Raw genomic sequence first — 72,089 nt, 5'->3', positions numbered from 1 at the left:
CATAATCCTATTCGACATAAGGGAAAGCTGTGCGATAAAGGAATACTATGAATTACTCGGGTATCTGGATACTTACGATTTCGCCAGGGGCTTGGCCCTGGGCGGCCACTCCTCTTCGCCGTCGTCGGCGTTGGTGGAGTAGTCTGGAGGAAGGGTTTTCCCCTTCTTGGACCCTTGGGCCTCCCCAGTTGGGGCGGCCTTCCTTTTCTTCCCTTCCCCCGCTGGAGGGGGAGAGGTCTCTTCTTCCTCCTCCTCGTCTTCATGGGAGGAGTGCGTCTTGGAGTCGTCGGATGATGAATCCGACACCTCCAGGCGCCGGGCACTCTTTCGAGTCCCCGTGGCCTTCTTCTTGGCCTTCTTCTCCGGCACCACATAGGGTGCCGGAACTAGCAGGTTCGCCAATCGTGCATCCGCTGGGCCCTCGGGTAAAGGAGCCGGATAATTGATCTGTCCGAACGTCTCCTGCCAATCCTGTCAAAGGTAAGGGAGCTTAGATCCCGCATGGAGTCAAACTATGAAAAACTGATACCCTGTAAAAGGTAAAAACAACTTATCGCATGAGCATGATGCTGCATGCTGAATCCGCGATCCTCGGTAGCGGATGCGGGGGCTTCGGCGCCCTTGAAAAGCATCTTCCCGGCATCTTCGTACGTCGTGTCGAAGAGCCTGCTCAGAGTTTGGTGCCGTGCCGGGTCGAACTCCCACAGTTTGAAAGCCCGTTGTTGACACGGGAGGATCCGGCGGATGAGCATAACCTGGACTACATTGACAAGTTTGAGCTTCTTGTCCACTAGGGTTTGGATGCATGTTTGGAGTCTGGTCAGCTCTCCTTTTTTTGCCCCACGACAGGCCCGTCTCTTTCTAGGACGTGAGCCGCGTTGGGGGTCCGGACCAGAACTCGGGGGCTGCGACCCACTTAGGGTCGCGCGGCTCGGTGATGTAAAACCACCCCGATTGCCACCCCTTCAGGGTCTCCACAAAGGAGCCCTCGAGCCATAAGACGTTGGGCATCTTGCCCACCAAGGCGCCTCCGCACTCCGCCTGGTTGCCGCGCACCACCTTCGCCTTGACATTGAAAGTCTTGAGCCATAGGCCGAAATGGGGGCGGATGCGGAGGAAAGCCTCGCACACGACAATAAACGCGGAGATGTTGAGGACAAAATGCGGGGCCAGATCATGGAAATCCAGGCCATAGTAGAACATGATCCCCTGGACAAATGGGTGGAGAGGGAAGCCCAGTCCGCGGAGGAAATGGGGGAGGAACACCACCCTCTCATGGGGCCTAGGGGTGGGGATGAGCTGTCCCTCTTCGGGAAGCCGGTGCGCAATGTCGTTAGACAAGTATCCGGCCTTCCTTAGTCTTTTGATGTGTCCCTCCGTAACGGAGGAGCCCATCCACTTGCCTCCCACTCCGGACATGGCTGGAGAAGGTTGAGGTGGGGAGTGCGGACTTGGGCGCTGGAGCTCGAGTGCGCGAAAATGGATAGGCAAAGGAGGAAGAAGGCGTAGGTGAAAAGGTGGATCCTTATCCCCTTATATGGGTGGACGCGACTATGCGTCCCCACTAGCCTGGTAAAACTCGCTTATCTCCCAAGCGCCGTAATCAATGGCGCGGTTGGGTTATCCACGCCCGTATTGATGAGAATCCCGGAATAAGGGGACACGATCTCTGCTTTAACAAGACGTGCCAAGGAAACCACCTCGCATAACACGCTGAGGTGGGACAATAAAACGATTCGAATAAAGGCTTAGCCGTGGTGCGATGTCACACTACGGAATACGTCAGCAGATTAGATTTTTGTAAATATTATTCTCTCTATGGCAATATGTGGAAACTTATTTTGTAGAGCCGGACACTATCTTTGTGTTCAAAATCTTCTATGAAGTACTTGGAGGAGGAACCCGCCTTGCAATGCCGAAGACAATCTGCGCGCCAGACTCGTCGTCATTGAAGCCTGGTTCAGGGGCTACTGAGGGAGTCCTGGATTAGGGGGTGTCCGGGTGGCCGGACTATACCTTCAGCCGAACTCCTGGACTATGAAGATACAAGATTGAAGACTTCGTCCCGTGTCCGGGAGGGACTTTCCTTGGCGTGGAAGGCAAGCTTGGCGATACGGATATGTGGATCTCCTACCATTGTAACCGACTCTATGTAACCCTAACCCTATCCGGTGTCTATATAAATCGGAGGGTTTTAGTCCGTAGGACAACACATTCATACACAACAATCATACCATAGGCTAGCTTCTAGGGTTTAGCCTCTCTGATCTCGTGGTAGATCTACTCTTGTACTACCCATATCATCAATATTAATCAAGTAGGACGTAGGGTTTTACCTCCATCAAGAGGGCCTGAACCTGGGTAAAACTTGGTGTCCCTTGTCTCCTGTTACCATCCGGCCTAGATGCACAGTTCGGGACCCCCTACCCGAGATCCGCCTTTATCGATCGCGCGCGCACACGCACACACATCATCCCTCTCTTCGATTCTATGGACACCTCAAGCCGATGATACCTCCACTCTCTTCTCGTGGATTGCCCCCTCTATATATATGTTATATCTAGGACTCTATTTCACACACATTGCATATGTTAAATTTTTTGATTGACCCCCCCACAAAAAAAAACTCTCAAGAAGCCACACACTATATCTCTCTAGGTTTGTATCTCTCTCACACAACCCCACGTAGGTGGTGTACGTATACAAGAAGAGAATAGGTGCACCGTGCACGTACTCACGCTTCGTGCCCAGCCACACCCGCGCGCGTACACGGTGGAGCTCATTTCTCCACAGAAGCTGAATTTGTTTTTGAAACATCAAGTGGCCAGAGACTCAAAAACTTATTTGCCCATTAGTGACTTGTCAGGGCGGTGGATTTTAGTTTGTACGATAATGCTGCATCCACCTAAAGTAACGAAAGTTCTTACGTAAACTTCCTAGTAATTCCCTCTTCGTAGGTGCAACATTACTCCTAACATTTGTAATATCAGTTTGAAACTTGTAATATTGCCGTGTCCTATTCCCGCGTTTTCAAAATCCTGCGAGTCAAACAGGTCCTGAGTTGGTGATGATGTTGTGCCTCCCATCTTTCACCAATAGCCGCCGGATCTAGATTTGACGCATACAAACCAAGCTTCTCCATTTTTGCAAAAAGATACCCGCACTTGTTCCCTATTTACAAACAACTCCTTGTCTCTCACAATCAGCCTCATCTCCTCCCCACCACATCTAGGAGTAGAAGGCCGTGGAAAAATCTGGCGCGATGGCCGCTGCCGGAGCCGTCCACCCCCAATCTTGGTGTTCCATGCAATGCACGGGCATCTACGCACGTGAAATTATGTCAAACAGGGCTAGTTGTAAGCAGGCTAGCTCTACAGCCATGATGATAGTGACTGTAGACGGTGAGGCTGATTATGGTATGCCGAACACGGTGCCTATACTCAGGTGTCATCTTCGGCGCAGGGTCTTGTCACTTCACTGTGAGGAGCAACACGTAATAATTTGACCAACGGGTAGTACAGTGCTAGTACTCGTACTACTACATTGGTAGTACTACTACTAGTACTAGTAGCACCACCGTCTGGATTTAGGAGTACTACCAGGTCCATCTGGATTTTAGTATTTGACTAGCAATATCTAGTAATGCATGTCACCAAAAATGTACTACTCCCTCTGTAAATAAATACATGGTGTTTTATTCCTATCGGCGAGAGAACTTAATGTTTTTTTGCTACTCCTAACTAGAGTACTAATAGGATTACATGCAATGAACTAAACACTGCATGTCATGTTTGGTAGTCTCAAGTCATTGAAAGCATGCACGGCCCACATCTCTCATTGGTTGATATGTCATGAAATAAGAAACAAGGAGGGAGTTAATGCACCGTGCCTATGTATTTTGGGATTATTTGGTTTTCGTAAGGTGACTTACACAACATTTTTGTTTACATGCATTAACATTTTATTAGTTAAATCAAAGGTCAAAACTTGGTGCAAAATGCAAAGGGGACCAATAAACTAGTAAACATCAAACTTCTCTCGTTTGGACCCAACTAGAGGTTCGGTGAGATGACTATACTGCACCAGCACGGAGGGGGACGCAACTTCATTGACTTACGGCAACTGCCTTTGGGTGAATGACACGTGGCCCTAGGGGGTGGCTGGCCCATCTATAATACAGCCAACAAGATCAGTTGAGGTCCGAGGAGTAGTACGAAATCCTACGCACCTACGCACGCTAAACAAGGGCTGAGTGATCACTCGAATCGCAAGATCAGTTGACTAGAAGCTACGCTAAACCCATGGAGGCGATGAGCGTGAGCATCAGCCGGTTGTGCCAGATGGTCCACGACGCCGGCCTGCGGCCCGGCACCGAGGAACGTCTCCAGGTAGTATTGCTTGAGGCCGCCAGGGCAAGGGGCCGCTTGGATGACAGCTTCGTCTCCTTGTTCGACGAGGTCCTCATCGGTTTCCTCGACAAGTTCACCGTCGTCAAGAAGCTTGCGGACGACTTTGACGTAAGCCTCCAGCCGACGCGCCCAGGCTCTGTGATTCCCGCCACGCTCAACGGCCACTATGATAACAACCTCTTCGACGCACTGGTGGCCCTGCAACTGCCCGCCGTCGCGCCGGAGAATGTCCACCTCGAGGTCGCGCTCGCCGCGCAGCGCCTGGCGCAGCAAGACACCATCGACATAATCACCCACGTCTATGCGCAAATCGTCCACAAGGACTACTACATGCAAGAGGAGGACGATAGGACGCTGGCCTTCTTGGAGCGCAAGGCAACCTTGGACGGCACTGTTCGGAAGCACGTTGAGCTCACCGCCAACGCCGCTGTTCCTCACACGTGGGTTGGTGACCCGGCGCACTAGGGCATGAGGATGTCGTTGAACGTTGATGGATATGTATGTATTTTTATCTTTCCGTCAAATCCATGTAGTAGTATATGATACTACAGTAATTATCTTACATTTCGCATCAACTTCATAATTCTCGTATGTACTCCATGCATGAACGGCGCTAGAACCAAACTTCTCATTACTCTAGGCAAAATCGTTATTTTCTATCAATCGGTCGCGCCATGGAGCAGAACCAAAATTTACAAGTTACGAGTTCAAAAGGAAAAGCCTGCCGTGTTCGCGTCGCACCCCCACACGGTTGGTCCGGCACGTTGCTCAAGCAGGAATGCGTGCGGTGTTGCATTTTCACTTACAAGTGGGACCTCAGTTGAGCAAACCGACTATCGGCAAACCCCCACCCAGCCCACTGCGCGATGGCTGAGAAAACAGGAGGGAGAAGAGATGGCTGTAGCACGGATTCCAAGAAAATTGGTGTCGGATGGGACTCGTGTGGGTGGCGTGTGCCGTACTGCTGGACGTGAATGCTAGTTATGGCCCATGCCACCCCACTATATCGAGCCTATATCGAGGTATGTAGAACAAATTTCCTGCAGTCCGTGCTCAGCCCTCCTCTATCTCTCTTCTCAGCCAGCTAGCGGACACGCGGAGCCCATCGTCTGTTTGCTCACATGCGGCCCCACATGTCAGTGAAAACGCAAGAGGACCCACTGAACCTGCACATCTTTCACCTTGACGTGCTGGTGATGAAAAACAAATCCAATAAAGATCTTCGGTGGCCGCTTTTGGAGTTACTCAAGAGTAGTAAGATTCTATTTACAGTTTAACCCAAGATGCACATCTCGTGGCTTCAACTACCACTCTATTTTCTTTCATGACATGAACTGGATGCTGGATGTCCCACGTGTCGGCAAAAGGAGGAAGAACCCGATCAAATCTTCGGTTCTGCTCTCGGATTAGATAGTTGTGCTAACTTAAAATTTTTATTGTGTACTCCCTCTGTTCCAAAAACTTGACTTCCATTTGTCCAAAAATGGATGTACCTATATACTAAGACATGTCTAGATACATATATATTTTGATAAATAGAAGGCATGTATTGTGCAACGGAGGGAGTAGAATGGATACAAGTTTTTGTATTGGGAAGAAGAGTACATCCATATATTGATAGAGCGCAATTTAGTAGATGTTCTATCACTTTGAGCTAGCACAGACACAAGATCGAGCCTCCGCAGATCAACAATGAATGCATCAAGAAGGCACTAATCCAACTTACATGAGTAGTAAAATGTATTCTTGTGGTTCTTGTTTCCTTTGGTCTTGATTTTCTAGTCAAAATTATCGTGGGAGTTCGTGCAAAACGGAGGTGCGTTTGAGGTCGTGCGTTGGAGTTGGCCTTACAAGTGGGACCGCAGTTAAGGAAACCGACTATCAGCAAACCCCCACCTCGCCCGCCGCGTGATGGCTGAAGTTAGAGAAATGACGAGGTTGAAGAGATTGCTCTAGCACGGACTCCAAGAAATAATATGGTGTCAGTTGGATGTCGTGGTGGTGGTGTGTACTATTGTTGATTGGCCTCATCCGATAACCTGTTGCAATGCACGTACAATTATGTATTCGGAAAATATTTTTTTGCCTCATCGCACCACTCACTCAGAGAAGTGACTCGAAAGCCATTCATAAATTTAGTAAGTTTATCACAGGCATATCATTTTATTACATACAACAGGTCATCAACCCACATCGACAACGAGGATACATTATAAATACTAAAGTTTTCACCACACAACAAATAACAAGCCATGAAATGAACTTCAACTCAACCATTCCGCCGCGTTGGAAACACTTGCTTTGAACCACAAGTGATTCTCTGGGACGGGCCATCCGTTGTCGATCTGGAGACCAACGCAGAACTGATCATCCAGGCTGAAGCGGCCTACTATATCAGTACCAGGGTAGGGAACCACCCAAATGTTTGAGGTATAGACACAGTTGCTTCTCATAAATGTGTCAACAACAGTTGGATCGCCTTTCACCATCATCGGATAGTTTTGTCCAAGGAAGAGAGAGTTTTCTCCAAGACTATCAATTCTGTGCCAGGGAGAAGGAGTTGGCGCTAGCACACTAGTATCCATCCCGAATACCATGCAACGAGTGTTGGAATAGGTCCGGAGAGTGCGACCATGGGAGACACCTACTTCCTTAGCAGTAACATCATTAGTGGGCTGTATACACACAAGAAGAGGTGATCCATCGGAATTAGTTGCCAGGCGCCACAGAGTATATGGGCACTGCTCGTGTTCATCACCATCGGCATCTCCCCCTTGGTTATAAAAATTTTCAAGTATAGGTGGTGGGATGTTCACAGGACCTTGGAAACACAAGAAGAAGGTTAATTAGTAAAGGGAAACTTGCTAACCCGCATGCATGTGGATGAAACAATTATAATTACGGTGGAAGACAAACGTACCGAAACTACTAGGATGCCATGCAAAAACAGTGCCACGAGTGGTGGCAGCAAACACAAGGCCCTCGTATTGAATAGCATCACAGTACTCATCCGTGTACAAAAACTGATTTTTGAGCAATATCCATCGAGTGAAACCATCAAGGACGGCAACAAGCTTGTCGAAGATAGCAACAAAATTAATTCCAAGAGCGGTTGGGAACTCGGCAAATTGCTATCTTCCATAGAATACAATCACCATGATCGTATTTGAATGTGCGTACATTACCGGTGTGCTCAACCTCTGGGCAATGTGCTGAGATTTTTGGAAGTGGAACCCGGTGACGAGTGTACACATTCACAAGTTCCCACTCGCAGTTGGACCCAATGTAAACAACCCAATCTCCATTTGCGCCCGCCCAAGCCTTGCCCTCAAGCGATGGCATCTTAACATCATACGTATCATTATCAAGCGGCATCAACTTGCACAGAGCGAGGCCTTCGTCGTGCCGGCGCCAGTCATCAGGGTCACGACAAAGAAGATATGGGAGATCAAACTGCTCCTTGACTCTTGGGTTCTTTGTAATGATGTTATTAGTTGAGTCGAGAATGGGCTTGAACGAACCTGCCATGCTAGACGAGGTGATGATGTCGCGCCGATCAATGAGTTCCTCCACCACGTCATCTTTCAGATCGGGGCAAGAATAATGGGGTCGTTTCTGGCCTGTTCCCTCCATGGAGAAGACGATCGAACAATGGCAGAAAAAAGGGTGAAGGGCTGAAGGAAAATGGAGGAGGGAGAGGAAGAGCGTGCGACATCAGTTCCAAATCGAGAGGGAAAGGCGAAGAGTCGGTGGACGGTTGCGAGTTTGCTATGGTTCACAAAGAGGCGCCCCGGCCTACACGTCCGTTCGGAAATACTCCTACTACACGCCGTCGTCTGACTGATATGTTGGAACGGGACCACATGTCAACGAAACATGGTGTGTAATTTCTCGTGCAAAATGCGATCTGGCCGCGTTGGCCCGAGGTGCCGCATTAGTTATCGACCTTTATTTTTTTAATGGCATGCCGATCAGTTTTGAAGCACGACTAACTGGTACTGTACGCAGAGAAAATGGGTTGTATTTGTCCTCCATGGTTTAGAGGCTACTTGTGGGCCTAGCAAGTTGACGCGTACACAATCAAGAGATGATTGTACGTGGAGAGGATGACAGCAGGGACCCGCCAAGGTCATGGCAGTATGCAAGCAAGTGCCTCCTTATTTCAAGCCAATAAAAAAATGGCTCCTCCTAGTGGATTTCTGACATCTGGGTCCCATGCCATTGTCAACGTAGTCAATAAACGAGAGAATTGCACAACGAGCGGCTGACACCAGGGACCCAGCAGCTTGCCCAGTTATTTTTGTTTTGGGTTAATTTGATAAATGCCACTCCAAATCTTGTGTATCCGAGAAATGCCACTGCAATTTCCAAACTTTGAAAAATGCCATTTCATGCCATTTCTAGTGGCATTTTTCGAAGTCTGGAGTGGCATTTTTCAAAGTTTGCAAACTGCAGTGGCGTTTTTCAAAGTTTGCAAAACTTGCAGTGGCATTTTTCAAAGTTTGGAAATTGCAGTGGCATTTTTATGAATCGCCATAATTGGAGTGGCATTTATCTAATTTGTTTTTGAGATGGAAGCAGGGTGTCAACTGGGCTGTGCGGGACACTCTGGCCTGTCTAGACAGCCTTTTCTTTTATGTTTACCACGGACCAACCCAGTAGTTTTTTTCTTTCCGAAAATGGCTAGCCTAGTTCTTTTGTGATTTGTCAAGTAAGTCGCTTTATCAGGCCTGTTGGGCTGCAAATCTTTCAAGACGAGGAGAGCTTCATTCGGCTGGCCGAGAAAATGGCCTATCAGTAATGAGAAATGGGTTGTACATTTTTAAAACACATCAAACCGACAATTATTTTCAAATATCTTTTTTTCATTTCGAGATTTTAAATTGCATTGATTTTTTTGCGTGGACAATTTATTGGATTTTATATTGATATACATTTATTTTTAAAATCAGTCTGAATGTGACTCGAAATTTCGGGATTAAAAACAGTTCAGACCGCACCGACATATGCAAAATTTCGTATAATTTTTTAACCGTGGCCACAATATGGGCTGTAATGCTAACATAAAGAATATGGGCTCCAAAAAACCCCGTAAGAATTAGCAAATGGGCTATAAATTATTTGAAATAGTGGCAGATGGGCTGTATGCTGTTTTCCACAGATTTGTGGCTTTCCACAGAGGACCTGTATACTGTTGGATGTCCATACAACGACCGTCGTGCTTCTTCAATCTCTACTCTTCCTGCTCTAGCCGCTCAAACAAGTGCCGGCGGGACTACCTGCTCCCTCCTCCCCGCGGCCAGCTGTGTTGTCACGCAGGCCTCACCGCCCCACCGTACTCCCATCGCTGGCCTAGCCATCCCTCTACTCACCCACACCTACTGTTGTTCTCCGGCGATGGCAGATGAACCAGTAAACCCTCGTACAGTCGTACTCCCCTCCGCGTGGGAAACAAAAACAACAACCGAGTCTTCCCTGCCTCCATGTCGTTCCCTTCCTAGGTCTCGCCGTCGTCCACCGCCCTGGTGCTCTCGGCGTGGCGTGGTCAGCGTGGTCAATGACCGACATGCATCTGAAGTGGACTGTAAGTGGAGAGGCTGACAACTGGGTCCACGGCAGCACGCAAGGAAATGCCTCCTTATTACGCGCAAAATAATGATTTCCTCCACCTGACATCTGGGACCCACTGAAACGGCCTCTGTATTTCGCGAAAAAAACGTTACGGCCGCTGACAGCTCGGACCCACTAGCTATATCTTCGCACACAAGGAAGTGCCTCCTTATTACGCACAAAAAAATGAATACTCCCCCTGCTAGCTGGGACCCAGTATAGTGGGCCTACTAATTTGACGGGGACGAAGGGCTTTGTCAACTTAGTCAATATGCACGATTCTAGCTCGACTGACCGTACGATGTCCATCCAACGGCCGTAGTGCTTCTTCAACCTCTGGTCTTCTTGCTCCAGCCGCCCAAAGCAGCGCCGGTCGTGCCGCCTGCTCCTGCCTCCCGTGGCCGGCTATGCTGCCGCAGAGGCCTCACCGCCCCCATACTACTCCCACCGCTGGCCAGGCCATCCCTCCACTCCACTCACCCACACCCCCTGTTATTCTGCGGTGACGGCAGCGCAGCCGAACCAGTGAACCCTCGTACTCCTCTCCGCGTGGGCATCCACTGCCGCATCTTCCCCGGCTCCGCGTCGTCCCCTTCCTAGGCCTCTCCGTCGTCCACCGCCGTGGTGCTGTCGGCGCGGCGTGGTCAATGTGGTCAACGACCGAATTCCATCGGAAGAATACTGTACGTGGAGAGGCTGACAGCTGGGTCCACGGCAGCCGCAAGGAAGTGCCTCCTTATTATGCAGAAAATAATTATTCCTCCACCTGACAGCAGGGACCCACCGGACGCCCACCAGTATATCGTGAAAAAAACGTTTGCCCCTGACTGCTAGGACCCACCCGACGGGCTACCGTATTTCGCGAAAAAAAACGTTCCCCCTGCTGTCAGCTCGGACCCACCGGAAGTGCCTCCTTATTACGCACAAAAAAATGAATACCCCCCTGCTAGCTGGGACCCAGTATAGTGGGCCTACTAATTTGACGGGGACGAAGGGCTTTGTCAACTTAGTCAATATGCACGATTCTAGCTCGACTGACCGTACGATGTCCATCCAACGGCCGTAGTGCTTCTTCAACCTCTGGTCTCCTTGCTCCAGCCGCCCAAAGCAGCGCCGGTCGTGCCGCCTGCTCCTGCCTCCCGTGGCCGACTATGCTGCCACAGAGGCCTCACCGCCGCCATACTACTCCCACCGTTGGCCAGGCCATCCCTCTACTCACCCACACCCCCTGTTATTCTGCGGCAACGGCAGCCTCACACCGTAGCGAACCAGTGAACCCTCGTACTCCTCTACGCGTGGGCATCCACTGCCGCGTCTTCCCCGGCTCCGCGTCGTCCCCTTCCTAGGCCTTGCCGTCGTCCACCGCCCCGGTGCTCTCGATGCGGCGTGGTAAACGTGGTCAAGGAACGGCTTCCATCGGACGTGGACTGTACGTGGAGAGGCTGACAGCTGGGTCCACGGCTGCAGCAAGGATGTGCCTCCTTATTACGTGCAAAATAATTATTCCTCCACCTGACAGCGGGGACCCACCGGACGGGCCACCGTATTTCACGAAAAAAACGTTCACCCCTGACTACTGGGACCCACCAGCTACATCTTCGCACGCAAGGAAGTGCCTGACAGTCGGGACCCACCTGGTCGAAGCGTACGTAGCATTGTCATTCTGGTTGCGAACGTGTACGTACATATATACTGGTGGATGTAGAGGCGCGCACGTGTCGTAGTAGAGGCGCGCACGTAGCATGTACACGTACGTACATCGGCTAGGGTGCAAGAAAGAAAATACGGCCACGTATGTGTACATACGGGCGGGGTCTCGAACGCCTACTCGCGCATACGTACGGCCATGGCTCGTGTACATGGCTGGGTCGGAACGGAGAAACAGCGTCGTCGTTGTGTTCATGCGGAGGCAGCGGAATGCGTCGTGTTCATGGGGAGGCAACGGAATGCGTCGTGTTCATAGGGAGGCAACGGAATGCGTCGTGTTCATCGGGAGGGCTTGGACGGAACAGGCGATGGAAACGAGGCCTGGCGTATCGCGGAATGGAGGAAACGGCCTTGGGTTCGACCGGCCACGTTCGAAATGGGATCCTATTCATCAGAGTGGTCTGGCGTACCACAAAACGGAGGAAACGGACCTCCTACGGTCGAAACGGGGGTCGTGTTGATTGGGAGGGGTGTGGCGTACCGCAAAACGGACGAAACTGACTTGTGTTGGAGCGCTACGGTCGAAACGGGGGTCCTGTTAATTGGGATGGGTGTGGCGTACCGCAAAACGGGACTCCACGGGATACTGTTCATCTCCACCGTCGATCCCCTCCAGCCTCCACGAGCTACTGTTCATCCACCGTCGACCTCCTCCAGCCTCCACCTGCGACTGTTCATCCACGGGCTCCTGTTCATCCAGCCGCCACCGCGCGCTACTCCACCGGCTACTGTTCAACCAGCCCTCTCCACGGGCTCCTGTTCAACCACCCCTCCACGGGCTACTGTTCATCCTGCCCTCCACCGTCTACTATTCATCCAGCCCTCCACGGGGTGGTCCTGTTCATCCAGCCCTCCACGGGGTCCTGCTCATCCAGCCCCAACCGGCTCGATCGATCGGGGACCTGTTCATCCAGAGGCAACACCGCGGGGTCCTGTTCATCCACCCCCATCGGGATCTGTTCATCCACCCCCCCGCAACACTCACTATTCATCCAGAGGCAGCATCGATCGGCTTCAGTTAGCAGCAGTAGCGAAGGAATTGCTCGATCAGGTTTAGTTAACAGCCATCGATCGATCGCTCGGGTTCAGTAACGCGTAGCCTACAGTGCAATCGCTCGGGTTCAGTTAGAGCCAACGCCTCGCACACACGCGCGTACGTGTACGAGAGAAGCGCGCATCGCTCGGCCCCCGACCTCCCACCGTAACCGGGAACTCCCCGAAATTTTCCTCCCCCTCGCTTCTACCACAGTTTTTTGCGTCATGGACGGCCCAAAGAATGTCATGCAGCTGCGTCTCCGGACCGCCCAGGATGAAAAGCCCATTTTCTGTCATGATTTTTTTTCATAGAAGTAGGAGCCCACCACATCTATGATGATACCGGGTTTTGTCACAATTATCGTCATAGAAGTGTCATATGTATGACAGAAATTTTTTTCGTTTGGCCCAAAATGTCACGGATGTGTCTTTTTTTTGTAGTGCTCGTGGGCCCCCTGGTGGCCCTCCGATACCCATCTTCTGCTATATGGAGTCTTTCGATGAGGAAAAAAATCATAATCCAGCTTTCGGGACGAGACTGCACCGCCACGAGGCGGAACCTTGGCGGAATCAATCTAGGGCTCTACGGAGCTGTTCTGCCAGGGAATCTAATCATCGCCATCATCATCACCAACGATCCTCTCATCGGGAGGGGGTCAATCTCCATCAACATCTTCAGCAGCACCATCTCCTCTCAAACCCTAGTTCGTCTCTTGTATCCAATTCTTGTCTCTAAGTCTGGGATTGGTACCTGTGGGTTGCTAGTAGTGTTGATTACTCCTTGTAGTTGATGCTAGTTGGTTTACTTGGTGGAAGATCATATGTTCAGATCCTATATGCATATTAATACCCCTCTGATTATGAACATGAATATGCTTTGTGAGTAGTTACGTTTGTTCCTGAGGACATGGGAGAAGTCTTGCTATTAGTAGTCATGTGAATTTGGTATTCGTTCGATATTTTGATGACATGTATGTTGTCTCTCCTCTAGTGGTGTTATGTGAACGTCGACTACATGACACTTCACCATTATTTGGGCCTAGAGGAAGGCATTGGGAAGTAATAAGTAGATGATGGGTTGCTAGAGTGACAGAAGCTTAAACCCTAGTTTATGCGTTGCTTCATAAGGGGCTGTTTGGATCCATATGTTTCATGCTATGGTTAGATTTACCTTAATACTTTTGTTGTAGTTGCGGATGCTTGCAATAGAGTTTAATCATAAGTGGGATGCTTGTCCAAGTAAGGACAGCACCCAAGCACAGGTCCACCCACATATCAGATTATCAAAGTACCGAACGCGAATCATATGATCGTGATGAAACCTAGCTTGACGATAATTCCCGGCCCATGTGTCCTCGGGAGCGCTTTTCTCTATATAAGAATTTGTCCAGGCTTGTCCTTTGCTACAAAAAGGATTGGGCCACCTTGCTGCACTTTATTTACTTTTGTTACTTGTTGCTCGTTACAAATTATCTTATCACAAAACTATCTGTCACCTATAATTTCAGTGCTTGCAGAGAATACCTTGCTGAAAACCGCTTATCATTTCCTTCCGCTCCTCGTTGGGTTCGACACTCTTACTTACCGAAAGTACTACGATAGATCCCCTATACTTGTGGGTCATCAAGACTCTTTTCTGGCGCCGTTGCCGGGGAGTGAAGCGCCTTTGGTAGGTGGAATTTGGTAAGGAAAAATTTATATAGTGTGCTGAAATTTACTGTCACTTGTTACTATGGAAAGTAATCCTCTGAGGGGCTTGTTCGGGGTATCTTCACCCCGACCAGTAGAGCAAAGATTTGCTCCTCAACCTATTGAACCTACTGAAAATGAAAATGTCTACTTTGAGATTCCTTCGGGTATGATAGAAAAACTGCTAGCTAATCCTTTTGCGGGAGACGGAACAATGCATCCTGATGAGCACCTAATATATGTGGATGAAGTTTGTGGATTATTTAAGCTTGCAGGTGTGCCCAATGATGTTATTAAGAAGAAGGTCTTCCCTTTATCTTTGAAGGGAGATGCATTGACATGGTATAGGCTATGTGATTATATGGGATCATGGAACTACAAACGATTGAAATTGGAATTTCATCAAAGTTTAATCCTATGCATCTTGTTCATCGTGATTGCAAATATATATATATAATTTTTGGCCTCGCAAAGGAGAAAGCATCGCCAAAGCTTGGGGGAGGCTTAAATCAATGTTATATTCATGCCCCAATCATGAGCTTCCAAGAGAAATAATTATTCAAAATTTATATGGTCGGCTTTCTGATAACAATCGCACCATGCTCGATACTTCTTGTGCTGGCTCTTTTATGATGAAGACTATTGAATTCAAATGGGATTTATTGGAAAGAATTAAACGCAACTCTAAAGATTGGGACCTTGACGAAGGTAAGAAGTCAGGTATGACACCTAAGTTTGATTGTGTTAAATCTTTTATGGATACCGATGTTTTCCATGAATTTAGCACTAAATGTGGACTTGACTCTGAAATAGTAGCTTCTTTCTATGAATCTTTTGCTACTCATGTTGATCTCCCTAGGGAGAAGTGGTCTAAATATCATCCTACCATAGAAGTAAAAGTAGCTGCACCTATTAAAGTTGAAGAAAAGACTGTCACTTATAATGATCCTATTGTTCCTACTGCTTATGTTGAGAAACCACCTTTTCCTGTTAGGATAAAAGATCATGCTAGGGCTTCAACTGTGGTTCGTAAAAGCAATATTAGAACCTATACACCTCCTGAGCAAATTAAAGTTGAACCTAATATTGCTATTGTTAAAGATCTCTTGTCTGATAATATTGATGGGCATGTTATTCATTTCTGTGATGAGACTGCTAGAATTGCTAAACCTTGTGTTAAATATAAACATAGACCCGTGGTAGGCATGCCTGTTATTTCTGTTAAAATAGGAGATCATTGTTATCATGGCTTATGTGATATGGGTGCCAGTGCTAGTGCTATACCTCATGACTTATACAAAGAAATTATGCATGATATTGCACCAGCTGAGATAGAAGATATTGATGTTACCAATAAGCTTGCCAATAGAGATACCATATCACCCATTGGAATTGTTAGAGATGTTGAAGTCTTGTGTGGGAAAACTAAATATCCTGCTGATTTTCTTGTTCTTGGTTCCCCACAAGATAGCTTTTGTCCCATTATATTTGGTAGACCCTTCTTGAACACAGTTAATGCTAGGATAGATTGCAAAAAGGATGTTGTTACTATTGGTTTAGGTGATATGTCTCATGAATTTAATTTCTCTAAATTTCGTAGACAACACCGTGAAGAGGAATTGCCTAGTAAAGATGAAATTATTGGTCTTGCTTCTATTGTCGTGCCTCCTAGTGATCCTTTAGAACAATATTTGCTAGACCATGAAAATGATATGTTTATGAATGAAAGAAGGGAAATAGATGAAGTATTCTTTAAACAGGAACCCATCCTGAAACCCAATTTTCCTGTCGAAATCCTAGGGGATCCTCCTCCACCCAAGGGTGATCCCGTGTTTGAGCTCAAACCGTTACCTGATACTCTTAAATATGCTTATCTTGATGAGAAAAGGATATACCATGTTATTATTAGTGCTAACCTTTCAGAGCATGAAGAAGAGAGATTATTGAAAACTCTGAAGAAGCACCGTGCTGCTATTGGATATACTCTCGATGATCTTAAGGGCATTAGTCCCACACTATGTCAACACAAAATAAATTTGGAGAAAGATGCCAAACCAGTTCGTGATCACCAACGACGGCTGAATCCTAAGATGAAAGAAGTGGTAAGAAAGGAAATACTAAAGCTCCTTGAGGCAGGTATAATTTATCCCGTTGCTGATAGTCAGTGGGTAAGTCCTGTCCATTGTGTCCCTAAAAAGGGAGGTATTACTCTCATTCCTAATGATAAAGATGAATTGATTCGGCAAAGAATTATTACAAGTTATAGGATGGTAATTGATTTCCACAAATTAAATAAGGCTACAAAAAAATATCATTACCCCTTACCTTTTATTGATCAAATGCTAGAAAGATTATCCAAGCATACACATTTTTGCTTTCTAGATGGTTATTCTGGTTTCTCTCAAATACCTGTGTCAGCTGATGATCAATCTAAGACCACTTTTACTTGCCCGTTCGGTACTTTTGCTTATATACGTATGCATTTTGGTTTATGTAATGCACCTGCTACCTTCCAAAGATGCATGATGGCTATATTATCTGACTTTTGTGAAAAGATTTGTGAGGTTTTCATGGAAGATTTCTCCGTCTATGGATCCTCTTTTGATGATTGCTTAAGCAACCTTGATCGAGTTTTGCATAGATGTGAAGAAACTAACCTTGTCTTGAATTGGGAGAAGTACCACTTTATGGTGAATAAATGTATTGTCTTGGGGCATAAAGTTTCTGAAAGAGGTATTGAAGTTGATAAAGCTAAGGTTGATGCTATTGAAAAGATGCCATGTCCCAATGACATCAAAGGTATAAGAAGTTTCCTTGGTCACGCCGGTTTTTATAGGAGGTTCATTAAGGGGTTCTCAAAAATTTCTCAGCCTCTGACTAATTTATTACAAAAATATATACCATTTGTTTTTGGTGATGATTGCGTAGAAGCATTTGAAATACTTAAGAAAGCATTGATCTCCGCACCTATTATTCAGCCACCTGATTGGAATTTACCCTTTGAAATTATGTGTGATGCTAGTGATTATGCTGTAGGTGCTGTTCTAGGGCAAAGAGTTGATAAGAAATTAAATGTTATTCAATATGCTAGTAAAACTCTAGACAATGCTCAGAGAAATTATGCTACTACTGAAAAAGAATTCTTAGCAGTTGTATTTGCTTGTGATAAGTTCAGACCGTATATTGTTGATTCTAAAGTAACTATTCACACGAATCTTGCTGCTATTAAATATCTTATGGAAAAGAAAGATGCTAAACCTAGACTCATTAGATGGGTTCTCTTGCTACAAGAATTTTATTTGCATATTATTGATAGAAAGGGACCTGAGAACCCCGTTGCAGACAACTTGTCTAGGCTAGAGAATGTTCCTGATGACCCACTACATATTGATGATAGCTTTCCTGATGAACTATTAAATGTCATAAATGCTTCTCGTACTGCTCCATGGTATGTGATAACCAACAAGTATAGGGGATCGCAACAGTTTTCGAAGGTAGAGTATTCAACCCAAATTTATTGATTCAACACAAGGGGAGCCAAAGAATATTCTCAAGTATTAGCAGTTGAGTTGTCAATTCAACCACACCTGGAAACTTAATATCTACAGCAAAGTGTTTAGTAGCAAGGTAATATGATAGTAGTGGTAATGGTAGCAAAAGGTAACCGTAGTAAAAGTAATGTTTTTGGTATTTTGTAGTGATGATAGCAATAGCAACGGAAAAGTAAATAAGCGAAGAACAATATATGGAAAGCTCATAGGCAATGGATCGGTGATGGAGAATTATGTCGAATGCGGTTCATGATGTAAAAGTCATAACCTAGGGTGACACAGAACTAGCTCCAGTTCATTGATATAATGTAGGCATGTATTCCAAATATAGTCATACGTGCTTATGGAAAAGAACTTGCATGTCATCTTTTGTCCTACCCTCCCGTGGAAGCGGGGTCCTTACGGAAACTAAGGGATATTAAGGCCTCCTTTTAATAGAGAACCGGAACAAAGCATTAACACATAGTGAATACATGAACTCCTCAAACTACGGTCATCACCGGTAAGTATCCCGATTATTGTCACTTTGGGGTTAATAGATCATAACACATAATAGGTGACTATAGACTTGCAAGATAGGATCAAGAACACTCATATATTGATGAAAACATAATAGGTTCAGATCTGAAATCATGGCACTCGGGCCCTAGTGACAAGCATTAAGCATAGCAAAGTCATAACAACATCAATCTCAGAACATAGTGGACACTAGGGATCAAACCCTAACAAAACTAACTTGATTACATGATAGATCCCATCCAACCCATCACCGTCCAGCAAGCCTACGATGGAATTACTCATGCACGGCGGTGAGCATCATGAAATTGGTGATGGAGGATGGTTGATGATGACGATGGCGATGGATTCCCCTCTCCGGAGCCCTGAACGGACTCTAGATCAGCCCTCCCGAGAGGTTTTAGGGCTTGGCGGCGGCTCCGTATCATAAAACGCGATGATTTCTTCTCTCTGATTTTTTTCTCCCCAAAACTCAATATATGGAGGTGGAGTTGGAGTCAGAGAGGCAACAGGGGGCCCACGAGGTAGGGGCGCGCGCCCTAGGGGGGCAGGCGCGCCCCCACCCTCGTGGAGAGACGGTGGGCCCCTTGGCCTTCATATTTGGTAGGTATTTTTCCTATTTTCTGAAAAGTGGCTCCGTGAAGTTTTAGGTCATTTCGAGAACATTTGCTCCTGCACATAAATAACACCATGATAATTCTGCTGAAAACAACGTCAGTCCGGGTTAGTTCCATTCAAATCATGCAAGTTAGAGTCCAAAACAAGGGCAAAAGTGTTTGGAAAAGTAGATACGATGGAGACGTATCAACTCCCCCAAGCTTAAACCTTTGCTTGTCCTCAAGCAATCCAGTTGACAAACTGAAAGTGATAAAGAAAAACTTTTACAAACTCTGTTTGCTCTTGTTGTTGTAAATATGTAAAGCCAGCATTCAAGTTTTCAGCAAAGATTATAACTAACCACATTCGCAATAATGCATAGGTCTCAAGTTTACTCATATCAATAGCATAATCAACTAGCGAGCCATAATAATAAATCTCGGATGACAACACTTTCTCAAAACAATCATAATATGATATAACAAGGTGGTATCTCGCTAGCCCTTTCTGAGACCGCAAAACATAAATGCAGAGCACCTTTAAAGACCAACGACTGACTAGACATTGTAATTCATGGTAAAAGAGATCCAGTAAAGTCATACGCAATGTAAACTAATAGTAATGAATGCAAATGACAGCGGTGCTCTCCAACTGATGCCTTTTAATAAGAGGGTGATGACTCAGCATAAAAGTAAATAGATAGGCCCTTCGCAGAGGAAAGCAAGGATTTGTAGAGGTGCCAGAGCTCGATTTTGAAACAGAGGTGAATAATATTTTGAGAGGTATACTTTCATTGTCAACATAACAACCAAGAGATGGTGATATCTTCCATGCTACACACATTATAGGCGGTTCCCAAACAGAATGGTAAAGTTTATACTCCCGTTTCCACCGCAAGCATCAATCCATGGCTTGCTCGAAACAACGAGTGCCTCCAACTAACAAGAGTCCCAGGGGGAGTTTTGTTTGCAATTATTTTGATTTAGTTCGCATAAAGCATGGGACTGGGCATCCTGGTGACCAGCCATTTATCTCGTGAGTGAGGAGCGGAGTCCACTCCTCTTGAGAATAACCCGCCTAACATGGAAGATACAGACAACCCTAGTTGATACATGAGCTATTCGAGCAGACAAAACATGATATTTATTTGTAGGTTTAGATTTTGGCACATACAAATTTACTTGGAACGGCAGGTAGATACCGTATATAGGTAGGTATAGTGGACTCATGTGGAATAACTTTGGGGTTTATGGGATCTTGGATGCACAAGCAGTATTCCCGCTTAGTACAGGTGAAGGCTAGCAAAAGACTAGGAAGTGACCAGCTAGAGAGTGACAACAGTCATGAACATGCATTAAAATTAATCAACACCGAATGCAAGCATGAGTAGGATATAATCCACCATGAACATAAATATCGTGAAGGCTATGTTGATTTTGTTTCAACTACATGCGTGAACATGTGCCAAGTCAAGTCACTTAAATCATTCAGAGGAGGATACCACCCTATCATACCACATCATAACCATTTTAATAGCATGTTGGCACGCAAGGTAAACCATTATAACTCATAGCTAATCAAGCATGGCATAGGAAACTATGATCTCTAGTTATCATTGCAAACATGTTTATCCATAATAGGCTGAATCAGGAACGATGAACTAATCATATTTACAAAAACAAAAGAAGTCGAGTTCATACCAGCTTTTCTCATCTCAACCAGTCCATCATATGTCATCATAATTGCCTTTCACTTGCACGACCGAATGATGTGAATAATAATAATAGTGCACGTGCATTGGACTAAGCTGGAATCTATAGGAATTCAATAAACAGGAGAAGACAAGGAAATATGGGCTCTTTTGTCAGATCAACAATAACGCATATAAGAGCCACTTCAACAATTTAATCATGGTCTTCTCCTATCGACCCCCAAAAGAAAGAAAAGAAATAAAACTATTTACACGGGAAAGCTCCCAACAAGCAAAAGAAGAACAGGAAATCTTTTTGGGTTTTCTTTTTAATTACTACTACATTCATGGAAAGTAAATTAATTAAAAGCTACAACTAATTTTTTTGTTTTTCTTAAGGTTTATTAAACACACAAGAAGAAAGCATAAAAAGGAAAATAAACTAGCATGGATGATACAATGAAAAAGTATGAGCACCGACATCTAGCAATGAGTGTGTGAGCATAAATGTAATGTCGGTGGGAAATACGTACTCCCCCAAGCTTAGGCTTTTGGCCTAAGTTGGTATATGGCCACGGCTGGCCTGGCGGATATCCATAATAGTAGTTGGGGTCATACTGAGATGCAGAAGAGGAAGACTCCGATTGCCACTGACTGACAATCATCTCCGGATCCCACTGGTAATTAGACTGTCGTGAAGGATCATCTTGTGGTTCCAGCTCTGGCTCCTCGGCTGGTGCAGGGTTCCGGCAGGCGTGAATAGCCTTCAACGGAATAAGGTACGTGCCTACAGATAAATCAAACAAAGAAGGAGCAGGCAGGGTAATAGTCTCAGGATGATGTTTATTAAAGAACAATTGATATTTAAGCTCTCCTTCCCCATTCTTAACAAAAAAATCATGTGCTACCATACTTTATAATCTAAATAAACACGAGGCATAACTTTTTCTTCCTTCTCATAGTGCCTAATAGGTATGTTAAAATGTGCAGCTAGGCGCATAGCATAGATGCCTCCAAAGATGGGGCCCTTGGTACGGTTCAGACTTAACCGTTTGGCAATAATGCCACACATACTAATAGAGTTATCACCGTATAAACCGTGGAACAAAATAATAATATCAGGGATACTAAGGTTTCCACAGTTTCCGCGACCAATTAAGCAACGACTAGCAAATAATGCAAAATAACGTAAAACAGGAAAATGTATGCTAGTGATTCGTGCATCGAAAACCTTCCTTGTTTCCCCTACAGTGATAGTATCAATAAACCCCTCGACATCATCACGATGTGGTTCTTCTGTCTTGCCCTCAAAAGGGACTAAACAAACCCGACAAAAATCATAAAGTGACATCTCCTTATGCTCATCATATAAATAAAACTCCACCGTAGGTGGTGAGCTCCTAGAATGGAAATGAAAGTTTTGCACAAAGATATGTGTGAGTAAGAGATATTGATCGCATTGGTCGTGGAGGAAAGCGGTAAGGCCTGCATTCTTAGCCAATTCATGAAAATCTTCATAAATCCCGGCTGCTCTCAAGAAATCCTCGGAAGGCCATTCACACATGCCTGAACCTCCGCCGTGCGAGGCAAATTATACTTAGGCTTCGGTGCCTTTTCCTTCGAGCTTTGGCTCTATGAGCCCCTCAAAAGTCTCCTCATCATTTTCTGAAAAATTCTGAATTTTTTTAGTAACTTCAAAATAAAAGTAAACCAAACTCAATAATGTTGATAGCAACTACTCCTACAAGTGCCTAGGGCCTATATCATGCATCAAAACTACTTTGGACCATATAAATTTGACATGCAAGCTCAAGAACAGGGTCACCTAAGCAGCAAAAATTAGCAATGAATAAAGCACTAGAACAAAAACTAATTGGACCAATGGAGGAGTCACATACCAAGGAACAATCTCATCAAGTAGTTTTGTGAGAGGTGCTTTGAGCAAGGAGATCTAAAATGGCAGCAAAACGAGCTTGGACTCGGGTTTGAGCTGGATATTCGTGTTTGGGGGAGGAAGAAGGAGTGTATGGGTGAAAGTATAAGTGGAGGAGGGCCACCGTGGGCCCACGAGGCAGGGGGCGCGCCCTAGAGGGGCCGGCGCGCCTTCCACCCTCGTGGGCAGGTGGTTGCCCCCCTGGTGTGTTCTCAGTTCCATAAATCCTCAAATATTCTAGAAAAAATCATATTTAAATTTCAGGGCATTTGGAGAACTTTTATTTTCGAGGTATTTTTATATTGCATGGATAATCAGATAACAGACAGAAAGTAAAAGTGGGGTACAGAAGGTTGTGCCTTCTAGTTTCATCCATCTCATGATCATCAAAAGGAATCCACTAACAAGGTTGATCAAGTCTTGTTAACGAACTCATTCCGAATAACATGGAACCGGAGAAATTTCGAATAACACTATGTTACCTCAACTGGTATATGCACATCCCCAATAATAAGAATATCATATTTCTTCTTGACAGTAGGAAGAGGAAATTGAAAACCTCCAAATATAATTGATGGAATTTTTCCAATAGAGTTGATACTATGAACTTGAGGTTGTTTCCTCGGAAAGTGTACCGTGTGCTCATTACCATTAACATGAAAAGTGACATTGCCTTTAGTGCAATCAATAACAGCCCCTGCATTATTCAAAAAGGGTCTTCCAAGAATAATAGACATACTATCGTCCTCGGGAATATCAAGAATAACAAAGTCCGTTAAAATAGTAACGTTTGCAACTACAACAGGTACATCCTCACAAGTACCGACATGTATAGTAGTTGATTTATCAGCCATTTGCAAAGATATTTCAGTAGGTGTCAACTTATTCAAATCAAGTCTACGATATAAAGAGAGAGAGGCATAACACTAACACCAGCTCCAAGATCACATAAAGCAGTTTTAACATAATTTCTTTTAATGGAGCATGGTATAGTTGGTACACCGGGATCTCCAAGTTTCTTTGGTATTCCACCCTTAAAAGTATAATTAGCAAGCATGGTGGAAATTTCAGCTTCTGGTATCTTTCTTTTATTTGTAATAATATCTTTCATATACTTAGCATAAGGATTGGTTTTGAGCATATCAGTTAATCGCATATGCAAAAAGATAGGTCTAATCATTTCAGCAAAGCGCTCAAAATCCTCATCATCCTTTTTCTTGGATGGTTTGGGAGGAAAAGGCATGGGTTTCTGAACCCAAGGCTCTCTTTCTTTACCATGTTTCCTAGCAATAAAGTCTTTCTTATCATAACGTTGATTCTTTGATTGTGGGTTATCAAGATCAACAACAGGTTCAATTTCTATAGAATTATCATTACTAGGTTGAGCATCATTATGAACATTATTATTAGCATTATCACTAGTTTTAGGTTCATTACCAGATTGTGTTTCAGCATCAGAAATAGAAATATCATTTGGATTCTCAGGTGTTTCAACAATAGGATCACTAGAAGCATGCAAAGTCCTATCATTTTTCTTTTTCTTCTTTTTAGAAGAACTAGGTGCATCTATATTATTTCTCTGAGAATCTTGCTCAATTCTTTTAGGATGGCCTTGAGGATACAAAGGTTCCTAGGTCATTTTACCACCTCTAGTCATAACTCTAACATCATTATCATTATTTTTACTATTCAATTCATTGAGCAAATCATTTTGAGCTTTAAGTACTTGTTCTACTTGAGTGGTAACCATAGAAGCATGTTTACTAATAAGTTTAAGTTCACCTTTAACATTAGCCATATAATAACCCAAGTGTTCAAGCATATTTGAATTGTATTTCAATTGTCTACCAAAATAAGCATTAAAATCTATTGCTTAGCCATAAATTTATCAAAATCATCTAAGCATGGGCTAGCAAATTTAGTAAATGGGATTACAACTTTATCATATCTATAGAGAGAATTTACCTTTACTACCTATGTCGGGTTATCAAGACCATGAGTTTCTTCAATAGGAGAAGGATTTGGATTATATGTTTCTTCAACAGGCGGTAAATTAAGACCATGTATTTCTTCAATAGGAGGTAAATTCTTAACATCTTCAGCTTTAATACCATTTTCTTTCATAGATTTCTTTGCCTCTTGCATATCTTCAGGGCTGAGAAATAGAATACCCCTCTTCTTCGGAGTTGGTTTAGGAATAGTCTCAGGAATTGGCTCCGGAGGTGTCCAATTATTTTCATTTGTCAACATATTATTCAATAGAATTTCAGCTTCATCCGGCGTTCTTTCCTTGAAAACAGAACTAGCACAACTATCCAGGTAATCTCTGGAGGCATCAGTTAGTCCATTATAAAAGATATCAAGTATTTCATTTTTCTTAAGAGGATGATCAGGCAAAACATTAAATAATTGGAGAAGCCTCCCCCAAGCTTGTGGGAGACTCTCTTCTTCAATTTGCACAAAATTATATATCCCTTAAAGCAGCTTGTTTCTTATGAGCAGAGAAACATTTAGCAGAGAAGTAATAAATCATATCCTGGGGACTACGCACACAACCAGGATCAAGAGAATTAAACCATATCTTAGCATCACCTTTTAATGAGAACGGAAATATTTTAAGGATGTAAAAGTAGCGAGTTCTATCATCATTAGTGAACAGGGTGGCTATATCATTAAATTTAGTAAGATGTGCCACAACAGTTTCAGATTCATAACCATGAAAAGGATCAGATTCAACCAAAGTAATTATATCAGGATCGACAGAGAATTCATAATCCTTATAAGTAACAAAGATAGGTGAAGTAGCAAAAGCAGGGTGAGGTTTCATTCTAGCATTTAGAGATTGCTTACTCCATTTGGCTAATAACCTTTTGAGTTCATTTCTATTTCCGCAAGCTAAAATAGCTAAAGAAGCTTCTTGATCAAATACATAACCCTTAGGAATAACAAGTGGTTCTTCATCATCACTTTCATCAGTATCATCAGATTCAATATTTTCAATTTCTCTAGCCCTAGCAAGTTGTTCATAGAGAAAATCACTAAGTGGCACAGTAGTATCAGTCATAGAGGTAGTTTCATCATAAGTATCATGCATAGCAGAAGTGGCATCATCAATAACATGCGACATATCAGAACGAATAGCAGAAGCAGGTGTAGGTGTCGCAAACTTACTCATAACAGAAGGTGAATCAAGTGCAGAGCTAGATGGCAGTTCCTTACCTCCCCTCGTAGTTGAGGGATAGATCTTGGTTTTTGGATCTCACAAGTTCTTCATAATGATAAGCAGATATATATCCCAAGTGACTCAAAGAATAGAGCTATGCTCCCTGGCAACGGCGCCAGAAAATAGTCTTGATAACCCACAAGTATAGGGGATCGCAACAGTTTTCGAGGGTAGAGTATTCAACCCAAATTTATTGATTCGACACAAGGGGAGCCAAAGAATATTCTCAAGTATTAGCAGCTGAGTTGTCAATTCAACCACACCTGGAAACTTAATATCTACAGCAAAGTGTTTAGTAGCAAGGTAATATGATAGTAGTGGTAACGGTAGCAAAAGGTAACCGTAGTAAAAGTAATGTTTTTGGTATTTTGTAGTGATGATAGAAATAGCAACGGAAAAGTAAATAAGTGAAGAACAATATATGGAAAGCTCGTAGGCAATGGATTGGTGATGGATAATTATGCCGGATGCGGTTCGTCATGTAACAGTCATAACCTAGGGTGACACAGAATTAGCTCAAGTTCATTGATATAATGTAGGCATGTATTCCGAATATAGTCATACGTGCTTATGGAAAAGAACTTGCATGACATCTTTTGTCCTATCCTCCCGTGGCAGCGGGGTCCTTACGAAACTAAGGGATATTAAGGCCTCCTTTTAATAGAGAACCGGAGCAAAGCATTAACACATAGTGAATACATGAACTCCTCAAACCACGGTCATCACCGGTAAGTATCCCGATTATTGTCACTTCGGGGTTAACGGATCATAACACATAATAGGTGACTATAGACTTGCAAGATAGGATCAAGAACACTCATATATTGATGAAAACATAATAGGTTCAGATCTGAAATCATGGCACTCGGGCCGTAGTGACAAGCATTAAGCATAGCAAAGTCATAACAACATCAATCTCAGAACATAGTGGACACTAGGGATCAAACCCTAACAAAACTAACTCGATTACATGATAGATCCCATCCAACCCATCACCGTCCAGCAAGCCTACGATGGAATTACTCATGCACGGCGGTGAGCATCATGAAATTGGTGATGGAGGATGATTGATGATGATGATGATGGCGACGGATTCCCCTCTCCGGAGCCCCGAACGGACTCCAGATCAGCCCTCCCGAGAGGTTTTAGGGCTTGGCGGCGGCTCCGTATTGTAAAACATGATGATTTCTTCTCTCTGATGTTTTTCTCCCCAAAACTCAATATATGGAGGTGGAGTTGGAGTTGGAGAGGCAATAGGGGGCCCACGAGGTAGGGGGCGCGCCCCCACCCTCGTGGAGAGATGGTGGGCCCCCTGGCCTTCATCTTTGGCAGGTATTTTTCTTATTTTCTGAAAAGTCGCTCCGTGAAGTTTTAGGTCATTCCGAGAACGTTTGCTCCTGCACATAAATAACACCATGGTAATTTTGCTAAAAACAACGTCAGTCCGGGTTAGTTCCATTCAAATCATGCAAGTTAGAGTCCAAAACAAGGGCAAAAGTGTTTGGAAAAGTAGATATGACGGAGATGTATCAGTATGCTGATTATGCTAATTAAATTGTTGCTAAATTTATACCACCTTCACATACCAACAAAAGAAAAAGTTTTTCTATGATTTGAGACATTACTTTTGGGATGACCAACATCTTTATAAAGAAGGAGTAGGTGGTGTTATTAGTCGTTGTGTACCTGAGCATGAACAGGAACAGATCCTACACAAGTGTCAATCCAAAGCTTATGGAGGACACCATGCTGGAGATAGAACTGCACATAAGGTATTGCAATCTGGTTTTTATTGGCCTACTGAGGGAGTCCTGGATTAGGGGGTGTCCGGATGGCCAGACTATACCTTCAGCCGGACTCCTGGACTATGAAGATACAAGATTGAAGACTCCGTCCCGAGTCCGGAAGGGACTTTCCTTGGCGTGGAAGTCAAGCTTGGCGATACGGATATGAAGATCTCCTACCATTGTAACCGACTTTGCGTAACCCTAACCCTCTTCGGTGTCTATATAAACCGGAGGGTTTTAGTCCATAGGACAACATACACATCAACAATCATACCATAGGCTAGCTTCTAGGGTTTAGCCTCTTCGATCTCGTGGTAGATCTACTCTTGTACTACCCATATCATCAATATTAATCAAGCAGGACGTAGGGTTTTACCTCCATCGAGAGGGTCCGAACCTGGGTAAAACTTCGTGTCCCTTGCCTCCTGTTACCATCCGGCCTAGACGCACAGTTCGGGACCCCCTACCCGAGATCCGCCGGTTTTGACACCGACATTGGTGCTTTCATTGAGAGTTCCTCTGTGTCGTCGCTGTCAGGCTCGATGGCTCCTACGATCATCAATGGCGATGCAGTCCAGGGCGAGGCCTTCCTCCCCGGACAGATCTTCGCCTTCGGTGGCTTCGCACTACGGGCCAATTCACTTGGCCATCCGGAGCAGATCGAAAGCTATGCCCCTGGCCGTCAGGTCAGATCTGGAAGTTTAAACTACACGGCTGACATCCGCGGGGACTTGATCTTCGACGGATTCGAGCCACTGCAGAGCGCGCCGCACAGTCACGACGAGCATGATCTAGCTCTGCCGCCGAACAGTGCCCTGGAGGCCGCACCCACATCGGCTTCGACCCTTAATTCGGAGCCAACTGCGCCGATCGAGGATGGGTGGTTGGACGACGCCTCAGGGGCTGCGATCCCAACGGCAATCGAGCCGAATACCAGCCCCGCACTCTGCGAGACTCGTGACTCCAAGGAGCCGGACTCCTCTCTGGACTCCGAACCCTCCGCGCCCCTGCCGATCGAATCCGATGGGGCGCCGATTATGGAGTTTACTGCCGCGGACATCTTTCAGCACTCGCCTTTCGGCGATATTCTGAAGACACTGAAGTCTCTCTCTTTATCAGGAGAGCCCTGGCCGGACTACGGTCAGCAAGGTTGGGATTCGGACGATGAAGAAATTCAAAGCCCACCCACCACCCACTTTGTAGCCACTGTCGACGATTTAGCCGACATGCTCGACTTCGACTTTGAAGACATCGACGGTATGGACGCCGATGAAGGAGACGATGAAGAACCAGCGCCTATTGGGCCCTGGAACGCCACCTCGTCACATGACGTATACATGGTGGACGCACCAAAAGATGACAACGAGGAGCGGAAGGACGCACCGAAAGCTTGTTCCCTCGAAAAGCAATCAAAGCGGCGACGCAAGCGCCGCCCCAAATCCCGCCTCGACAGAAATAGCGAGCACACAGACCCAGTGCTGGAGCAAGGCGAACCGCTGCCGGACAACGGCAATCCGGATAATCAAACCGAACAAACAAATCCTATCAAGGATCATGGTCCGGACGACATAATGCCGGACAGGCACCCGGAGCAGCAGACTGCCCGTAAAAGGCTTATTGCCACCGCGAGGAGTCTGAGAAAGCAGAAGCAAAGGCTCAAGGCCACGCAAGACACACTCCAAATTAGATGGAGTAAAATACTCAACACAACAGCAAGGTACGGCGACAATCGCCCCCACAAGAGCTACCCAAAGCGGAAGCTGCTACCCGAATTTGATGAGGAGGCCTCAGACCCCCCACAACCAAATATCAAAGCAGCCACCCGGTCGGATGGACGACCCCTCTACCAACACAGAGCGGCATACAATGCCGCTCACCATACAACACACAACCAATGCGAAGGCTCGCACCCAAGGAATGGTGCAACAAGATCCATCTATGGACCACGCAAGCGCCCCCAGCATACAATGCAACACAACAAACATCCGAACAACATGGTACACCCAGCTACAGGGGTGCCGCACACCCCCTATGTTTCACCGATGAGGTGCTGGACCACGAATTTCCAGAGGGATTCAAGCCCATAAACATAGAGGCATACGATGGAACAACAGACCCTGGGGTCTGGATTGAGGACTACATCCTTCATATCCATATGGCTCGAGGAGATGATCTCCACGCCATCAAGTACCTACCCCTCAAGCTCAAAGGGCTAGCTCGTCACTGGCTCAAAGGCCTCCCCGAAAGTTCCATTGGAAGTTGGGAAGAGTTTGAAGACGCCTTTCGGGCAAATTTTCAAGGGACTTATGTCCGACCTCCAGATGCGGACGACCTGAGTCATATAACTCAACAGCCCGGAGAGTCAGCCCGAAAGCTTTGGAACAGGTTTCTTACTAAAAAGAACCAGATTGTTGACTGCCCGGACGCCGAAGCCTTAGCGGCTTTCAAGCATAGCGTCCGTGACGAATGGCTCGCTAGACACCTCGGCCAAAATAAGCCGAGAACGATGGCCGCATTAACAAACCTCATGACCCGCTTTTGCACAGGAGAGGACAGCTGGCTAGCCAGATGCAGCACCAGCGACCCCAGTACATCTGAAGTTAGAGATGGAAATGGGAAATCACGGTGCAACAGCAATAACAAACGCCGGAATAAAGAAGACAGCATGAAGGGCACGACAGTAAATGCCGGATTCAAAAGCTCTCGGCCAGGACAAAAGCCTCCCCCTAAAGGCACCAGGGATGAATTGTCCAGCCTCAACAAAATTCGGGACCAAGTATGTCAGATTCATAGTACCCCTGGTAAACCTGCTAATCATACCCATAGAGAATGTTGGGTCTTCAAGCAGTCCGGCAAGCTCAACGCCGTACACAAGGGGGAGGATACACCAAGTGAAGACGAGGACGAGCCCCCCAAGCAAGACACGGGGGAGCAAAAGCAATTTCCACCAGAAGTCAAAACAGTAAATGTGCTACACGTAATCAAGGGAAAAAACAAGGCGGCACTCCCAGGAAAGTATACCCAAGTGCCTGTCACCACGAAGTCCTGCCACTGGTCATCTCAACCGATCACTTTCGACCATCGCGATTACTCAGCAAGTATCTGACACACAGGATGGGCTGCCCTGGTATTAGACCCAGTAATTGGCGGATATCACTTCACAAGGGTCTTGATGGACGGCGGCAGTAGCCTAAACCTAATATTTCAGGATACAATTCGCGGGATGGGGTTAGACCCAACACAAATTCACCATAGCAATACTACCTTTAAAGGAGTAACGCCAGGCCCAGGGGCTCGTTGTACGGGCTCCCTCCTACTACAAGTTACAATCGGCTCCCCTGATAACTTTTGTCGCGAGCATTTAAATTTCCACATCGCTCCGTTTCAAAGTGGCTATCAAGCACTGCTCGGACGCGAAGCTTTCGCTCGCTTTAACGCAATACCACACTACGCCTCCCTCACACTCAAGATGCCCGGTACACGTCGCATCATTACAGTGCACGGAAATATCAAGTGATCTCTACGCGTCGAAGAGAGTGAGGCTGCCTTGGCCGACGCACACTAAAGGCGCCCGGACAAGCGAAAGCATCCAATAGGTCGTCAAGACCTCAGATACAACTAATCAAGTCCGGCGCCGCTATTTATACGGAAATAAGTGGTCACACCCCTATTTGTCAATACAAGGGGCTCAACGCGCGCAGACAAGTGGCAATTTCTTATCATCTTGAATTATACATGGTTTCTTTGAAAACTATCCTTTTGCACGACAACTTTTTCACTTAACTTCCTCTCTTTTACAGACGATCATCGTGCTACACCCGTCCAAGATACGGCACAATGGAGACACAGGCGCAAACATGCAGTAGGGACCCGCTCCAAGGATTCTTTTTAGATTAAGACCCTGCGTAAACCTTTTTTACTGTCTCTTGTTGATACATATCCACCGTTGAGAAGGATGCTGACGTCTTGGCATGTGGCCATGCCAGAACAATGCACGTACCTGGACACAAGGGGCTTCTTACAAAGGCCACTATTTAGGCCCGGTTTATACCACAAAGACCGAATACCTTAGGGAGTGTTCGGCATCGCGAGTTTGGCCCTATATGCATCAGCTCCGAATCATTGTCTTTGGTCAAATGTTGGGTTTGCCCGGCCCCTGTGTTTTGGTGCCTTACGTTCCGCCTTGCTGGCTAAGGTAGCACCAGGAGAACTACTGCGATTGTGCCCTGGTTCATCCGGACGAGCACCTTAGTCGAGAAAGCCGGAAACTGACTGTCATGATATAGCGTGAGACTGGTCAACCACTCGATGACCTGTGGGAATGTTAGAATTCCTCCGCCTTAACGAAGGGCCATTTTCCGGCCAGGCATGTACGCACCCCGGAATCGGGAGAGTGCGGAGCCACCAGGGGCTATCTAGTAGCCCCACTGTCAAACTCCTATGGCTAAGTGAAAGTGCTAAAGCATTATAGTCCGGTTGCCTCGCTCGCTCCGCTATCACCTCCTTAATAGGACCAAGATGTTGGATTAAGTGTGAACGCATGTTTTTGCGAGCACCTCCGCATTATATGCGTGGGGGTTGAAGCCGACGACTGTAATCTTTCAGGTTATACACATGTATACATAAACGGCCGCCCAGGAGGCATCATATTACTTTCAGGAAAAAGTATAAAAATAGCCTTATAAAAATTTATAAAAGCATTTCTCTTACAATGAGATTGCATATCACTCAAACATAATATTATTGAGCACTGGGTCTCTATCAACCGGGCACCCTCAAGAACTTCTTCAAAGTAGTGCTCAGCAGACTTTCGACCTATAGCCGAATCCCGCGCTGCAACATTGGTAGCATCCATCTCCACCTAGTACGCCTTAACACGGGCAAGGGCCATCCATGCACCCTCTATGCACGCCAACCTCCTCATCGCATTAATGCGCGGCACCACGTCAAGGACCTGCTGCACCAAGCCGAAATAGCTGTTCGGTTTTGACCTTTCCGACCATAGCTGATCCACAACAGACCTCATGGAGAGTCCGGACAACCAATTTAGTTCGGCCCATTCGGCTAATTGGTCAGTCAATGAAAGTGGATGCCCGGGAGAATGGAATTGTCTCCAAAATAGCTGGTCTACTTCATGGTCCGTCTGACCCTGGAAGTACTTGGCCGCATCGGCATCGCTCGCTGCCAAATCCATATACACATCCTCTGAACTCCACAGCCGATCCAGAGGGGCATACCGTGGATCTCCGAATTTCCTCCGCAACATAAAGGATTTCCCAGCTACAATATCCCCGACTTCCCGCAGCTCCTCCTTCTTTGCCCTCATAGCAGAGCGGAGATCCTTTTTCGTCGCAGCAGCCTTCTCAAGGTCCGATGCCTTCGCTTGGTTTTCCTTTTCAAGAACCCGACAATGGTCGTCAGCGGATTTTAATTCTATAGCCATCTTGGCCATCTTGTCTCGGGTCTCGCCATGCGTGGCCTTCTCGCTTGCAACTCTTCGGCCGCCTTCACAGCAGCCGCATTACCTAACCTCGCTTGTTCCTTGGCTCGGGCAAGTTCTGCCCGCAAGGCTTCAACAGTGGCAGCTCCATCTGCAGTCACAACATATTGAAGATACTGGCATCATGCTGCTCTTCCTATGTGGCGTTTACCAGATATTGACACTTACCCTGTGCCTCGTCAAGCCTTTTGTTAACAAGCTCGATGTCGGCATCTGCCGCATCCAACTGCCGTTCTAAATGGGCAAACTCGCTAGTCCGGCTAGACACCGGAGCTTCCATCACCTGCACATAAAGGCAGTATGGTTATTTCCTAGAAATATGATCCTCTGTTGGTCGTCGTTTCCGACGACAACCAGAGTCTCAGGGGCTACTATCTACACAGGGCACACCTAGCATGTGCAGGATTATCATACATTCTTTTACGTACCTCAAAGCCTGTTAGTAGACTCATAAAAGCTTCATGCAATGCTCTTTGGGCGGACGATATTCTCTCCATCACCGTATTCATCAGCACACGGTGTTCATCTGAGATGGCCGCTCTCCCCACCAACTCCCTCAGAACATCCGATCGCACAGCAGACGGTGCCGGACTCTTTTGTCTGCTCTCTTTGGGAGCCGGACACTGGGACCTTCGGGGGTCAATGGGATTATCCTCTGGCCTCACCGGACTCGGAGAGGCCCTCCGCGACGACACTTCAGGGTCGCCCGCTTCTGGAGCAGAGGAGTCCAGAGGAGGCGTTTCGCTCTCCATCATCTCTGCAAGAAGATCCCCCGAAGACGAGCTCATTTGAGAGGGGCTAAGGCCCGAACTGCAAAAATATATGCGGTGGTTATTTTCTCAGAAGAAAAAGATGGCATATCTGTACTATTAAAAGTATTTCGGGTCACTTACGACTCGCGGGAGAACTGACCCCCCCGCGGACTTTGTGCGGCAACGGCGCCCCCCGAGGTAGGACCCTCTGTGGGAGACTTCTTGTCCCGTTTGGAAGCTTCGGCTTCCGAATCCCCGGGTGCAGTCCTTTTCCTCTTCTGGTCGTTTTCCTTCATGGAGACGCTCGCTCCCTCGGCTAGAATGGGCAGCATTGGGGGCCCGCGTCCGCCCGCATTATCGTCCACAGTATCTTCCTTCAAGGGCTCCGGGCAAGGTGCGGTCTGGAGCATCTTTTCCAATACCGGATTTTCCAAACCCTCAGGGAGGGGGGCCGAACACCGAATCAACTTCGCCTTTGTTATCCAGTCCTGGTCAAAAAGCGAACTTTCAGAAATAACTTTGTAACAAAGAGAGATAGTATGTTCGGCCGGAAGATGCCTTACCTGTTCGGCGGCGCGGTTACTACTCAGGCCCATGTCCTTGGTGATTTCCGGACACTTCACCTGAGGTCCGAAGAATGACTTGTACATCTCCTCGTGCGTCAGGCCGAGGAAATTTTGAATGGCACGCGGTCCCTTGGGATTGAACTCCCACAGGCGAAGAGGCCGGCATTTGCAAGGCTGGACTTGACGAACCAGCATAACCTGTATTACCGCAACCAAACTGAAATCTCCATTGAAGAGATCTCGAATGCGGCTTTGCAGTATAGGCACATCCTTAGCTGGCCCCCAGCTCAGACCTCTGCTGATCCATGACATCAGCTATGGTGGGGGGCCCGAGCGGAAAACAGGGGGGCGCCCACTTGGCACTTCTAGGAGCCGTGATGTAGAACCACTCCTGTTGCCACAATTCAGACACCTCTGGGATGGAACCTTTGGGCCACGGAGCTCCTGTCATCTTGCGTATTGAGGCACCTCCACATGCTGCATGTTGCCCCTCAATCATCTTCGGCTTCACTTCAAAGGTCTTGAGCCATAGGCCAAAGTGAGGGGTAACCCGGAGGAAGGCCTCGCACACGACAATAAATGTCGTGATATGAAGAAAGGAGTCCGGAGCTAGATCATGAAAGTCTAGCCCGTAGTAAAACATCAAACCCCTTATGAAAGGATCCAGAGCAAGGCCTAGACCTCGGAGGAAGTGGGAGACGAACACGACGTTCTCGTTGGGTTCGGGGGTGGGGATGGCCCGCCCTCGGGGAGGCAGCCGATGCAAAATCTCGGTGGTCAAATATTTGGCCTCCCTCAACTTTTTGATGTCTTCTTCCGTGACGGAGGAAGGCACCCATCGTCCTTGAAGGCTAGATCCAGACATGACTGAAGGTTCGGAGCACCTGACCTGAACTTTGGGCATTTGAGCTTGAGGTGGGGGAAGGATTCGATTGAGCACGGGAGGGAAAAATAAGAGCCTTGTCCCCTTTATAAAGAGGGTGAATATCAAGCGTCCTCTGCGTGTCCGTTTGGACTTGCCTATAATCTAGGAGTCCTAGAAGCGGTTGGGTTACCCACGCCCATATTGATGAGAATCCCAGAATAAGGGGACATGATCTCTGCTTTAACAAGACGTGCCAAGGAAACCGCCTCGCATAATGCGCTGAGATGGGACAGTAAAACGGTTCGAATAAAAGCTTGGCCGTGGTATGATGTCACACTATGGAATACGTCAGCAGATTTGATTTGTGTAAATATTATTCTCTCTATGGCAATATGTGGAAACTTATTTTGTAGATCCGGACACTATCTTTGTGTTCAAAATCTTCTATGAAATACTTGGAGGAGGAACCCGCCATGCAATGCCCAAGACAATATGCGCGCCGGACTCGTCGTCATTGAAGCCTGGTTCAGGGGCTACTGAGGGAGTCCTGGATTAGGGGGTGTCCGGATGGCCGGACTATACCTTCAGCCGGATTCCTGGACTATGAAGATACAAGATTGAAGACTCCGTCGCGTGTCCGGAAGGGACTTTCCTTGGCGTGGAAGGCAAGCTTGGCAATACGGATATGAAGATCTCCTACCATTGTAACCGACTTTGCTTAACCCTAACCCTCTTTGGTGTCTATATAAACCGGAGGGTTTTAGTCCATAGGACAACATACACATCAACAATCATACCATAGGCTAGCTTCTAGGGTTTAGCCTCTTCGATCTCATGGTAGATCTACTCTTGTACTACCCATATCATCAATATTAATCAAGAAGGACGTAGGGTTTTACCTCCATCGAGAGGGCCCGAACCTGGGTAAAACTTCGTGTCCCTTGCCTCCTGTTACCATCCGGCCTAGACGCACAGTTCGGGACCCCCTACCCGAGATCCGCCGGTTTTGACTCCGACACCTACTCTCTTCAAGGATGCCTGTAAGTTTGTTGTATCTTGTGACGAATGTCAAAACATGGTAATATTAGTAGACGTCAAGAAATTCCTATGAATTATTCACTTGTTATTGAACCATTTGATGTTTGGGGCTTTGATTATATGGGACCTTTTCCTGCCTCCAATGGATACACACATATTTTAGTTGTTGTTTATTACGTTACTAAGTGGGTAGAAGCTATTCCAACTAGTAGTGCTGATCATAACACCTCTATTAAGATGCTTAAGGAAGTTATTTTTCCAAGGTTTGGAGTCCCTAGATATTTAATGACTGATGGTGGTTCACATTTTATTCGTGGTGCTTTCCGTAAAATGCTTGCTAAATATGATGTTAATCATAGAATTGCATCTCCTTATCAGCCACAGTCCAGTGGTCAAGTAGAATTGAGTAATAGAGAGCTCAAATTGATTTTGCAAAAGATTGTTAATAGAACTAGAAAGAATTGGTCCAAGAAACTTGATGATGCATTATGGGCCTATTGAACTGCATATAAAAATCCTATGGGTATGTCTCCGTATAAAATGGTCTATGGAAAAGCATGTCACTTACCTCTCGAACTAGAACATAAGGCTTATTGGGCTATTAAAGAGCTCAATTATGATTTCAAACTTGCCGGTGAGAAGAGGTTATTTGACATTAGCTCACTCAATGAATGGAGAACCCAAGCCTACGAGAATGCCAAATTATTTAAACAAAAAGTTAAAAGATGGCATGACAAAAGAATACAAAAGCGTGAGTTTAATGTAGGTGATTATGTGTTGCTATACAACTCTATTTTAAGATGTTTTGCAGGAAAGCTTCTTTCTAAATGGGAAGGTCCTTACGTTATCGAGGAGGTCTATCATTCCGGTGCCATAAAAATCAACAACTTCGAAGGCACAAATCCGAAGGTGGTGAACGGTCAAAGAATCAAACATTATATTTCAGGTAATCCTATAAATGATGTTATTGAAACCGTAATCTTGGAGGAATACATAAGGGACACTTTCCGGAACGTTTCAGACTCCGAAAAGGAACAGGTATGTGGTACGGTAAGTAAACCGACTCCAAAACAATTCTAATGGCAATTTTTCTCCACTTTGGAATATTTAGAAAAATAGAAAAATAAGAAGCAGTCCGGGAAGGATACGAGGGCTCCACGAGGGTGTAGGGTGCGCCCCCTACCTCGTGGGCACCTCGTGTGCTCTCCGGATTCCATTTTCTCGCACGTTACGTATTTTGGTCGGTAAAAATTCATTATATAATCTCCCGAAGGTTTTGACCACCGTATCACGCAATTATCTCCTGTCTTTGTTTCGAGCTGTCCTACTGCAGATTAGTGCAAGATGTCTTTGCAAGAGTCAGTCAGGGAGAGCCGGGTGTCTCATCCGGCACCGAGATCAATGACAGACAACAATGTTGACCACTTTGGGCTAGCAACGAAGGAAGAGATGGAGGCTGATTTGAAGAGGATAGATGCCATGGAGGAAGATCAAGAAGTCACTTCTTGCTTCCGAGCTGGATTCACAATGGGGGAACTGCAGAGCTCGGCTATCCCAAACTCGGTAATCCCTTCCAATGTTAGATTTCTTTCTTATGAGAATATGAAAAAGAGTGTCACTTGTTCTCCCACGGCTATGCAACACCCTTGGGTGCAGGGAGCTTTGGCTGTTACAGGAAAACTTTGAAAGGAAATAATGGACCTCAAGCAGCAAGTCAATAAGCTCGAGGAGGAGAATCGTATCCTGAGGGGCATCATCGCCAAGAATATCACATCACCATCCCCAAAAAAGGAAACATAGTCATAAGGGTATGGGTACTCCCCTTGGCAACTGCCAAGCTTGGGGGAGTGCCCCAGTGTCGTATCACCATCACTTCTATCTTTACCATTTTTCTTAGTTCGATCCTTTCGATAATATTTTGATCTAGTAGCATAAAAGTTTTAGTATGATCTAGTTGTGAGTTGAGTTTTGCTTTATGATCTTTCTATGTAATCGAGTCCGTGAGCTATATATAATAAAGATTAGTGTTGAGTCAAGGGCTTGATTATTTTGCCATGATCTTGAGTGAATAAAAGAAAAGAGAAAGAATAAAAAGGAAATAAAAGAGACCATATAGATCTTATGGAGAGTAATGAGCTCACATATAAAAAGTATGATGAATAAAAGTTGTTGAGAGTTGACAAACATAGTTTTGGTCATCGTTGCAATTAATAGGAAGTAATAAAGAAAGAGAGGTCTTCACATATAAATATACTATCTTGGACATCTTTTATGATTGTGAGCACTCATTAAAATATGACATGCTAAAGAGTTGACGTTGGACAAGGAAGACAACGTAATGCGTTATGTTTTCTTACATCTGAGATAAATTATGTTGTCATGGATCATCCAACATGATTGAGTTTGCCTTTCCCCCTCATGGTAGCCAAATTCATGAGAGTCCACCATACCTACCTATGGATTGAGTAAGATCCTCCAAGTAAGTTGTCATCGGTGAAAGCAATAAAAATTGCTCTCTAAATATGTATGACTTATTAGTGTGGGAGAAAATAAGCTTTATACGATCATGTGATATGGAAGAAATAAAAGCGACGGACTGCATAATAAAGGTCCATATCACAAGTGGCAATATAGAGTGACATTCTTTTGCATTAATATTTTGTGCATCCAACCATGAAGGCGCATGACAACCTCTGCTTCCCTCTTCGAAGGGCCTATTGCTACCTCTTGAGCACTTGCATTGGTTTTCCCTTGAAGAGGAAAGGGTGATGCAGCAAAGTAGTGTAAGTATTTCCCTTAGTTTTTGAGAACCAAGGTATCAATCCAGTAGGAGGCCACGCACGAGTCCCTCGCACCTACACAAACAAATAAATCCTCGCAACCAACACGATAAGGGGTTGTCAATCCGTACACAGTCACTTACGAGAGTGAGATCTGATAGATATGATAAGGTAATATTTTTTGTATTTTTATGATAAAGATGCAAAGTAAAATAAAAGGCAATAAGAATAACTAAGTATTTGAAGATTAATATGATGGAAAATAGACCCGGGGGCCATAGGTTTCACTAGTGGCTTCTCTCGAGAGCATAAGTATTCACGGTGGGTAAACAAATTACTGTTGAGCAATTGACAGAACTGAGCATAGTTATGAGAATATCTAGGTATGATCATGTATATAGGCATCAAGTCCGAGACAAGTAGACCGACTCCTGCCTGCATCTACTACTATTACTCCACACATCGACCGCTATCCAGCATGCATCTAGAGTATTAAGTTCATAAGAACAGAGTAATGCTTTAAGCTAGATGACATGATGTAGAGGGATAAACTCATGCAATATGAAATAAACCCCATCTTGTTATCCTCGATGGCAACGATACAATACGTGCCTTGATGCCTCTACTGTCACTGGGAAAGGACACCGCAAGATTGAACCCAAAGCTAAGCACTTCACCCATTGCAAGAAAGATCAATCTAGTTCGCCAAACCAAACTGATAATTCGAAGAGACTTGCAAAGATAACCAATCATACATAAAATAATTCAGAGAAGATTCAAATATTGTTCATAGATAAACTTGATCATAAACCCACAATTCATCGGTCTTAGCAAACACACCGCAAAAGAAGATTACATCGAATAGATCTCCACAAGAGAGGGGGAGAACTTTGTATTGAGATCCAAAAAGAGAGAAGAAGCCATCTAGCTAATAACTATGGACCCGAAGGTCTGAAGTAAACTACTCACATTTCATCGGAGAGGCTATGGTGTTGATGTAGAAGCCCTCCGTGATCGATGCCCCCTCTGGCAGAGCTCCGAAAAAGGCACCAAGATGGGATCTCGTGGATATAGAAAGTTACGGCGGTGGAATTAGGGTTTTGGCTCCGTATCTGGTAGTTTGGGGGTACATAGGTATATATAGGAGGAAGGAGTACGTCGGTGGAGCAACAGGGGTCCCAGGAGGGTGGACGGCGCGCCCACGGGGTAGGCGCGCCCCCTACCTCGTGGCCTCCTGGTTGATGTCTTATCATAGGGTCCAAGTCCTCTGGATCATGTTCGTTCTGAAAATCACATTCCCGAAGGTTTCATTCCGTTTGGACTCCGTTTGATATTGTTTTTCTGCGAAACCCTAAAATAGGCAAAAAAACAGCAATTCTAGGATGGGCCTCCGGTTAATAGATTAGTCCCAAAAATAATATAAAAGTGTATAATAAAGCCCATTAAACATCCAAAACAGATAATATAGTAGCATGGAATAATCAAGAATTATAGATACATTGGAGACTATCAAGCATCCCCAAGCTTAATTCCTGCTCGTCCTCGAGTAGGTAAATGATAAAAACAGAATTTTTGATGTGGAATGCTACTTGGCTTAATTTCAATGTAATTCTTCTTTATTGTGGTATGAATATTCAGATCTGAAAGATTCAAAACAAAAGTTCAATATTGACATAGGAATAATAATACTTTAAGCATACTAACTAAGCAATTATGTCTCTTGAAAATAACATGGCCAAAGAAAGTTATCCCTACAAAATCATATAGTCTGGCTATGCTCTATCTTCACCACACAAAGTACTTAAATCATGCACAACCCTGATGACTATCCAAGCAATTGTTTCATACTTTTGGTGTTCTCAAACTTTTTCAATATTCACGCAATACATGAGCGTGAGCCATGGACATAGCACTTTAGGTGGAATAGAATGGTGGTTGTGGAGGAGACAAAAAGGGGGAAGATAGTCTCACATCAACTAGGCATATCAACGGGCTATGGAGATGCCGATCAATAGATATCAATGTGAGCACTACAAAAAAATACACTTCCGTGATGATACGTGTTTGTCACAGTAGGTCGCTTTTTTGTCATGCATGTACATCCATGACAAATTTATGACAGAATCGAGATAGTCATACCTATGCGGTCATAGAAGTGTTCCATGACATTACCAAAATTATCATCACGGAAGTGTCCACTTCCGTGACGATAAATCACGTGTCACAGAAGTGCTTTCGTCAAGGGTGACCGACACGTGGCATCCACCGTAACGGAACGCCGTTAAGCTATCGGGTCGGGTTTTGGATCCGATAACCCATTAACAGCCCCGACCAATGGGAAATTTCCACGTGTAAAATTCTTATTGGCCGGACGAAACACGTGTCAGCTCGTCAGTCGGTCAAATAGGCGCATATGATACGTCGACACATGGCACGGCCCAACAGAGGCCCATTCCTGTGAAAAGGCCGGCTTGTTTGACTTGGTCAAAAGCTGGCGGGCCGGTGCATGGAACGCCTATTAACGGCCCATTTGAATATAGCCCATTTACAACCCGCTAACCCAAGGCCAGTTACGCCCTATCCGAATTAGGCCCAGTAGCGTCATCTGGGCCATCCAATATGATTCCAGCCTGTTTTCACTTCTGGCCCATGTATGGCCCATGACGTCTTTCGGCCCATATGAGGCCCTATGTAACTCTTGGCCTACTAACGGCCCGTGGTGAAACTGGCCCGTAATGAACAATGTATCACTTTACACCCATTAACAGCCCGTGGTGAAACTGGCCCGTAATGAATAGGGTATCACTTTATACCCATTAATGGCCCGTTATTCACTTGGGCCGTTTCCAGCCCATGTTATCTTTCAGCCTTCTCAGAGCCCATTTATTCTTGGGCTCATTTCCAGCATTCGTTTACTTACGGCCCGTTACTGTCATTTTCTGCTTGTGGGCCAAATTCAGCCCGTGGTTACAGTTGGCCTGTTTGTGGTCCGTAATACGTTGGGCCGATTTCATAGCGTCATCAAATACGGCCTATTAACAATGGCCCGTTATGGTCGGCCCATGAACGGACGATTCCAACTCTAGCCCGTTTATGGCCATAATGCGGTCTGTTTGGCCCATGTTTGGCCAATCGATTATACGGCCCGTATAAGGCCCATTGATAATACGGCCCGCAGAAGGCCCATTGTTTCTATGACCCGTAGAAGGCCCATTGTTTCTACGGCCCGTAGAAGGCCCACTGTTTCTACGGCCAGTAGGAGGCCCAGTGTCAGTATAGTAAATATTAGCCCATGGTTATTGTGGCCTAGTTTTAAAAAATAGGTTATTGCAGCCACTAGCTAACCACGGAAAAAGAACTGCAATGACTACAAGAAAACAAATAAACAAGACAACAAGGAAATAAATACGCAAGCAACTAATGCTAGGCTATCACGGCTATTACACATATTACATCCACTGGGCATCAAAGTTTGCCACCATTGCAAATATAGGGAACAAAGCAGCATATCATATACACTAGTTGTCAAAGTTGGCGACCAGCGCAAATAAATGCCACAGCAAAACAAATCCAGAACTGAAACCACTTCAGAAGATCTCAAGAAACAATATCCTGGGTACCCATAATGCTGGCAAGATGCTTAGCAAGCTTATTAACTTTCTCTTGTTTGGCGCTTAAATCCTCCAGCGCTTGCTGTTGCACCAGAAAATATGCATCTGAATTCTGTAGGGACTTCCTCAGTCCTTCAGCTTACTGTCGCAGCACATCTGATCGATGTCTTTCAACTTGAAGTTGAGACTCAAGAAGACGAATTGATTCAGGCAGCAAGTTCGAAGAGCTTGTGCCAGCAGTAGTGGCCAGTAACTCGAACACTACATCTAGACAGGACTTTTGGGTTCCCTCACTGTCGTCAAGATAGTTTTTATCAGCTTTCTTGGAGACCAACAGGGATGTCTCACTATCTTGAACCTTATCTGCATTACTTCCTTTACCATTGGATAACGCGGTACTGTTCTCCAATATTTTGTCCGCATTCTAAAAGAGAATCAAGCAGACACATCACATGTTTACCATGTTGTATATGAAACTCATTTTGGTAAATGAGTTCAGTAGTAAAGTGGATAGGATAACAGCATGTAACAAACATATATCTATGTACCATGGTCACTTTATGGTCTATATCATTCTAGTTTTTGTTGCAAAATCAAGATAGAGACACAGTTCAAATAATATTTGTTCAAGACAAAGCAGAATAGACAGAATATAAGTGTGGGTAACTATAGAGCAATAACAACACTTGTAATGTGCATGACATGAGAACATAGCTGTTTATTCAATTGAAACTGAAATCAACATAGAGAAGGTTACAACAGCAAACCAGTTAAAGAAACAAGTTTAAAACATACCTGTTGCACCATTGGAGTTTCAATTCCATCCTTCAAATTTGAAAATAGTTGGTATGAGTAAATACAGTCATGCAAGAGCAAAGGAGTATGAACCATAGCTACAGAACCTGACCTGAGAACAAATCTTCTTCTCCTTTAAGCGTTGAGTTGGGTTTCGGAGTGGTGGTCCTCATGCTTTGGGCACTGCAGTTCCCTTACTAACTGCTCGTGTTTTGGGTGCTCTGTGGTGGAGACGGTGTTGTCTCAACTGGAACTGTGTTACTATCTGCCGGGGTTGGGGTTAGAAGGGGTGTAGCTGGTTCTCTGTCCAACTGGGTAGGGGTACAATCTGCGAGAGTCTGGGTTATGTGCGGTGGATCTGGTCCTTGGGCAAGTACAACCGTGGTTCTATCTGCATCAACTGGTAGCACTATCTTTTCTGAAGACCGTGTTGTTACTCCCTTAGATACTGCCATCACGCTCTCCAATTCAAATGGCTGATAAACAAGAAAAGTAATTGAAAGTATAGACATTGTATGATAGACAGGTGCAATGGATAGTGGGGAATAAAAGAGGGCATGAAGTAATTCATATTTATGTTGTCTAACCAAACAGGATAGCATGACACAATTTCACATATATGATGGCTAACTAAACAGGATAGCATGACACAATTTCACATTATGATGGCTAACTAAAAAAGATGGAAAGACATAGTTCAAAATATGAGACTATGTAAACAAGATGACATGAAATAACTATATAATGTGTTTATTAAATAGGTTGGCATGCCATAATTCACATACATTCACGAATAGAATGCCATAATTCAAAATATGATGACTGTAAACACTAAACATGATGGGATGATATAACTATATGATGTCTTTATTAAATGGGTTGCCATGCCATAATTCAGATAGATGATGTGTATGTACTATGTAAACATGATGGCATGATATAATTCAAATATATGATTTATATAGTAAGCATATGGCAATCCATATATGATGTAAAAACTAAGCAATGCAAGACAACATGCATGACATGGGTAATATAACCCTGCCAAGTTTGAGCATAGACCTCAGGGGGAAAATAGGACTGGTCATCAGTCTCTGAATCCTCCTCCGAGGAGCTCTCTGTAACCAGCAAGATGTCTGCTTCAGCAGGTAGCATTGTCTGCTCTGAATACCTTGTTTTCACTCCAGATACTTCCATCACTGCTTAAAATGGCTGATGCACAGGAAGAGTAGTTGAATATACAAACATTGTCGACAAATGGAACACGTAATACAAAAAAATGATAGCATGATATAATTCACATACATGATGATTGGCTAAACAGCATGGCATTGCATAATTCACATATATAATGCCTTTGCAACAAGATAGCATTGTATAATTCACATATATAATGTCTTGCAACAAGATGGCAATGCATAATTCTCATATATGGTAATTAGACACTGAACAGGTGGCATTCACACAAAGCATGTCTAAACTAATCAAATGACATAGCAATGCGAGACACCATACGCACGATATGAGCAACATAACTCTGCCAAGTTAGAGCATACACCTCGGGGGGGGGGATAGGACTGGTCATCTGTCTCTGAATCCTCCTCTGAGGAGCTATCCGTAACCAGCGAGATATGCGCTTCGTCAGATAGCATAGTCTGCTCTGAAGACCTTGTTTTCACTCCAGAATTTGCCATCACCGTGTCAAATGGCTGATGCACAGGAAGAGCAGTTGAATGTAATAACATTTTTGACAAATGTAATATGTAACCAAAAAAAGGATGGCCTGATATAATTTACATATAAGATGACTGGCTAAGCAGGATGGCATTGCAAAATTCACATATATGATGCCTGGCTAAACAAGACGGAGTTGCATAATTCACATAAATGATGAATAAACTAAACAGATGGCATTCGCACAAATCATGTCTAAACTAAGTAGATGACATATTTCATGTATAAAGTAAGCAATGCAAGACACCATATGCATGATATAACCAACATCAGCATGCCAAGTTAGAGAGAAGACCTCAGGGGGTAAATAGGAGTTGTCTTCTCCTTCTGAATCCCCCTCAGAACAGATATCTTCCTCTCGATTACAATCCGAAATGCGTGGAGGGGGGCTGCCTTTGCGCCTACCATGGAGCGACGTCTGCACGAAATTTTATTGCCACGCAAGGCTCGTCTCTTTTGCTCTACATGTTCAATTCCATTTTTTACAGTAACTGTCATGCATAGGAATAAAACATAGTGAGATTATGTAAGGAGTGCATGCAGAAATCCAGAGTGATGGTAGCAACCTGTGGATAGACCCAAAACCAATAATACCAGGCAGATAATGGCTTTAGTTAAAAAATACAGATAATGGCTTCTTTACTGTTTGTTTCCCACCCAACATGAAACTCATAGTAGACACCGGAGATTAACCAGATAGTAGATAGATACTATTGATAGCGGCCCCGATATGTACCCCACAACCATTTAAAAACTCAAGTTTGACCATTAGTTTGGAGCTGACTCAGAGTCTAATTGGTGAACAGGACGATAAAGTAGCATGTAATATTAAGCGATGCATAACGTAAGCAGACGCAAAAGAGTGAGACCTCTCTTGCGGGCCTGTGTAGTCCTCAAGGTCATCTGCTCGGTTGATGATGGTAGTGCAGTTTTCATGGCTGCCAGCGGTGGGGAAGAAGATCTGAGGTGGCGAAAGACAGTCTGGAGGCCGGATCCCTGCTGTGCGGGACCCTTCTGTCATTGCAGCAGCTGAGCTGGGGTGGACGACGGCGCAGCAGGAGCGGGACAAACAACGCAAGGTTTTCTTTGACAACTATCTTTAAGAGAAGTAATTCTGTAAGGGCTCATTTGAATTGGAGGATTCCAACAATGCAGGGATAGGAAATAGACAAGAATAGGATAGGAATGCACGTGCAAAACAGAGAATTTAAAAACACAGGATTTCTGCCAATTTGGGTGTTTGATTCACAACAATTGGAAGATCACAGGATGCAAAGAAGCATGGTGACATTAAGTCAAACCACAAGAAAATGTACGGTTATAATGCTCTTATGCTACTATCTCTTAGTGTTGTGCTTCATGAATAGGAATTTGAAAAGGAGGACAAGTGAAAATTAAAATTCCTACATTTTTTCTTTCAAGGAGACACTAAAGGAACAAATCTGTGTGCTCAGTGGACAATATATATAACATGTAGAGTAAAAAAGAGATGCAACAAGTGTAGAACCTCTTTGGCGAAGCCATGTCGATCTCATTGTGATTGGGTTGGCTGGTGAGGATGCTTCGGCTGACTTGGCTGTCGGAGGAGGGGAAGAAGATCTTAGGCGTCTAGAGATGGAGCCCGAGGTACTGCTCCGCTGTGATGGAGGGTTTCGTCGTTGGAGCAGCTCCGGTGAGTTGTACGATGCCGAGGCTGAAGCAGGACAAGAGAGACAACGAACAACGTTAACCTGAGTGGAATTCTAATAGCATCTCCAATACATGACGTAAAATACATAACCACAAAGTGCTAGATGTAAAATACATCAGCCGCTCATCTCTGAACTTAACTGTCGAAACTGAATTTTGCTGTCGAAACTGAACGCACTAGCAAGGTGAGGCTACACGTCGGTCGACTGACTTTTTCATCTCTCGTCAATCGATTTTGCAGCCGTTGGATACGAAATCAAGGGCCTACGGTTCATCTTCAACCTCCACCCCCCTGAGCCGGCCAAACAGCAGCCCCCCGCCGCCCGCGGCCGGCGGTGCGCCGCCCCCCCCCCCCCCAAAACACTCCCCACCCCCGGCCCCCCCCCCCCCCAGCCATCCCTCTAGGCCACCCCATGCCGAGCTTTTTCTCCGGCGACCCCCACGCTACCGCCCCGCCAACGCCCCGCCACCGCCGGCGACTACCGCCCCCATCCTGAACCCTAAGATAGATAGTGGGGTATCTCTCCGGCGAGCCCCCCTCCCTGCTGTGGCTGGTTCTTCCTTCACCCCGTGAGCCCCCCACCACCTGAAAGTCGACTGACCAAAAAGTCGATTCAGTCGACTGAAGTGTAGCTAAATCAGAGCAGCATCGCAAGCAAGAGCAAGAGTGAGAGCAGCAGCGCGAGCAAGAGCAATAGCAAGAGCAGACCAGGCAGGGGACCGAGAGCAAGAGCAGAGCAGCAGCGCGAGTGAGAGCTAAAGCAGCAGCAGGTCCTACTGATGTGGACGTCGCCGCCGAGGGAGCGACGCCATGGAGGAAGTGGCCGGCGATGCCGCCGTGGAAGGAGCCGCGCCGTGTCGGCTCGGGACCAAGCGCCGGCAGCACTGTGAGATCGAATCAAGAAGAAAATGTGGCGATTAGTGTACAAGCTCTTTGGTGGCGCCGATTAGGCCGCAGCTTCATCTGAGGAAACGGTGATGATGATGCTCTTCCGGTGGTGCAGGTGAAGACGGTGGTGTGGGAATGGAGGTGGCGCGAAAGATGAGGGGAACGTCGGGGCAGCTCCTTGGAGGTGGAGGACAGGGTGGCTGAACCGGCGGGACGATGAGATCGGCGACGGATCCTCATCCGGTACGGTGGATGAGGGACGTCAAGGTGTTGCTATGGACGACGTCGTCGGGGAAGAGGCTCCGGCTGGTTGGCGGACAGAGCAGGGTGTGGGGTTTCGTCGCGGGTTTTCGTGGCCTCGGTGTACGAATGGGTGGGCGGATGGGATGGCAGTGGGGAGCCATGGCTTAGAGACGCGCTTGTCCGAAATGTGGGGTAAGTTACGAAAGTACCCACACCGATTTGAGGCGGTTCTTTCGGTTCAGGGGTACCACGGGCATTTTGCGTGTCTAGATTTCACAGGAGGTGGGAGTTTTCACGCGCGTTGTAATTTCGGAATAACAAGGTGCGGGTTGAGATGGAGGGAGTTGTCGGAGCACAACGAGACAAAGATATATCTTAAATATTTCGGGCTAACAAGGCACTGGTTGAAATTTCCGGACAAGCCTAACGTGTACTGTCCCAAATCAATGTGCCCTACAATTGTCATTCAAAACTTTGAATTCATGTTATGTTCAATTAAAATATTTCGCTACGTGTATAATGCATGCAACCTACTACTCAAATGAACGTTCTAGTGCATTCCAAACGTATATACTACCGCTTCAATATGAACTAAATTTGAATTCGGTTCTCTATTTGAATAAGATCTACAGTAATGATTGTTGTGAAGTCAAAGCATTTGAATTTGTTTCTCTGTTTTAATAAGATCTACAACCATCATTATTGTCAAGTTAAACCATCGTTTGTGTATTATCTTCACACCACACCACATGATTAGTCTCGAGTTACATATGAACTATGTGTACTCCTATATGAACTCCAACTAGATTTTTTGGATCCACTTTATTTTGATTTCAAATCACATTACATTTCTAGCTCTATCTAGATCTTCATAATCTAAACCATGTCTCATATGTATAATGTGTTTATCACATTATGTATGGTGCCCCACCCCCTACGCCTACAAGTATTTAGATGTGAGTTGCAAACACCACACATTACCACAAATTCAAATAAAATGTGAGAATGTTCGATATATAGTAGTGTTTAGATTGTTTGATATTTAGTTGTAAGCTGCGAACGCCACACATTATCACAAATTCAAATAAAATGTGAGATTGTTTGATGTATAGTATGGTTTAGATTGTTCGGAATTTAGCTGTGAGTTGCAAATGCCATGCATTATCACATTATGGTATAACATGTGCACAGCACGTGTATCACCGCTATATTCATGCATGCAATGTTTAAAACACTATGATCTCCTATTCAAATATATGAATCCGCTTTCATATCAAATTATGATCTTTGTTAGTATCTTACACCCACACAATCCTCTAACCTTTGTAGCTACCACTAACTTTCTCTCGTGCATGCACATGCCCTCCTCGCCCTCCCCCTCCCTCGGCATTCTATCCAGCTGGCACATTCATTTTTTTATTTAGGTCGTTCTCCTAGAGTCTCCACAACTCCTTTCCTACACACACCGATCGATAAATCTCTCCAGCGGTGCCTGCCTACAACATACAAACACACCTTCGATCTCCTCCTTTATGTGTCCTTGCCTCGTGTCTCTCATACGGTCAGACACATGTGTAAACTCTCGCCCCTCTTTTCATCGCTCTCACAACCGCACACTCCTCCCCCTATCTAGCTAGTAGTTTGATATGACCGTGTGTAATTTATTTATGATGGTCGCTGCTGACAAAACAAATCTACACCTATGGTCGAATATGCTACTGGTATTGTTCAAGATAAAGCTCTAATTATTGTTGATCATGAAACTACACGTGGGCTGACTAGGGGAGCAAGCATGGAGTTGATACGATGGACTAGTATGAAGCAAAGTGATGCATGCGTTCTTGCATGGAAGGTCTTTTCTTCAAGTTGCAAAAAAGGAAAGAGATCATGTATGTTTGGTAACTACAAATACAAGGCACGGCGATGTATATTATATTTGTTCCTGCCATGCAAGAAGGCTTACAAGATAGATATGGGCAGGAGACTTAATGCATGGAGTTGTTTATCTCTACAGGATGTAGGATGGGGCCCACCAGAAAGAAAGATGGCGTACAGGGTTAAACTAGCTAGAAAATCCAATCTGAGATGTAAAAAGATTGGACTCTTATATTTTATACTAGTTTATTTTCTTTCCAAAGTTGAGTGCGTGCGTGAGGGGTTTAGGCCAGGTTCAATTCAGTTATTTAAAGCCATTGTGCATGGATGTAAAAGGGAGGTTATTGTTTTATGAAATAGACACGATGTATTTTCAAGGGTAGACACCCGTATCAAGTTTTAGAGGGATCTTTAGAAAACCTCTGCGTTGCGATTTCTGTGAGGAAATTGTTTTTGCACGTGAGTACCATCGTCGAGATTGGTTTTCTCGTGCTGAGCCGCAAGGTTCAAACCCTCTATTTCATGTACATCGCGTGCGCGGGAGAGAGGCTACTGCTGCTGAAGGTGGAGTGTCGTGAAAGTTCGGGACGCAACAACGGATCGGATCTCGCCATCGAGGTCCGGTCTTCATCAGGTGGTATTCAGAGCATCAGGTTGTTCACGACACTATGGAGAAGATGGTGAGGGCATCGTCATTCAGTAAGTTAAGCTATGGATTTCAGTTGGAGGAGGAAGGCCGTTGGACCGGGCTTTTTCACACGCGTGTGGTGGTGAGAGAGAGATCATGTGCCATGACGATCGTGTTGGGGAACGTAGTAATTTCAAAATTTTCCTACGCACACGCAAGATCATGGTGATGCATAGCAACGAGAGGAGAGAGTGTGATATGCGTAACCTTGTAGACCGACAGCGGAAGCGTTAGCACAACGCGGTTGATGTAGTCGTACATCTTCATGGCCCGACCGATCAAGCACCGAAACTACGGCACCTCCGAGTTCTAGCACACGTTCAGCTCGATGACGATCCCCGGACTCTGATCCAGCAAAGTGTCGGGGAAGAATTCCGTCAGCACGACGGCGTGGTGACGATCTTGATGTACTACCGTCGCAGGGCTTCGCCTAAGCACCGCTACAATATTATCGAGGATTATGGTGGAAGGGGGCACCGCACACGGCTAAGAATATGATCACGTGGATCAACTTGTGTCTATGGGGTGCCCCTGCCTCTGTATATAAAGGATCAAGGGGAGGGTGCAGCCGGCCAGCAGGAGGGCGCGCCAGGAGGAGTCCTACTCCCACCAGGAGTAGGATTCCCCCCTTTCCTAGTTGGAATAGGATTCGGGAAGGGGGAAAGAGGTGAGAGAGAAGGAAGGGGGGGGCGCCGCCCCCCTCTCCTTGTCCTATTCGGACTAGGGGGGAGGGGCGCGTGGCCCAGCCCTGGCCACCTCTCCTCTCTTCCAGTAAAGCCCACTAAGGCCCATATACCTCCCGGGGGGTTCCGGTAACCTCCCGGCACTCCGGTAAAATCCCGATTTCACCCGGAACACTTCCGATATCCAAATATAGGCTTCCAATATATCAATCTTTATGTATCGATCATTTCAAGACACCTCGTCATGTCCGTGATCACATCCGGGACTCCGAGCAAACTTCGGTACATCAAAAAGCATAAATTCATAATATAACTGTCATCGAAACCTTAAGCGTGCGGACCCTACGGGTTCGAGAACAATGTAGACATGACCGAGACACGTCTCCGGTCAATAACCAATAGCAGAACCTGGATGCTCATATTGGTTCCTACATATTCTACGAAGATCTTTATCGGTCAGACCGCATAACAACATACTTTGTTCCCTTTGTCATCGGTATGTTACTTGCCCGAGATTTGATCGTCGGTATCTCAATACCTAGTTCAATATCGTTACCGGCAAGTCTCTTTACTCGTTTCGTAATACATCATCTCGCAACTAGCTCATTAGTTGCAATGCTTGCAAGGCTTACGTGATGTGCATTACCGAGAGGGCCCAGAGATACCTCTCCGATAATCGGAGTGACAAATCCTAATCTCGTAATACGCCAACCCAACATTTACCTTTGGAGACGCCTGTAGAGCTCCTTTATAATCACCCAGTTACGTTGTGATGTTTGGTAGCACACAAAGTGTTCCTACGGTAAACGGGAGTTGCATAATCTCATAGTCATAGGAACATGTATAAGTCATGAAGAAAGCAATAGCAACATACTAAATGATCGGGTGCTAAGCTAATGGAATGGGTCATGTCAATCACATCATTCTCCTAATGATGTGATCCCATTAATCAAATGACAACACATGTCTATGGCTAGGAAACATAACCATCTTTGATCAACGAGCTAGTCAAGTAGAGGCATACTAGTGACGTTTGGTTTGTCTATGTATTCACACAAGTATTATGTTTCCGGATAATACAATTCTAGCATGAATAATAAACATTTATCATGATATAAGGAAATAAATAATAACTTTATTATTGCCTCTAGGGCATATTTCCTTCAGTCTCCCACTTGCACTAGAGTCAATAATCTAGTTCACATTGCCATGTGATTTAACACCAATAGTTCACATCATTATGTGACCAACACTCAAAGGGTTTACCAGAGTCAATAATCTAGTTTACATCGCTATGTGATTAACACCCCAAGAGTACTAAGGTGTGATCATGTTTCGCTTGTGAGATAATTTTAGTCAACGGGTCTGTCACATACAGATCCGTAAGTATTTTGCGAATTCTATGTCTACAATGCTCTGCACGGAGCTACTCTAGCTAATTGCTCCGACTTTCAATATGTATCTAGATCGAGACTTAGAGTCATCCAGATCTGTGTCAAAACTTGCATCGACATAACTTTTTATGATGAATCTTTTTGTCACCTCCATAATTGAGAAATATTTCCTTATTCCACTAAGGATAATTTTGACCACCGTCCAGTGATCTACTCTTAGATCACTATTGTACTCCCTTGCTTAACATAGTGTAGGGTATACAATAGATCTGGTACACAGCATGGCATACTTCATAGAACCTATGGCTGAGGCATAGGGAATGACGTTAATTCTCTTTCTATCTTCTGCCGTGGTCGGGCTTTGAGTCTTACTCAATTTCACACCTTGTAACACAGCCAAGAAATCTTTCTTTGACTGTTCCAATTTTTGAACTACATCAAAATATTGTCAAGGTATGTACTCATTGAAAAAAAACTTATCAAGCGTCTTGATCTATCTCTATAGATCTTGATGCTTAATATGTAAGCAGCTTCACCGAGGTCTTTCTTTGAAAAACTTCTTTCAAAACACTCCTTTTTGCTTTGCAGAATAATTCTACATTATTTCCGATCAACAATATGTCATTCACATATACTTATCAGAAATGTTGTATGCTCCCACTCACTTTCTTGTAAATACTGGCTTCACCGCAAGTCTGTATAAAACTATATGCTTTGATCATCTCATCAAAGCGCATATTCCAACTCCGAGATGCTTGCACCAGTCCATAGATGGATCGCTAGAGCTTGCACATTTTGGTAGCACCTTTAGGATTGACAAAACCTTCTGGTTGTATCATATACAACTCTTCTTTAATAAATCCATTAAGGAATGCAGTTTTGTTTATCCATTTGCCGGATTTCATGAAATGCGGCAATTGCTATCATGATTCGGACAGACTTAAGCATAGATACGAGTGAGAAACTCTCATCGTAGTCAACACCTTGAACTTGTCAAAAAACTTTTTTTTGCGACAATTCTAGCTTTGTAGATAGTAACACTACTATCAGCGTCTGTCTTCCTCCTGAAGATCCATTTAATCTCAATGGCTCGCCGATCATTGGGCAAGTCAACCAAAGTCCATACTTTGTTTTCATACATGGATCTCATCTCAGATTTCATGGCCTCAAGCCATTTCGCGTAATCTGGGCTCATCATCGCTTCCTCATAGTTCGTAGGCTCGTCATGGTCAAGTAACATGACCTCCAGAACTGGATTACCGTACCACTCTGGTGCGGATCTCACTCTGGTTTTACCTACGAGGTTCGGTAGTAACTTGATCTGAAGTTACATGATCATCATCATTAGCTTCCTCACTAATCGGTCTAGTAGTCACAGGAACAGATTTCTGTGATGAACTACTTTCCAATAAGGGAGCAGGTACAGTTACCTCATCAAGTTCTACTTTCCTCCCACTCACTTCTTTCGAGAGAAATTCCTTCTCTAGAAAGGATCCATTCAAAGCAACGAATATCTTGCCTTCGGATCTGTGATAGAAGGTGTACCCAACATTTTCTTTTGGGTATCCTATGAAGACGCACTTCTCCGATTTGGGTTTGAGCTTATCAGGTTGAAACTTTTTCACATAAGCATTGCAACCTCAAACTTTAAGAAATGACAACTTAGGTTTCTTGCCAAACCATAGTTCATACAGTGCCGTTTCAACGGATTTAGATGGTGCCCTATTTAACGTGAATGCAGCTGTCTCTAATGCATAACCCCAAAACGATAGTGGTAGATCGGTAAGAGACATCATAGGTCGCACCATATCTAATAAAGTACGGTTATGACATTCGGACACACCATTACATTGTGGTGTTCCAGGTGGCGTGAGTAGTGAAACTATTTCACATTGTTTTTAACTGAAGGCCAAACTCGTAACTCAAATACTCTTCTCTACGATCATATCGTAGAAACATTATTTTCTTGTTACGATGATTTTTCACTTCACTCTGATATTCTTTGAACTTTTCAAATGTTTCAGACTTATGTTTCATCAAGTAGATATACTCATATCTGCTCAAATCATCTGTGAAAATCAGAAAATAATGATACCTGTCGCGAGCCTCAATATTCATCGAACCACATACATCAGTATGTATGATTTCCAACAAATCTGTTGCTCGCTCCATTGTTCCGAAGAACAGAGTCTTAGTCATGTTGCCCATGAGGCATGGTTTGCAAGCATCAACTAATTCATAATCAAGTGATTCCAAAAGCCCATCAGCATGGAGTTTCTTCATGCGCTTTACACCAATATGACCTAAACGGCAGTGCCACAAATAAGTTGCACTATCATTATTAACTTTGCATCTTTTGGTTTCAATATTATGATTATGTGTATCACTACGATCGAGATCCAATGAACTATTTTCATTGGGTGTGTAACCATATAAGGTTTTATTCATGTAAACAGAACAACAATTTATTCTCTTACTTAAATGAATAACCGTATTACAATACACATGATCAAATCATATTCATGCTCAACGCAAACACCAAATAACACTTATTTAGGTTCAACACTAATCCCGAAATTATAGGGAGTGTGTGATGATGATCATATCAATCTTGGAACCACTTCCAACACACATCGTCACTTCACCCTTAACTAGTCTCTGTTTATTCTGCAACTCCCGTTTCGAGTTACTAATCTTAGCAACTGAACTAGTATCAAATACTGAGGGGTTGCTATAAACACTAGTAAAGTACACATCAATAACATGTATATCAAATATACTTATGTTCACTTTGCCATCCTTCTTATCCGCCAATCACTTGGGGTAGTTCCGCTTCCAGTGACCAGTCCCTTTGCAGTAGAAGCACTTAGTCTCAGGCTTAGGACCAGACTTGGGCTTCTTCATTTGAGCAGCAACTTGCTTGCTGTTCTTCTTGAAGTTCCCCTTTTTTCCTTTGCCCTTTTCTTGAAACTAGTGATCTTGTCAACCATCAACACTTGATGCTCTTTCTTGATTTCTACCTTCATCGATTTCATCATGAAGAGCTTGGGAATCGTTTCCGTTATCCCTTGCATGTTATAGTTCATCACGAAGTTCTACTAACTTGGTGATGGTGACTAGAGAATTCTGTCAATCACTATTTTATCTGGAAGATTAACTCCCACTTTATTCAAGCGATTGTAGTACCCAGACAATCTGAGCACATGCTCACTGCTTGAGCGATTCTCCTCCATCTTTTAGCTATAGAACTTGTTGGAGACTTCATATCTCTCAACTCGGGTATTTGCTTGAAATATTAACTTCAACTCCTGGAACATCTCATATGGTCCATGACATTCAAAACGTCTTTGAAGTCCCGATTCTAAGCCGTTAAGCATGGTGCACTAAACTATCAAGTAGTCATCATATTGAGCTAGCCAAACGTTCATAACATCTGCATCTGCTCCTGCAATAGGTCTGTCACCTAGCGGTGCATCAAGGACATAATTCTTCTGGGCAGCAATGAGGATAAACCTCAGATCACGGATCCAATCCGTATCATTGCTACTAACATCTTTCAACACAATTTTCTCTAGGAACATATCAAAATAAACACAGGGAAGTAACAACGCGAGCTATTGATCTACAACATAATTTGCAAAATACTACCAGGACTAAGTTCATGATAAATTTAAGTTCAATTAATCATATTACTTAAAGAACTCCCACTTAGATAGACATCCCTCTAGTCCTCTAAGTGATTACGTGATCCAAATCAACTAAACCATGTCCGATCATCACGTGAGATGGAGTAGTCACATTGGTGAACATCACTATGTTGATCATATCTACTATATGATTCACGCTCGACCTTTCGGTCTTCGTGTTCCGAGGCCATATCTGTATATGCTTGGCTCGTCATGTATAACCTGAGTATTCCACGTGTGCAACTATTTTGCACCCGTTGTATTTGAACGTAGAGCCTATCACACCCGATCATCACGTGGTGTCTCAGCACGAAGAACTTTCGCAACGGTGCGTACTCAGGGAGAACACTTCTTGATAATTATTGAGAGATCATCTTAAAATGCTACCGTCAATCAAAGCAAGATAAGATGCATAAAAGATAAACATCACATGCAATAAATATAAGTGATATGATATGGCCATCATCATCTTGTGCTTATGATCTCCATCTTCGAAGCACCGTCGTGATCACCATCATCACCGGCGCGACACCTTGATCACCATCGTAGCATCGTTGTCGTCTCGCCAATCTTATGCTTCCACGACTATCGCTACCGCTTAGTGATAAAGTAAAGCATTACAGCGCAATTGCATTGCATACAATAAATCGACAACCATATGGCTCCTGCCAGTTGCCGATAACTTGGTTACAAAACATGATCATCTCATACAATAAAATTTAGCATCATGTCTTGACCATATCACATCACAACATGCCCTGCAAAAACAAGTTAGACGTCCTCTACTTTGTTGTTGCAAGTTTTACGTGGCTGCTACGGGCTTAAGCAAGAACCAATCTTACCTACGCATCAAAACCACAACGATAGTTTGTCAAGTTGGTGCTGTTTTAACCTTCGCAAGGACCGGGCGTAGCTACACTCGGTTCAACTAAAGTTGGAGAAACTGTCACCCGCTAGCCACCTTTGTGCAAAGCATGTCGGGAGAACCGGTCTCGCGTAAGCGTACGCGTAATGTCGGTCCGGGCCGCTTCATCCAACAATACCGGCGAACCAAAGTATGACATGTTGGGAAGCAGTATGACTTATATCGCCCACAACTCACTTGTGTTCTACTCGTGCATATAACATCAACACATAAAACCTAGGCTCTGATACCACTGTTGGGGAACGTAGTAATTTCAAAATTTTCCTACGCACACGCAAGATCATGGTGATGCATAGCAATGAGAGGGGAGAGTGTGATCTACGTACCCTTGTAGACCGACAGTGGAAGCGTTAGCACAACGCGGTTGATGTAGTCGTCCGTCTTCACGGCCCGACCGATCAAGCACCGAAACTACGGCACCTTCGAGTTCTAGCACACGTTCAGCTCGATGACGATCTCCGGACTCCGATCCAGCAAAGTGTCGGGGAAGAGTTCCGTCAACACGACGGCGTGGTGACGATCTTGATGTACTACCGTCGCAGGGCTTCGCCTAAGAACCGCTACAATATTATCGAGGATTATGGTCGAAGGGGGCACCGCACATGGCTAAGAATATGATCACGTGGATCAACTTGTGTCTATGGGGTGCCCCCTGCCTCCGTATATAAAGGATCAAGGGGAGGGTGCGGCCGGCCAGCAGGAGGGCGCGCCAGGAGGAGTCCTACTCCCACCGGGAGTAGGATTCCCCCCTTTCCTAGTTGGAATAGGATTCGGGAAGGGGGAAAGAGGAGAGAGAGAAGGAAGGGGGGGGGGGGCGCCGCCCCCCTCTCCTTGTCCTATTCGGACTAGGGGGGGAGGGGCACACGGCTCAGCCCTGGCCACCTCTCCTCTCTTCCACTAAAGCCCACTAAGGCCCATATACCTCCCGGGGGGTTCCGGTAACCTCTCGGTACTCCGGTAAAATCCCGATTTCACCCGGAACACTTCCAATATCCAAATATAGGCTTCCAATATATCAATCTTTATGTCTCGACCATTTCGAGACTCCTTGTCATGTCCATGATCACATCCGGGACTTCGAACAAACTTCGGTACATCAAAAAGCATAAACTCATAATATAACTTTCATCGAAACCTTAAGCGTGCGGACCCTACGGGTTCGAGAACAATGTAGACATGACCGAGACACGTCTTCGGTCAATAACCAATAGCGGAACCTGGATGCTCATATTGGCTCCTACATATTCTACGAAGATCTTTATCGGTCAGACCGCATAACAACATACTTTGTTCCCTTTGTCATCGGTATGTTACTTGCCCGAGATTCGATCGTCGGTATCTCAATACCTAGTTCAATCTCGTTACCGGCAAGTCTCTTTACTCGTTTCGTAATACATCATCTCGCAACTAACTCATTAGTTGCAATGCTTGCAAGGCTTATGTGATGTGCATTACCGAGAGGGCCCAGAGATACCTCTCCGACAATCAGAGTGACAAATCCTAATCTCGAAATACGCCAACCCAACATTTACCTTTGGAGACGCCTGTAGAGCTCCTTTATAATCACCCAGTTACGTTGTGATGTTTGGTAGCACACAAAGTGTTCCTCCGGTAAACGGGAGTTGCATAATCTCATAGTCATAGGAACATGTATTAGTCATGAAGAAAGCAATAGCTACATACTAAACGATCGGGTGCTAAGCTAATGGAATGGGTCATGTCAATCACATCATTCTCCTAATGATGTGATCCCATTAATCAAATGACAACACATGTCTATGGCTAGGAAACATAACCATCTTTGATCAACGAGCTAGTTAAGTAGAGGCATACTAGTGACGTTTGGTTTGTCTATGTATTCACACAAGTATTATGTTTCCGGATAATACAATTCTAGCATGAATAATAAACATTTATCATGATATAAGGAAATAAATAATAACTTTATTATTGCCTCTAGGGCATATTTCCTTCAGATCGATCACATGAATTTGATCAACGCTGCAAGCATCGAGATGGTGGAGAAGCTGAATCTACCAATGACACCACGTCCACAACCATACTTGTTTCGTTGGGGTCAAGAAGATCTCACTGTCACGCAGCAAACCAAGGTACCGTTTTTGTTGGGAAATTTTTTTTGTGAGGTTTTGTGCGATGTGATTCCAGCACCGATGGTTTCGTGTCACTTGTTGTTGGGCAAGCCATGGTACAAAGAGCACGATGTTGTGTATGATGGTCAAACACACAGATATATCATTAAGAAGGGTAAGAAGTGCATGCTCGTGCCCATGGGTGAGGAGCGTTATATTGCTTGGAGGAAAGAACATCAGGAAAAGATTAAAGAGGAGGGAGAAGCAACGAAGAAGAAGGTTCAAGCTGGTAAAATTTCTACAATCATGGTGCAGTCTATAGATAAGAATTTTGCTGAACAAATCAACTCGAAACCGAGGACGGTTTCGTTGCAAGGGGGAGAGGATGATATGACCGTGTGTAATTTATTTATGATGGTCGCTGCTGACAAAACAAAGTCTACACCTATGGTCGAATATGCTACTGGTATTGTTCAAGATAAAGCTCTAATTGTTGTTGATCATGAAACTACACGTGGGCTGACTAGGGGAGCAACCATGGAGTTGATACGATGGACTAGTATGAAGCAAAGTGATGCATGCGTTCTTGCATGGAAGGTCTTTTCTTGGAGTTGCAAAAAAGGAAAGAGATCATGTATGTTTGGTAACTACAAATACAAGGCACGACGATGTGTATTATATTTGTTCCTGCCATGCAAGAAGGCTTACAAGATAGATACGGGCAGGAGACTTAATGCATGGAGTTGTTTATCTCTACAGGATGTAGGATGGGGCCCACCAGAAAGAAAGATGGCGTACAGGGTTAAACTAGCTAGAAAATCCAATCTGAGATGTAAAAAGATTGGACTCTTATATTTTATACTAGTTTATTTTCTTTCCAAAGTTGAGTGCGTGCGTGAGGGGTTTAGGCCAGGTTCAAGTTAGTTATTTAAAGCCATGGTGCATGGATGTAAAAGGGAGGTTATTGTTTTATGAAATAGACACGATGTATTTTCAAGGGTAGACACCCATATCAAGTTTTAGAGGGATCTATAGAAAACCTCTGCGTTGCGATTTCTATGAGGAAATTGTTTTTGCTCGTGAGTACCATCGTCGAGATTGGTTTTCTCATGCTGAGCCGCAAGGTTCAAACCCTCTATTTCATGTACATCGCGTGCGTGGGAGAGAGGCTACTGCTGCTGAAGGTGGAGTGTCGTGAAAGGTCGGGACGCAATAACGGATCGGATCTCGCCATCGAGGTCCGGTCTTTATCATAGTTGGGCCTCTCGCACCACTTCCTAGCTCCATTCTCTCTGTCTATCCGTCTCGCTGGGCCTTATTTGCCTCTAACAAATGGACGTACACCGACCGATCTCTCGCTATACATATAGCTAGCTAGGTCCTTATAACTCGTTTTTACCCACACGTCAATCGATCTACCTCATTAGTTGTGTCTCTCCCTTCCTCCGACAAACAACAATTGATCTACCGATCTAGTTAGGTTTGCTTACCAAACATGGTTCCCCTTCATCATCCATGGATGCGTCCCAACAGATCTATCACGCACAGGCACACACAGAAACACATCCCCACTCTTATTGATAACATTGCAGTTCCACCCTCAGTTTGTCTAGTAGGCCTCTCCCACCATCTTCGAGAAGCAACTCCATCACCCATCCATCACTCTACCCCTCTCACTCCCTCTCCCTCCCTCTCCCTCCCTCTCTCCCTCCTCTCTCTCTCTGTGTCCCATCATATTTCCCGTCCTTCAGTTATGTATGGATGTCAACCTATCTCCCTCAAGACATAGCTGGGTCCTCCTTCTCAACACATATACGAGTCGTTCTACCTCTATAGTTAGGCCTCTGCCTACCCCTCCCACCACCCCGTCCCCCCCACACACACACCGATACATCGAGCGCTCTAGTCATGTCTCCCTGCCACACACAAACTTGACGTGTGCCCTCTAACGTTCCGGTAGGCTAGTCGCCCTATATCTTTGACTTGTACACAAAAACAATTTTGATGGCTCTCTTCATCGATCTCACACCCACCCACTTGATCCTCTCTTTGACTCTATCGATAGCTATGACCCCTCCCTCTCTTCTCGTGGATTGCCCAACCCTCTATGTATGATATGGATAGGCCTCCATTTCACACACATTGCATGCAAAAATTTGTTTGAGATATCATCGACACATATTCCCACAAATAATTCATGAAATCAACCCCCCACCGCACCCCCACCCCAAAACAAAAAACACTCACGAACACGGTTTGTATCTCTCACACACACCCCACGTAGGTGGGGGACGTGCACAAAGAGAAGAGGTGCATGCACGGCGCACGTACTCCCGTCTCTTTCCCAACCACACCTGCGCGGGTACACGGTGGAGCTCATTTCTGTATGAAAAAGGCAGCCCACGTGGTAATTTGGCACGTGTACTGGTTGTCCACTTGGTGGAGGGAGGATCGTCTACCACGGGTGAACAAACAAATTGCGACTTGACGTGTTATGTTAAAAAAAGAGGCAAACCATGTGGGGCCTACCTTAGAGGCAAGGCTCTATACACTGGAGTACTTTTGATGTGTCCCGTCAACTCATAGAACGAGGAGAAGCTTGCTTAGTACGCCGTCTCCCCCGCCCACGGGCGCGGTGGCTCGCAGGATGAGGTGAAGCTTGCTTACCACGCCTTACGCCCGCTCCCTCGCCCACGCGCGCGGTGGCTCGCAGCCCGAGGAGAAAATTTTACTACTCCCTCCGTTTACTCCTCGTCCCTACTACCTTGGTTATAGAGATTATAATATCATATTGTTTGGAATATATATGTCCTTTAGTAGATTTCAATATGAACTACTAGTACATACTCCAAACACTGATGTATATAGACGTATTTTAGAGTGTAGATTCACTCATTTTGCTCCGTATGTAGCACTCTCCCTCGTCCCTCGACCCTCACCCACGTGGTGGACGTGCAGCAATTCATTCGGTCTCATATAGCCAGAACGATATATACTGCACTACCCTTATTGCTCGACTTCCCGAAGAGGCGAAGAGCCAATCGCAAGGTTAATATCTTGGAGATGGCAAGCACAAGGTTATAGGAGAATGAGTAGTAGGTGCCGCGTCATTTATAAATAAAGTTTTTTTTCTTCAGTGGCACGTACGCAATATGATAGGTTCATATGCAGAGAAAAGGAAACTGCTCCACTATATACATAGTCAGGACGGGCCAACCTACACGGTTGCTTGCTGGGGTTGCTCTCTTCACACTCTCTCGCACAAAACGACTGTGGCCACATCTCTAACATCCTGGCGGATCACGTCCGCTTGGGGAAGGGGTGGATGCTTAGTGTAGATGCAGTGGCCGTCGCCAATGGCGAAAAACCACTGTCGGCACGTCCAGATCAGGGGTCCCCGCCGTTCTCTCTCACAAAGCCGGTGAGGTTGCCTTCGTCCCTTGCTCACTGCCGCGACGTGGGAAGTTGCCGCCTCCTGCCGCCCTCCTCAAGGTTGAGCTACGTCCCTCAAGTACAACTCCCTTTACAGCCGGCTTGCACCACTGCTCCAGCTGCCCACATCACTCCCTGTGGATATTTCTCTACTTCTTTGCCCCGCACATACCTCTACTGGCTTCTACGTACTGTATTTGTGATGAGTTTATGTCTCATCAACTAGTCCCAGTAATCTTATTCTAATCACGCTTGTTCAATTTCTTTGCCACAGGGATGCTCATCTCGATTTTGGTGAAACTGCACAAAATGATCCGATGGTCAAAAGGTTGCAAACTTCATTTATTAGGAAGCTCGATCGTTGCCAGCAAATTGAAGCCTGGTCAGGGTTCACGGTTCAAGGGCTAGGGACTGCATGGATCATTTTTTTCTTTAGCTGCCTCTGTTCCAAAATAAGTGTCAACTTTAGTAGTAGTACAACTTTGTACCAAAGTTTGCACAAAGTTGAGAAACTTATTTTGGAACGGAGGGAGTACATATTTGCTATGATCTGTCAATCATTGAGATGCAATAGCATGCATGTTAGTCTCCTTTGTATTTGATGAAATGTTGCAACGGGCAACCTTGGACGCAAGATACATGTAACAGAAGCTGGAAGCTTCATAGCATTGTACAAATTTATCTCGCTGATAAATTACAGTACGTACTATACTAGTACTTCCTCCGTTCCTAAATATAAGTCTTTGTAGAGATTTCACCATGAACCACATGCGGATCACTGAGCCTGCGTGTTTTCACTGCTCTTGCACGCCTCCGCTCTAAGAATGGAGAAAATTGTAATCTAGTAGGTATACCTCCTTTCGCCGAAAGCGTGGGACATCTAGCAGTCCTACGACCTCAATAATAAAGACCAATGAGCCGTCAAATCACATAGACCCAGCAGTAAGTTGGACGGACGAAGCAACCATCACTCTTGCGCCAGTGAGAGGTCGCGTCCGCTCTGCCCGGGCATGAATGCGGCACCGATTCTTTGGAGCAGCGCTGAACGTTTCGGGCGGGAAGCGTGCGCGGGCGATGGAGGGGCTTTGGGTGGGCCAGGCTGGTCAGGAGCGGCTGTGGCAGCTGTCCGCATGTCCCTACCGGACACGTCTGGAAACGAGATGATGCACCGACTCTCGTAGCTAAAATAGCACACTACACAACATCTCTCTGTAGGAGTAGGTCGATCTGTCGCTCTCTCTAACACACACGCACACACACACGCGCGCGCACACACACACACCTTGGTCCCGTTGCACCTTCTAACGTGACTTATTACACCTAGACGGAGGGAGTAGTAAGTATACGAGATACGGTGGCACACTGACTTAAGTCGAATACAAGTGCCCAAAATTTGTGTGCATGTTATAATAAGGATTCAGGAATGTATAAAAGGTTATTTCCCTCTCGTTGAACATAACGGGAGGGTTGTGTAGCTGGTTAGCCTGTTCGCTCATCAAACTTGAGGTGTCGGGTTCGATAACTACACTTGAGCATAATTTGTGCCAGGAGGATTCTTTGACTGGTCAAAATGTTTTCTAGGGTTTGCACGCTTCACACTCTCTCTCCAGTATATATATACATGCTGGAGCCTCAGCGCTTGTAGTTGCTTTCTTCACACTCTCTCGCCCTCTACCGCTGGAGCCTCAATGCTTGTAGTTGCTCTCTTCACACTCTCTCGCCCTCTCCAGATCTAAACAAGACTTCGTTGGCCTCTCTCTCCCCTCACTGCTGCTCAAAGAGCCGGCAGGATCCGTCCGCCGGGAAGGGAAGGAGGATTAACGCTGTCGCCGTCGGCGAGGGACTACCGGCGCAACTGTTCACTTTCCACCCAGCGGCGGCGCAGGAGGGCCTCCGACCCCTTCTTCTTAGCCGCCATCCCGTCGCCCGCCGAACCACGCCCCAAGAACCTTAAGGTATAATTTACTTACTCTACATGCATTGCTCTAGCTGCATGTATACCATGAATCTAGGACGCGGTTCAAAGAGGAAAGGAGTGGGAAAAGTTGTATATAACATGAACCTCGGACGTGGTTCAATGAGGAAATGAAGGGGGAAAGTTGTATAGCATTAATCTAGGACGCGGTTCAAAGAGGAAAGGAATGGGGGAAAGTAGTGGGGAAAGTTGTATCGCATAAATCTAGAACGTGGTTCAAAAAGGAAAGGAAGGGGCAAAAGTACTAGTTCAAAAAGGAAAGGAAGGGACAAGGCTGTAGAGTTTGAGCAGGACTAGATTTGCTGCGCTCACATAGGGAAAGGCGTCTGATAACAAAACTGGGACCAACACGGACTGACGCGGAGTTTTTTTAGTCCCTACACCAAAATGTCCCTGTAAACAAACACCCTCTAATAATGCCACTTCAAAATTGATGCAATGCCACAGTTAAAAGCAAATTACATGTTTAACGAATTTTATTGTTAATATAATCTCTATGTTAATATTAATCAATGCCACCATTTGAGAAATGCTACTGTCTTGCTTTCTTTCCCATTTAGATAAGGTAGATGCTTCTTTTTGTTGGCTTCTGTGTCATCCACCATTATTGACCACTAATTGTTTCCTTTGCACCTCTGTGTAAACAGGGTTATCTGCTTCACCTTGTTGCCATTGTGACCTTTTGTTGCACTGCACAAAACACTTTTGTTTTAAGAGTGTTTTGTGCAGTTGAACCAAAATGTCACACCGACAATGTTGCTTGATTGCTTGATCTTAGTGGAACTGCACAAGAGGAGATCTTACTTCCTATCCGCTAAGGCGAATTTGGTTCAGATCTTCTTCTTGTGAGTTATTTGAATTCCACATCATGAGAGGTCAGTACTAGCCTTCTTTCACATGATTCTGAAGTGTGCATTCATATGTTGTGCTACTTGTACGATAATGTTGCTTGATTTTAGTGAACTGCACAAATGGAGACAAGACTTCCAATCTGTATTTGCACCGTAATATCCCATTGAGGTAAGATAAGGATATTTCACAATTGCTGGCCTGTATTTTGCCACTTTCATCAGAAAATTAAGTTTAGTACTATACTTGTGCTCCCTAATTGACATGCCAAATCTTACATTGAAGGCGAAGCTTGTTTGTTATTGAACCAAGTGATCAAGGGGAAGAACAAGGGGAAGAAAAACAAAAATCAACTCTCGGTGCTGTAATGAAGCACTGGAACTGTGATGGCACAAGTAATGATATAGTTTTGCATTAATTTATTGCTATGGCTGGAACGAGCAATTGTTTTGCCACTGATTTGATGCCACTCTTAATGTAATATGTAATTATCTCTACTTGTGCAAACAGGGATCTTCTTTGAGGATACCATATATTTTAGTGGAACTGCACAAGAAGATGTTGGGAACATTAAACTAATCGAGGAGTATATAGTAAGCTTGGCCACCACCGTAGATGCTTCATCTCTATGCTCTACATAATAATCCTCCTGACAAAGGTTGGTACTCGCCCACTGATTTCATCCATATGATTGAGCTTTGTCATCTCTATTGGTGTTGTGCCACTGTTTAGATACTGTCATGAAAAAGTGGTATTGTCCTTGAGAATTGCTTCATCTGTGCTGTTTTAAATATTTCCTTTCCTTTTTTTCGAGCAAACAGTGATGCTAGCATTTAGTAGTCCTCTTGTCGTTGCACAACAGGATCATCTTCCTCTGAAGAGGAATATGGAGTACGTGAAGTGACTAGTTCCGATTATGCCAGGATGAAGAAGCCATGTCTATCTTATCATCAGAAGGAGCAGTTGAAGGATTGTTACATTACTCTCCACAAGACCAAACTAACTTCAGCTCAGAAGGACTAACAAAATCTCCATTTTTTTTGCTGTTGTTCTAGGATTCTTTCTGGTGAGTTCCAATTTTCTAAAAGTGTGCTCTACATGGACCATGTATGTGCCTCTTGAAACTGTCAATTCATAGTACCGTTTGCTCTATACTAATCACTTTTTTGTATTTGTGCAAACAGGGGTTCTCAGCTTGATTTCAATGGGAACTGCACAAAATGTTCATGAATACATCGAATCATTCATTTCCACCACAAGAAAGGAGGTGCCGATAAGTTCAAGGCATTGCAACATATAAGGGCAAAATCATACAAGCTACGCGCGAATTTGGTTGATTTTGGTGGAACTGCATAAAAAGAACAACTGGTTTATTTAGCATGAGGTGCCATGTCAATGTCCGAACTGATGGCAAACCCTGTCCATTCCACAATCGTAGGCATTTGATATTTTGGAATGGGACAACCTTGTCAAATTTTGCTCATTGATTTTAGCAAGAGATGCGTTTGATATTTTCGAATGGGATGCCCTTTGCTGTCAGCAGCGTCGATCAATTTTTTATATTCTTTAGTTGTGAAGTAAATATTGCCTCTGACATGTGAGTCACTGAGATGCACAATCATCGATTGTTTTGAATGTTCCCTATGGATTGCCAGGTCTATGTGTTTGATTGCAATGTACAGAAACGCTAAAAAGCTGCTCAAACTCTTTGTACTCCTTCTATTCCTTTTTACTTCGCACATTGTGTAACTGCATACTTAAGATTGGTCAAAGTAGAGATACTTTGACTGTAGACAAAACTTGTATGCAGACTAGAAAGGACCGGAGGGAGTACATGTGAAACTTCTGCAAATGAGGTGATCACCCTGGGAATAATGCTAGTACGTATTGTTTTGCATGTTCATCCAGTGCCAGTGATACAGGAATTCGAACTAATCGAAATAAATTCATTCATACATGGTCGGATTTCATATAAACATGCCGGATTTCATTACATTTCAACTATAAAGCGGTGCACTGGATGTATAATTAATTAACCGGCCTAGCTTGTCATAGCGATTAGGGCAACTAGGAGCCCAATGATCAGGATCACCACATGACAAACACCTTTCTTCTTCTTATTCTTCTTCTTGAAGTTCGTGTGTTGCACAGCCTTGTTCTTCCCATCAAACTTTGCTTTACCATCAAACTTGCCCTTGTTCTTGAACTTGTGGGGCTGGAAGTTCTTCTGTACCATATTGGCACTAGATCCTCCCTCAATTCCTCAAGCATGTGTGTCCTTTGCTCTCGCCTTTTCTTCCACATCAAGAGTGCCAATGAGATCCACGAAGGAGGAAGCTTGATGACGAAGGAGGTATAATTAATTAACCGAAGCTACCCACTTGTGTCCCGCTGAGCCGAACAGAAACTTCAGTGACTTAACTGTAGGTGCAGTTGCGTAACTGACATGTGGCCTGTTGGGCCCACGTGTCAGTCAGCCAACTGCACCAGCAGTTAAGTAGAAGCGGCGTTATTCTCCAGCAGAACTTCCCGACTCCACGTCACTGCCAAGAAGCTAACCGGTCATCAATGGTCAACCCGCCTAGCTTGGCTTCAACAGGAGGGTAGCAGCGGTGGCCATACTTGGACCCGAGCGGCGGCGACCTACCGTGTTCTACTCTTCCTCGTTTTCTGTGTGGCGCAGCCTCGTTGGCAGCGGGGCGGGGCCTCGGCGGAGCCGGCGATGTCCTCTGTCTCGTTGCCGGCGGGCGGTGGAAATCCTCCCCCGCATTGCCGGCAGGGTGGGGCCTCGGCTGAGCCGGCGATGTCCTCTGCCTCATTGTTGGCGGGGCGGGGCCTCGGCAGAGCCGGCAGTGTCCTCTGCCTCGTTGTTGGCACCACGGGGCCTCGGCGGAGCATGGCCTCGTCGACGCCAGCGGAGCGGGGACTCGTCGGAGCCGGCATTGTCCTCTGCCTCATCCTCGGTCTCGCCAAACAGCGCCTCGCCCGCTTCATCACCCTCCTTGCTAGCCTCTTTGTAGGCGGCCGCAGCCTCCGCCACCCGCATGCGGGACCGCCAGCACTCGAGGCGGCCCTTGCGGGCGGAGCGGTACGAGTCGAGCAGCGCCTCCTACTCCGACCGCTCCGCGGCGATCTGCTCCTCCGCCTGTAGGTGCTCCTGGAGGAGATGGTGGTTGTAGGCGGCGTCGGCCTGCGCCTCCCGGAACTGCTCCTAACGCATCTGCCTCACACTGTCCATATATTGGGCACGGGCCTCGCCGATGGTCATGGTGCAATGCACCAGCGAGGATGGTGCGGAGGAGGGGGTTGGCGCAGGATCGTCGACTACCATGTTCTCCATTAGGACGTCATCGTCCTCCGGCTGCCTGCCGGCCAGCCGGTCGGCAGCAATGGCTGCCATCTCCTTGTGGTCCATCGTCCGCCCGTCCCGAAGAGCGCTGGAGCGCGAGGAAGCCATGGTGGGAAGTAGTGGTGTGGACAGGAGAAAGGGAACAGATGCGGATGACTGCAGCTATGGCCGGCGCAGCAGTTTATATAGCAATGGTGGGCGGGCGGAGGGACGGACGTGTGGCACTGGAGTAGCCGCCTCGGCAACCGCGTATCATTAATGTGGGCGGCAGATGGACGGACGGATGACACTTGTGTCATTTGAAGGCGGAGCAATCGCCTGCACCGGGAAGCGAGGCGAGCGGCGCTGACTGTTTCGGGCGGAAAGCACGCGTGGGTGAGGAGATGACTTTACTTGGAGAGGATGACAATGGGGACCCACCAGGTCCATAGCCTCACGTACGCAAGTTCCTCCTTATTATATATATATGTATAAAACTATACTCCCTCCGTCTAGGTGAATAAGTCGTATTAGAAGGTGCATCACGACCTAGGTGCAAGCAGATTGGTGGAAAAGAAGAATATTTCTCTCTTCTAAACACAACATTTAATCACAGCAGTTAAGAGGATGCCTTATTAGCTACCCATGCAGGCCATCGTAATTCATAGCATGCAAAACGCTTTTATTTCTTGCCTAATAACCGCATGGACGGGCTGCATGCATTGGTCCTTGCCCGAGCAAAAAAAGGGAGGAAAGGGGTTTCCATGGGAGACAACCAGGCAGAGGTGGAAGCGCTCGCTGGAGTAATTTATTTTGCTTCCCTCTGGTTCGTTGACATCACGGTCCCACACCATTGTCAACCTATGTAGTAGTCAATAAACGAGAGGATTGCACAAGAAGCGGCCGACAGCTGGGACCAAGCAGCTCGAGCAGTATTTGTGTTTTTGAGGTGTGAGCACTACAGAGTTTTTCGATGTCTAACCCAGATATTAATTTTTCTCCTTTGAACAACAACGAAAACATCGCTGCAGGTATTAACTAGGCGGCCTGTGGCCCGTCTAGCCCAGGCCAGATATCCAGCCCAGATATTAATTTTTTTCAAGCTGAAAATGGCTAGCCCAGCTATAATTTTTTTAGGAATACCCAGGCAAGGTCAAGTTGTTATTCTCCGCCCCGCTGGGCTGCAAATCATTCCTAGGAGGGATGCATTAGGCTTAATAAGAAAATGGGCTTTAAGAAAAAATAAATGGGATGTAATTATAAAAACTGGGCAGTAACTATAAAAAAATGCACCAAACACGTGATTACTTTATAAAATATTATTTTTGGATATTGAAAATTTTAATTTCATTAATTGTTGCGAGCGCAATGTTTCGTTGGATTTTTACGTAATATAAATTTAATTAATCTCACTAGAAATTTCGGGATAAAAATATTTCGGATCCCATCAAAATGTGGGAAATTTTATTGAATTTTGTTTTGAACGGTTGGTTGAAATGGGCTGTACTTTTAACAAACTGTAAATGGGCTGTAGTAAATTCCATTAGAATTCAAAAATGGGCTACACATTCTTACAAATCTCAAATGGGCTATAAGTTCTCTGCCACACACTTCTGGCCTTACTAAGTTGACGCATTCCCTAAAAAACAGAGTTGACGCGTATGCAAGGCTTTGTCAACTTATAGTCAACACACGGTTCTAGCAGCAGTGGCCGTTGGATGTCCATCCAACGGATGCCGTGCTTCTTCTTCAATCTCGGATATTCTAGCTTCACCCTCCCAAAAAATGATTCCTCCCCCTGACATCTGGGGCGCACCATTTCGGAAGCTGACTTGTGGGCCTACTAAGTTGACATACCAAGGGCTTTGTCAACTTAGTCAATATAAACGATTCTAGCTGCAGTGACCGTACAATGTCCATCCAACGGCCGTAGTGCTTCTTCAACCTCTGGTCTTCTTGCTCCAGCCGCCCAAAGCAGCGCCGGTCGTGCCGCCTGCTCCTGCCTCCCATGGCCGGCTGTGCTGCCGCGGAGGCCTCACCGCCCCCTACTATTCCCACCGCTGGCCAGGCCCTGTGGTGACGGCAGCCTCACACTGCAGCCGAATGAGTGAACCCTCATAATCCTCTCCGCGTGGGCATCCACTGCCGCGTCTTCACCGGCTCCGCGTCGTCCCCTTCCTAGGCCTCGCCGTCGTCCACCGCCCGGGTGCTCTCAGCGCGGTGTGGTCAACGTGGTCAAGGAACAACTTCCATCGGACGTGGACTGTACGTGGAGAGGCTGACAGCTGGGTCGAAAATGCCTCCTTATTACGCGGAAAATAATGATTCCTCCACCTGACAGCAGAGACCCACCAGACGGGCCACCGTATTTCGTGAAAAAAAACGTTTCCCCCCTGACTGTTGGGACCCACCAGCTACACCTTCGCACGCAAGGAAGTGCGTCCGAGCAAAAAAATAACGATTCGCCCCCCTGACTGCTGGGACCCACTAGCTACATCTTCGCATGCAAGGAAGTGCGTCCAGGCAAAAAAAAAGAAAACCAAAACGATTCGCCCCCCTGACTGCTGGGACCCACCGCCCCCCTGACTGCTGGGACCCACCAGCTACATCTTCGCACGCAAGGAAGTGCGTCCAGGCAAAAAAAATGATTCGCCCCCTAACTGTTGGGACCCACCAGCTACATCTTCGCAGGCAAAGAAGTGCCTGACAGTCGGGACCCACCTGGTCGAAGCGTACGTAGCGTTGTCATTCTGGTTGCGAACGTGTACGTACATATTGGTCGATGTAGAGGCACGCACGTGTCGTAGTAGAGCCGCGCACGTGTCATAGTAGAGGCGCGCACGTAGCATGTACACGTACGTACAGCGGCCAGGGTGCAAGAAAGAAAATACAACTACGTATGTGTACATACGGGCGGGGTCTCGAACGCCTACTCGCGCATACGTATGGCGAGGG

Source organism: Triticum urartu, chromosome 5, assembly GCF_003073215.2.
Source record: "Triticum urartu cultivar G1812 chromosome 5, Tu2.1, whole genome shotgun sequence".
In the NCBI taxonomy this organism is placed as follows: Eukaryota; Viridiplantae; Streptophyta; class Magnoliopsida; order Poales; family Poaceae; genus Triticum; species Triticum urartu.
Note: the sequence above shows the minus strand (reverse complement) of the source record.